At 42.0% G+C, this 71,356-nt stretch overlaps 3 protein-coding genes across 4 annotated transcripts in view; 1 reads left to right on the forward strand and 2 right to left on the reverse strand.

The window, feature by feature from the left end:
• Nucleotides 1-1,660: 1,660 nt before the first annotated feature.
• LOC109253714 (coiled-coil domain-containing protein 169-like) lies at nucleotides 1,661-2,532 on the reverse strand. Its single transcript, XM_053891947.1, has one exon. The coding sequence runs from the start codon at nucleotides 2,445-2,447 to the stop codon at nucleotides 1,803-1,805; it is 645 nt and encodes a 214-aa protein (XP_053747922.1). The 5' UTR covers nucleotides 2,448-2,532; the 3' UTR covers nucleotides 1,661-1,802.
• A 21,715-nt stretch (nucleotides 2,533-24,247) lies between these two features.
• Nucleotides 24,248-55,499, forward strand: ZDHHC9 (zinc finger DHHC-type palmitoyltransferase 9). 2 transcript variants are annotated; one of them, XM_053892036.1, is made up of 11 exons: nucleotides 24,248-24,448; nucleotides 24,794-24,861; nucleotides 26,043-26,344; nucleotides 36,178-36,338; nucleotides 40,587-40,745; nucleotides 46,230-46,367; nucleotides 47,313-47,359; nucleotides 48,114-48,218; nucleotides 49,457-49,560; nucleotides 49,964-50,060; nucleotides 53,938-55,499. In XM_053892036.1, the coding sequence occupies exons 3-11, from the start codon at nucleotides 26,178-26,180 to the stop codon at nucleotides 54,052-54,054; spliced, it is 1,095 nt and encodes a 364-aa protein (XP_053748011.1). In that variant the 5' UTR covers nucleotides 24,248-24,448; nucleotides 24,794-24,861; nucleotides 26,043-26,177; the 3' UTR covers nucleotides 54,055-55,499. The 2 variants fall into 2 exon arrangements, with proteins under 2 accessions (XP_053748011.1, XP_053748012.1); XM_053892037.1 differs by lacking the exon at nucleotides 24,794-24,861.
• A 9,338-nt stretch (nucleotides 55,500-64,837) lies between these two features.
• The window catches only part of SASH3 (SAM and SH3 domain containing 3), a 13,614-nt gene continuing 7,095 nt past the window's right edge, over nucleotides 64,838-71,356 (reverse strand). The window contains exons 3-8 of the mRNA XM_019427028.2: nucleotides 70,558-70,704; nucleotides 68,919-69,057; nucleotides 67,575-67,723; nucleotides 67,213-67,422; nucleotides 66,912-67,062; nucleotides 64,838-66,362 (exon numbers count right to left, since the gene is read on the reverse strand). Coding sequence (XP_019282573.1) covers nucleotides 66,172-66,362; nucleotides 66,912-67,062; nucleotides 67,213-67,422; nucleotides 67,575-67,723; nucleotides 68,919-69,057; nucleotides 70,558-70,704 — 987 coding nt within the window. The 3' untranslated portion in view covers nucleotides 64,838-66,171. The remainder of the gene's footprint in view (nucleotides 66,363-66,911; nucleotides 67,063-67,212; nucleotides 67,423-67,574; nucleotides 67,724-68,918; nucleotides 69,058-70,557; nucleotides 70,705-71,356) is intronic.

A 71,356-nucleotide genomic window follows, 5' to 3' on the forward strand; every position in this document is an offset into this window, starting at 1 on the left:
TTTTAATGTTTATTTATTTTTGAGAGAGAAAAGGAGTGTGAGAGGGGCAGGCAGAGAGGGGAACAAAGAATCTGAAGCGGCTCTGGGCTGACAGCCTGATGCAGGGCTGGAACTCATGAACTGAACTGTGAGATCATGACCTGAGCTGAAGTTGTACGCCCAACCGACTGAGCCACCAAGGTGCCCCTCCTTCACTGTGTTTAAGACAGACATTTTCAGACATTTGGAAAGTATTCCAAAGACACTCCTGCAGAACTAACAACTAAATGTGATAGATCCCCGAGGTAAGATGTTCAACTAATATACCATCACAATGATTGAGATAATTTTAAATGTTCCTTAATTCAATCCCTACAATGGCCTTCCTCTGTATGATAGAAAAAACTTTTTTTTTATCCTGCAGTGATGATCTGTGATTATATTTATTACTAAATTTAGATTATTAATTTGTTGCTAATGCTAAGTAAGATATTGTAAAACATAAAAATCTAGTATTTGTTTGATAATATGGGTCATGGTATCTGATATCTGTAGTTAGCTTTATTAAGAACAGGGGAAAATATTTCCAAACAGCTCCAATGTAGAGTAATTTATAGGAAGTTACTTTATATTTCATTGCATTATATTTTACAGTCATATAAAATAATTATTTGACTCTATGAAATTTATGCATTCTCAAGGAAAGAAAGTGAATAACTACAGAGTTATAGAAATGCATTTGGTATTCATTACTTGGTGATGCCGACTGGAATTTAGGTTTTAGCAACAGATTCAAGGTGAGAACACCATTAGCTAAAAACTATATTGATCATTGGGTGATTTCTGGGAATTTAAATTCACTTATTAAGTTGAGCAAATAAATTATATGTGTATTCCAGACCTATGTGACAGTTACAAAAACAGTCTAATCATGAATAGGAGAATATAATAAATTTTATAAATGCTTTAAAAGAATGCTCTCCTATCCTATCTTCATTCTATGTCCACTTCTAGGCTTGAATATTGTGGACACTTGCCATGTTTGGTCCAAAAAATAAGGTCATCACTATGAATTAATAAACATCACAAAAATGACTGAATTTGCCGTGTGCTATATGGCAGGATCCTGTCGTTGAGTAAGTGTTGGTTTTCTAGAATGGTAAGAAAGCTTAGAAGTTGCAGAGTTTGCCTCAGTCATTTTACAGGTACAAGAAATAAAGATGAGGTAAAGGGATTTTCCCCAAATCTCATAAGTTCATGGCAGAGTGGGGCTACAACAAGCTGATATTTGATTGAAGGCTATTTCCGCAATACCATGATACTTCAAGTCAAAGTTTAAAATGCATCTGATTTGCAGCTTTGTTTAAACTTTGGGCTAAAAAAATGAGCATTATATAACCTAAAATAGCAAAAAGTTTTGGGGAACTCATATTATCAGATTACAGCCGACTAGAAACCAAATACAATAGCAATGTTACCATCAAAGCATATCATGGATAGATTATTAAAAGCAAGTGTAATGATGACAATCTTCAGGTTCCCTAGGATTTTTTTTTTTTAAGAATCACAAGTGCTGCTGTTAGATATATTAGGGTCACTAAAATTACTTTCCAGAGGAATTTTTGAAACTAAACTAAATTACTAAGAAAATTACTGTCATGCAGAGAAAGGAACGGACATCTGGAAGAGGAGCCAAAGAAGTTTAATGGCTCTTTTAAAAAAAAATTATTTCATTACCCCCAAAATGTGCTGAACATTAACTTCATGAGTTGAATATTACAGATGAAGAAAGGGAAGAAGTAGAAATCCACCCAGTTTTGAAATCACAGATTGAGTTTTGGAAAATGGTTTGATCTTGTAATCTTTTTTGCTGGTCCTTTCTTGGCATTTACTATCTTCTGATTAGTTGGATTACATCTTCCTGTTTTCACATGATTCTGTTTCATTCTATGAAGTTGATCCATCTGTTGCCTTTTAAAAACTTGGTGTGAGCTAGAGATCTGAGACATTTCAGCTAGGTACGTGCGGCATTCATCACTGGTTTTGTGGTAAGCCTTTGACTCTTGTTCCAATCTAAGTGCACAGTTTTTCACTTGATTTTCAAGACTCCTTTTTTCTTTTTCTAACTGTTTAAGTAATGTATTTAAGGATTCCACTGACATTCGCTCATAGACACGAATAGAAGATAGTCTATCTGAAGGATCTCCACGGAGTTTTTCCATTTTCTCTTTGAGAGTAGCAATTTGCTTTACTAGATGATCATTCAGTCCAAGTTGGACTTCATAACGTGTTTTCCATTCACCACCTTTATTTTCAATATTGAGTTTGGCTTCCAGTTTCACTATCTCCTGTCTTAACTCAAGTATCGAAAGCTGTACTAAGTCTCTCATGTGGATTTCTTCCATTAACTCCAATTTAAGGCAGTCAATGTCCCTACTTTTGAAGTTATCACCTCTTCCATCCCCCATGGTGTGAGGTCAGAGACCTCCCACACCCTTCCCCTCAGCACAGCTTACAGCAGAAGACCTGAAGGGACACCCAGAAGCTGGGGAGAAGAAAGTGTTGTCATAAGCTGTTGCCGTGGTGAACTGACTCCTAGAATTCTTAGTTGGTAGTTTTCTCCCCCAGCACTTTGAATATGTCATAACACCACCTTCTTATCTCCATTGTTTCCGATGAGAAATCAGCTGTTAATGTCATTGTGGTTCCTTTGTATATCATATGTAATTTTCCTCTTGCTGTTTTCATATTTTTCTCTTTGGCTTTGACTTTCAACAGTTTGACAATGATCTTTCTAGCTATAAATATCTTTGGATTTGTACAACTCAGAATTCATTGAATGTGGATGTAGATTGGATGTAGAGAGTTAATTTGGGTGTGTAGATTGTTTTTCATCAAATTTGTGAACTTTTCACTCATGATTTCTTTATATACTTATGCCCCTTTTTTTTCTTTTTCTCTTCTGGAACTCCCATTATACATATGCGGTGTGTTTGATGGTGTCTCACAGGCCTTCAAGTTTCTTCAGTTTTCTTCATGCTTTTTACATTTTGTTCTTTTGACTGGATAGTGTCTATTGATCTACCTTTGAGTTTGCTGATTCCTTCTTCTATTGCTCAAATCTGCTGTTGAGCTCCTTGAGTGAATTTTTCATTTCAGTTGTTATGCCTTTTAACTCTAGAATTTTTATTCATTTCTTTTTTATAATTCATATCTCATTATTTAAAAAAAAGTTTATTTGTTGAGGGGAGCAGAGTGAGAGGGAGAGAGAGAATCTCAAGCAGCTGACAGCGCAGAGCCCAATGCAGGGCTTGATCTCACAAACCGTGAGACCTGAGCTGAAATCAAGAGCTGGATGCTGAACTGACTGAGTCACCCAGACATCCCTCATATCTCCTTATTAATGTTCCGATGTGATGAGTTGTTGTCATCACACATTCCTTTAATTCTTTAAACATATCTTCTTTGAGTTCTTTGATAAACATATTAAAATAGCTTATTTGAAGTCTTTATGTACTAAATCTATCATGGAGGACCTCCTGCAGACAGTTTATATGAGCTGATTTTTTTTTTCCTGTTGGGCTACACCTTGTTTCTTTGTTGCTTTATTTTTATTTTGTATAATGCACTATATTTCTTTGGTTTTGTTCAGTGATGTGCTTGGACTAATTACGTAGTGTCTATTTCTCCTGCAGTGCGTGACAACTGGAATCTTTGCTCAGTTTTTTTTCCTCTTAAAATTCTTGTTCTTATTTTTAAGCCTAGCCACCTAGGTTTCATCCTTTGGTCATCATAGCTTAGTGATCAGTCAATTATTTGCCAAATATTTTCCTTAAACACTTTGAGCCTACAAGGTTTCCACCCTTTTCCTAGGGAATCTGTGCATGTGTTGGTACACTCATTCTAAGTTAAGGCAGTTTACAAGTCTTCTCTGATTTTTACTTTCTGCTTGTATAGGGCCAAAGGTCAGCCATCTCTGATCTCCCCTGAGCATGTGTGCAACCCTTTGTATGTGCACGGCCTTCCAGATCCTCCAGAATGTAAAGTCAATTCTGTCTAATATTCATATAGCTATCCTGACATTTTTGTTATTGCTTGCATGATGTGTTGTTTTCCCATATGTTGTTTATTTTTAACCATTTTGTATCCTTACATTTAAAATATGTCTCTTGAAAGCAGCATATGGTTGATTTTTTTTATATAGCTGGACTATGTCTTTTTTTTTTTTTTTTAAAGTAAGCTCTACGCCCAATGTGGGGTTTAAACTCACAACCCAGAGATATAGAGTCTCACGCTCTACTGCTTGAGTCAGCCAGGCGCCCCTGGACTGTTTCTTCAATTGGAACATTAATCTAATAATATTTAATGTAATTATTGACATATTTAGGTTTATATCTGGCATCTTTCTGTTTGTTTCCTATTTGTTATACCTGCTCTTTGTTTTCTTTTTTTCCTTTTCTTGTCTATTTTTGGATTTATGAAGTTTAAGTTTAAGTAAAATTTTTATTTTGGAATACTTTTAATTTACATAAAAGTTGCAAAGATAACACAGAAAGTTCCTGTAAACCCCTCACCCAGATTCAATTTCCCCTAATTGCAATTTTCCCTAATATTATCTTTTGTTGTAATTAGTAAACCAACATTTCACATCATTATTAACTAAACTTCGGATTTTATTTGGATTTCAATAGTCCAAATAGTCTGCTTCAGGATCCAATCTACAATACCACATTGCATTTAGTTGTCATGTCTCTTTACTCTGTTCTGATTTGTGACAGCTTCTTAGTCTTTTTCATGACATTAACAATTTTGAGCAGATTTTGTCAGGTATTTTGTAGAATGTCCTTCAATTTGGGTTTGTCTGATGTTTTCTCATTATTAGATTAGGTTATTGGATTTTGAGAGAGTGTACCACAGAGATGAAGTGCCTTTCTCATCACATCATATCAGAGGGCATATGCTATCAACATGACTTATCACTGGTCATGTTAACCTTGATTAAGATGATGTCTGCCAGTTTACTTCACCATGAAGTTACTATATTTTCCTTTTCCCATAATCTATCCTTTGGAAGTCAGCCACTAAGTATGATGTGTCCTTTTTAGTCTATTTTTCATCTTCTAGTTTACTAGTAATACATTCTTTTATTATTCTTTTAGTTGTTAGTCTAAAAACATGTAGTTTTGACTAGAACTTACCTGCTATTACCACTTTAAATACTGCTTAATGTAAGGACCCTTCAATTCTTCAAATCAATTTATTCCCTTATAAATTGAGCTGTTGTTGTGTGCTGTTAATGTCATGAACTTTAATTCATCATGTTTTTTAAAACCTAATAGGACATTAAAGTATTTTGAAATAAACCTACAGATAAGTTTTAGGTACAGTACAAAGAACTTTTTTGCCTGAACCTTTTATGAGTAACTGACATGACGCTCTATCATTTCAAAATATTTACATGTGTATTGCCTAAAAAACAGAGGTCATTTTCTGAAAAGCTGCAATATAAACATAAAATAAGAAAATTAGCATTGATATATTGTTATTATTCAATACTCAGATACCCATTCAAGTTTTGCCAACTTGCCAATAATGTCCTTTATAGTCAAATAATCTATTTCAGAATGAAGCATTGCATTTAGTTGTCATGTCTATTTAGTGTCCTTCAATCTACAATAGGTACTCTGTCTTTCCTTGACTTCCTTACCTTGACAGTTAAAGATTACAGCCCAGTTATTTAGTGAAATGTCCCATGACTTGTGTTTATCTGATGTTTCCTTGTGGTTATGTTTGGTTTATAAGTTTTTGGCAGGAATATCACAGAAGTGGTGCTTTGTTCCTTCATTGCATTAAGTTGGTGTCTTCCAGGCTTCTACAATATAGGGTGATTCTTTTTCCCTTTGCAAATAATAAGTGTTTTGTGGGTAGGTACTTTGAAACTGTATATCTATATATCTATATCTATCCCTAGTTCCTCATAAAACATTTCATTCATTTGTTCATGCATTCATATCAGTATGGACTCATAACTTCATACTTTATTCAATGGGTTTTAATATATTACTATCATTATTTACTATGATGCTCAAATTTAGCCGATGGGAACCCTTTTAGATTGGCTTTTGTGTCCTTTTAATATTTCTCCCATTATTCTTTGAGCACTTCTTTACTTTTAGGAACAAAAAGAAGGCTCAAGCTTGTCTTATGCTTTCTGTGCCCTATTCCTAGGACTAATCATTTCTCCAAGGATCTCCAGTCCCTTTTAGTGGGGAATGGTGTTTAAAAACCAAGATCTGTGCACTAGATATGCACATTGTTATTAGGGCTGTTATGGACTGAATGTTTGTGTCACCACAAAATTCATATGTTGAAGCCCCAACTCCCAATGTGATGGTATTTCGAGATGAGGCCTTTAGGAGATAATTAGGTTTAGATGAGGTCATGAGGATAGAGGATCAGTGCCCTTACAAGAAGAAGGGACCAGAGCTCTCTCCATCATATGAGTGTACCATGAGAAGGTGGTCATCTGCAAACCAGGAAAAGGGTTCTCACCAGAACCTGATCGTGCTGGCACCCTGATCTCAGACTCCTAGCTTACAGAACTTTGAGAAGTAAATTTCTGTTGTTTAAGCCCCCCAGTGTATCACATTTTGTTATAGTAATCTGAGCTAAGACAAGAGTGCTGCTGCTCCCAGGCCATCTCACTAGATTGAAAGGGGGAAACCTGTTTCCTATTTTTCTTAATATAATTCTTCTATATGTAATTAATCTTCTATAGCTGTAGTTCTCCATTATGTCATTTAATTTTATTGATATATTAACTACAATTATTTTAAAATCTATGCCTGAGAACTCTAATATTTGGATCTTCTGTGGCTCTGTATCTATTGTCTATTTTTCTCTTGATTTTGTCAGTGGTTATCTTTTTGCACACTTTATGGTTGATCATTGAATGTTGGGCACCACATAAAGAGTTAAAAAGATAATTTGAGGTGCTGATTCATGCTATCTTTCTCCAGAGGGGATTTATTTTTTACTCTGGCAAGCACTCAGGGTAGGGATAGGTCACTTTAATCTGATCACTGACTGAGACTGGGCTTCCATATTAATGAAGGCTGATCTTTTTCCCATTCTCTCTTACTCTTGGGTTGTGACTCTTTGGGAGATTCAACTGAAATTCTGTGGTATTTACCAGGATTCTCCTTCATGGGCACTCAACTCCACTTTCCTTCTCTCAGTTTCTTGAGACTTCTGAAAGTTCTTCTCAGCTTCTCAGACTCTCGGGAACTATTCTCTGTATTGTTTTTTTGCTAAGGTTCTTAGCTTCTCAATCCACAACTTTTTACATTGCCAAATGCCTTAAAAGCAAAAATGCAGCCAGATGTCTGGCTTATATCTTTCCTCCCTCCCCCTCTCTCTCTCTTCTCCAGAATCTCGGCTTCTCTCAATTTCTCACTGCCTTGATGGCCCTTCAATGTGACAAAAAATGGTTTTGTGTGTTCAGCTTTTATAGTTTTTCTCAATGGGATGGTTAGTCTGAAACAAGTTAGTCTGCCATTGACAAAAGCAGACATTGATTTACACTAAAAAAAGTCACTCTGGTTGTTGTGTGAAGAGTTAAGAGGGGGTGAGAATGGAAATAGGGAGACCAAATAGGAGGTTTGATAAGATGATGGCTTGGATAAGTGTGAAAATAGAGATGTGGAAAAACAGACGTAGGTTGGGAGAGGGAAATATAGAACACTAATATCTTCATCTTACAAAGTGGGAAGTTAGGAGAAACTACCTATGGTTGATCAAACAAGAAATGTAAGTTTATGCATATTATTTAAAGTGGAAAAAGATAACCATTAGGGGAAATAATAATAATGTTGAAACTATATTGGAAAGGATGGATGAGAGGTGGGGTTGTGGGAGTGAGCTTAATCCTTATCTCTCATAGCATTACTTAATAGACAATGTCAACAAATATAGAGGAGGGGTGGGGCGCCTGGGTGGCTCACTTGGTTGAGTGTCTGACTCTTGACTTTGACTCAGATCATGATCTCGTGGTTGGTGGGTTTGAACCTTGAGTCAGGCTCTGTGCTGACAGCGCAGAGCTTGTTTGGGGTTCTCTCTCTCTCCCTCTCTCTCTGCCCTTCCCCTGCTTTTGTGCTCCCTCTGTCTCTTAAAATAAATAAATAAACTTACAAAAAGAAATATAGAGAAGGGGACAAATTTGAAGAATTTTTAGGAGGTAAAATTTGTAGGGCTTGGTGATGATCCAATTTAATGAATAAGGGAGAAGGAGGAGGCAAAGCTGATTTGTAGATTTTCTAGCTTGAGTATTGAGTAGATGTGGTATTACAACTGAAGCAAAGAATACAGAGGAGGGGCGTCTGGGTGGCTCAGTCGACTGAGTGTCAGACTCTTGATTTCAGCTCAGGTCATGGTCCCAGGGTCGGGGGTTCAAACCCCATGTCAGGCTCTGCGCTGAGCTTAAGATTCTCTCTCTCCCTCTGCCCCTCTCCCCCACTTGTGCTCTCTTTCTCTTAAAAACAAACAAACAAAAAACCCAAAAATGAATAAAGAGGAGCATCTAGCTCAAGAGAGATTATAAATTCAGTTTTAGTTGTATGCAGTACATTGTGGTTGAGATGTATAGTAGGTACACACACGTGGGCAAAGGTTCTTACCACAATAAAATAAAAAAAAGAGAAATTAACAATAAAACTTCAGCAAAAAAATCTGGTCACTTTTAAATTTAAAATGACTACTCTAAAAACTCTTGAGTCAAAGTGGAAACGAAACAAATAAATTGTTTATGAATAAATGCTAGTTACAGCAAAAAAAAAAAAAAAGAACCCATACTGATGTCGTTATATATGTGTCTTTACTTAGCAAACATAAATGTCTGTACTTAGTACTCTGCTATAGATGGAGTGTTTTTGTCCCCTACAAATTCGTATGTTGAAACCTAACCCCCACAGTGAAGGTGGGACCTTTGGGAGGTTCTTAGGTCATGAGGGTGAAGTTCCCATGAATAAGACTACTTCTTTTATTAAAGGGACCTCAGAGAGCTCCCTTGCCCCTTCTGCCATGTTGGCCATGTGAGGACACAGTGAGAAGACTTAGGCTGTCTAGGAAGCAGTTTCTCACCAGACATCAAATATGCTGGTGCTGTGATCTTGAATTTCCCAGGCTTCAGAACTGTGAGAAATAGATGTTTGTTGCTTGTAAGTCCTCTTACCCCAGGTTATGGTATTTTGTTATAAAAGCATGAACAGAGTAAGACAATTTCATTGATAACTACTGTCAGGATTCTGGTACACAAAGTGGGCAGATGAGATGAGCCTTACCCATTTTGTGGTGCTAAGTGAGGCCTGTGTTTGCATGGCAGTGCCATACATTTCATTTTGTCTTGTATTCATTTATAACTCTGAGTGAGAACTCTCTCTCCCAATACAATATAAATTGGCTTCATATTCTAATAGAATTTAGGAATGTTGATACACTCAAACTATGGTATCCCAATGTTTCCATAGTAACTAATGCACACTGGCGGCGGGGGGGGGGGAAGATTGAGAATAAATGAGAATAGCATTTTTACAAAATAAGTGAGGGGCAAAGAAGCTTTAGACATGTGATTACCCCTTGTTTAGGAATATGAAGATATTCATCTCTTAAATAATGGGGTTATAAAAGTTGTAACAATGAAACTTGTCAGTAGCCATTTATATTCCATTTTCCTCCATAATCATCACCATCTAAAGCATTTAAATGCTTTTTTGCCTAGCAATACTGCAGAGATTGAGTTAAAGGGACATAGTTGCTATTCTCCTGTGAGCTTGAAATTAGGAAGGGACAGGTTAAGCAATGTTCATATCCTAGCCTGCCTGGCAGAGCTTTGCCTTAGTGAATATTAGGAGGAGTGGAGATTCAAAGCATCCTATTCAATCCTGTGGAATTTGTTTGCTTTGATGCAAGACTTTACTAAAATCTTAACGTTCTCCTGGTTAGAGAATGCCAGTACAGAGGGCTGCTGTTCCTCTTTTCCTATCCCACCAACTGATTTTTCCTATTTCTCCCTAACACCCTTTTTCCTCCTGCCCTTAAGCGCATTCTATGCACCATCCCCACTAATTCCAAAACAACTGGTTTGTTTTGCCTCTTGGCCGTTTCTAGATGTTTGTATATATGTGGGTAGATACACGTTTCTGCATGTATCTTAGATAACGTGCTAATTTACTAAAATATAAAACAGTCTGTTTTACTGTTAATTCAGTTGTTATGGACTGAATACCACATTACCCCATTCATATGTTGAAGCCTTAACCCCCAATGTGACTGTATTGGAGATAGAGCCTATAAGGAGGTAATAAAGGTTAAGTGGGGTCATAAGAGCGGAAGAGAGCCCTTACCAGGAGCTGAACTGGTTGGCAACTTGATCTGGGACTTCTAGCCTCCAGAACTATGAGAAAATCAATTTCTGTGTTTAAGCTATTCAGTCTACGTATTTTGTTATGGCGGCTTTAGCAGACAAATATATCAGTGTACATGCACAAACAGTGAAGCTGTTACCAGATAGAAACAGACTTTGCAAGGGTGGAGAGATGCCTCTTTTTATCTTAGAATAATAGAGATTAAATTTCTACAGGTAAATATAATAACCGATGGGATGTCTATTCAACCCAGAACAGAAACACACAGTGTACAAGGACAGAGGTGTGCTGAATATCTCCAGATAGATAGATAGCCTGGTTTAGATGATTCAGCTTAGCTTGCCTGATTCCTCCTTCATTTAGAAGAGGCGTTAAGAACCACATTTTTTTAAAACACACTCATGTCACCTTTTGAAAATCAGTCTTCAGCTTAGTTGCCGTGCAGATTAATTCAGAGATTAGAAGCAAAATGTGATGGGAGGTACCAGGAGGGTGAGGTTCATCAATGGGAATTCAAGTCAGTTCTTTGGAGTGGCCAGGGGAAGGTACACCAGAATGATGACCATTTACCTTGGATGGCCAGAGATGTGCTAGACATGCTTAAATTCGGAAGGGTCTTACAGGTCAGATTAAAAAAAAAGAGTATATCTTCATACTAGAGGCTCAGTCTGGACAAGGGACATTTCCATGTTTTTGTTTTGTTTTAAATGTGTGACATTTGATATTATAGTCACTGGGGAAATGAGGAGAATTTGAGGAAATGGAGTTCTCGATAAAGCATTTTTTATTTCCAAAGGATTTGGGATTATTACATCCAAACTAAAGGCAGAAAACAATTTATTCCTGGATAAAATGGTCTTCTCTTGTCATCAAGAATACAAAGTACTTAAAACTTCTGGTCAATCAATTATATATTACATTAAAATGTAAATAAAATTTTGTCACTGCATTTTCTTCAGACCTCCAATTATTTTTAAATGTGTTGCTTTAGGGAGGTATAGGAACACTATAGTTAGGTCAATTTTCTTCTGCCTATTTCCATGTAATTTAAAGACAATCATATCAAGGGGCGCCTGGGTGGCGCAGTCGGTTAAGCGTCCGACTTCAGCCAGGTCACGATCTCGCGGTCTGTGAGTTCGAGCCCCGCGTCAGGCATCTGGGCTGATGGCTCGGAGCCTGGAGCCTGTTTCCGATTCTGTGTCTCCCTCTCTCTGCCCCTCCCCCGTTCATGCTCTGTCTCTCTCTGTCCCAAAAATAAATAAAAAAACGTTGAAAAAAAAAAAATTAAAAAAAAAAAAAAGACAATCATATCAATAAGGAACATATCATTGCAGACAATTTCTTTTTAGTCTTTTTCTCAGTGTGGGATTCAGAGTTTAACAGATTGCCAGAATATATCCTTAATGCCCCAGTTTTGAATATAAAAAACATGATACTTTCGCATCCATTTGTAGCTGGGTAGAAGTTTGGCTTAAGATACAAATACTGTAGTTTTGTACAATATACTGATATAAAAATTAATATTTTTGTATAGCTAGTATATGCACATGGAGCAAAATTCCAAAGTTACGAAAGGTTATATACTGAAAATTATGTCTCTCTCCCACCTTTATCTCTAAGTTCTCCAGTTTCCATCTCTAAAGGCAACCACTGTTACCAGTCTCTTGTGTTTCCTTCTACCGATATTCCACAGTGCACTGATTCTGGACTTTTCCCCTTCCATAGCAGGCTCCCAGTACCTGGCAGCACGAAAGTGTTGCTCTTTGAGGTCAAAACCAATGTTCTGAACAATAGCGTGGAACAGTGACTGCCCTTGATTCTTTTCACACTTCTTAGAAATAATATTCCCAAAGCAGATGACCAGACATTTGTCTACACCACCTCTAACTGGACATAACACTAGCACAGACATTTTTATCATGAATACACAGCAATCAAAACACCAAACAGATCCATACATTAAATAGTCACTTAGTTGTGTGTGTGAAAAGGTAGGTGCTTTTGGTAGGTTTTTGAGCAAGGAAGGAGTTCTGTTTTATGCAAGATGGAACCAGTGAGAAATTATTCACTCTTTTCCAAAGAATGGAGAAGATTTCATGAGAGAGGTAAAAGAAGAAAGAAATCTTGGCTGAAAGGTGCAGAAAAGGCATACCAGCATGAGTTGTGGTCTGGGAGAAATCTTGGAATTCAGGTTTGGGATAAAAGAAAGGAGTGTTGAGTGTTGATTAGTGGAGAGTGGAGGAGATGAGTTAGATCGCAGGAAGAGGCAGTACAGTGAGAGTGAGGTAATACAGGATGAATGGCCATTTGCATTTGTATATATTGACGGTTTGTATGAGGATCTATGGACAGAAGTCAGTCAGTCCTTCTATTTTACTGTGCCTCCCATGTTCCTAGCACTGCCACCAGAACTACCATTCAGTCCAGAATTTTTCTCTAACAAAGGCATCAAACAATAGATTATGGCATGGTATGGTAGTTTTCCTATATTATGTTCTTGTCAGAGGTTAATTCGAATAGCCATAACTTTCCTTAATGACTTGTTATGGCTCTATCATCCACACAATTATGTAATCTCGCCACTATTGAGATTTTGTGGGTTGCTGTACTGTGCGCTGTAAGATATTTAGCAGTGTCCCAGGCCTTGATCCACTTGACGCCGATAGCACTCTCCCCAGATTTGAGAACCAAAAATGTCTAGACATTGCCAAATGTCCCTTGTAGGGCAAAATTGTCCTGGATTTAGAACAAGTAATATAAAGCCTCATAAACCTATATATTTTTTGTTCTGTAAAACTGCTTTTTAAGAATTAACATTTTGGGTGCCTGGGTGGCTTGGTTAAGTGTCTGACTCTTGATTTCGACTCAGGTCATGATCTCACAGTTTGTGAGATCAAGCCCCATGTCAGGCTCTGTGCTAAGAGAGCCTGCTTGGGATTCTGTCTCTCCCTCTCTCTCTGCTCCTCCCCTGCCCTCTCTCTCTCTCTCTCTCAAAATAAAGAAATAAACTAAAAAAAATGAATTAATATTTAAGAATGTTTACCAAAATCATTATGCTAAGTGAAATAAGTCAGACAGAAAAAGATAACATATGATTTCACTCATATGTGGAATTTGAGAAACTTGACAGATAACCTCAGGGGAAGGGAAAGAAAAATAAGATACAAACAGAGAGGGAGGCAAACCATAAGAGACTCTTAAATACAGAAAACAAACTGAGGGTTGATGGGGTTGGGGTTGGGGGGTGGGGAATATGGGTGAGGGACATTGAGGAGGGCAGTTGTTGGGATAAGCCCTGGGTGTTGTATGTAAGTGATGAATCATGGGAATCTACTCCTGAAGCCAAGACTACACTGTATGTGAGCTAACTTGACAATAAATAGAATAATAAATAAAAAAAGTCGAGGACAGAGATGAAATACAGTAAAGTATACGAACAGTGCTCCAGAGACTGGAAGGGTGACCATCCCATCTAAGAGCTATGATAGATCTACCTAGGGAAAAAGTCAAATTCCTATTGAAATGACCACACATTTTACCTTTGGATGAAGAATTTTGGGGAGTAATATGCTGAAATTGTCTTGTTTACATAGAAGAAGCTATGGAACATGGCAGAGAAGTAGGGGTATCCATACTTCCTGTGTCTCTCAAACAAAGAAGTGCTGAAGCCAAAGGACTTTGAACACCAGAGTCTGGGAGGAAAAGAGACTGAGTCTACCAGGAAGAAAATGCGTCAACTGGAGAAAAATAGGTGGGTGATTACAAACTGGGGAAGATAAAACAGGCCATAGAAGAAGCTATGGTCTGACAACAGGGAAAGAGATATTATCCTTGTATGCCTGAGGTTTAGCTAACTTTTATTGGTTTTTAAAAAATAAACATTTTTTAAAATAAAAAAAGACTGTTTACCAGTAATATATTCACGTAGATACAAGTTAAATAGTACCAAAGGACCTACTTATAATAGAAAGCAACTATCTCCTGCCCAGCTCCTCTTCACCTGTATTCCCATCCCTGAGGTCTACCACTTTTAAACTGTTTCTGGTTTGGGTTTTGCTAATGTTCCTGCCATATCCATCCACCTGTTTATCCTTTCATTCAAACCACGTATTCATTGAGCACTCAGTTTGCTATGGCTGCCATAACAAAATAGCACAGACTGGGAGGCTTAAACAGCAGAAATTTATTCTTTCACAGTTCTGGAGGCTAGAGGTCCAAGATGAAGATTCTGGCAGGCTTGGTTTCCTCTGAGGGCCATCTGGGAAGGATCCAATCCAGACCTTTCTCCTTGACTTGCAGATGGCCACCTTCTTGGTGCCTCTTCATGTGACTGTCCCTGTGTATTTGTACCCCTAGTGTCTCTTCCTCTTCTTATAAGGATACCAGTCATACTGGATCAGAGCCCCATCCTAATGGCCTCATTTTAACTCAATCACCTCTTTATAGACCTTATCTCCAAATACAGTTACATTCTGAGGTACTGGGACTTCAACATATGAATTTTGGGGGGATGCAATTTAGCTCTTAATAAGCACCTACTATGTGCCAATCACTTTCCTCAGCACTGGGGATAAAGGTGGTAAAAACACGAAAATCCCTGCTTTTATTTACATTCTAGTGGGTGAGGGCAACAATACACTAGATAAATAATTAAAATGTATAGTATGTGAAAAGACACTAAGTACTATGGGAGAAAAATAAATCAGAGAAAGAACATAGGGAGATTTGGGGAGGGAGTGCAATTTCAAATAGTGTGGCCAAGGAAAGCCTCTTTGAGAAAGGGACATTTAAGTAAGTACCTGAAGGAGGTGATAGAGCATGCCATGAAAATATTTGGGGAAAGATCATTCTAGGCAGAAAGTACAGCCAGTGCAAAGGTCCTGGGTAGAACATGTCCAGTTTGTTCAAGTATCAGCAAGAAGTCCACGGGGGCTGGCACAGAATGAACAAGGAGTAGCAGGAGGTGCAGGGTTTGGGAGATGGTGAGGTAGATGATTGTGTAAGGTCTCATAAGCCCTTGTAATGAGCTTGGCTTCTGTTCTGAGTGAGATGGTGTGTTAGAAAAGTCTCATTCTCCCTTCCTGTGTGTGTCTCCTTTACTCTCATACTACTGTCACATTTGCAACACTTCTGACATCAGATGTGCGGGGGTTTTCCTCAACAACACAGAATCCTCTGTGATACCAGCTGGGTGTCCTACAGTTGAATTCAATTCTGACACTATCTACCTGGAGATAGCGTCAGATCCCATAGCTTAAGGGCTCAGTCCCAGAAGTCTTGTTTCCCCCCTCCCACTGCAGATGCCAATGACAAGTCCAGGTTGTCACTTGCGCTTCTGACTGACAAGTTATAAATCTGAGGTTCCCATGGCCCCCTCCTGGGGTTTTGTTAACTTGCTACAGCAGCTCACAGAACTCAGGGGAACACTTATTTAGGTTTACTAGGTTTTTAAAGGATATGATAAAGATCACAGATGAACAGCCAGATGGAGATGGTGTATCTACATAGGGCAAGATCTGGGAGGGCTCCTAGTGTTGGAGCTCCTGTCCCTGTGGAGTTGGGATGTGTCAGTTTCCTGGTATATGGATGCATTCGCCAATGAGGAAGCTTTCCAAATCCCATACTCCCGGAATTTTTTTGGAGACTTCATCACATAGGCATAATCAATCATTAACTCCATTTCCAGCTCTTTTCCCTTTTCCTCTTGATGGAGGTGGGGCTGAAAATTCCTAGCTTTTAATCATGGCTTGATCTTTCTAGTGACCATCCCTCATCCAGGAGCCATCCAAGAGCCCACCAGAGTTGCCTCATTAGAACAAAAGATGCTTCGATCATCCAGGAAATTACAAGGGTTTCAGAAGCCCTGTGTCAGGAACCAGGGTCAAAGACCAAACATTAGAACAAAAGATGCTGGTAGTGCTCTTACCACTTAGGAATTTAGAAGGGCTTTAGCTCTGTGCCATGAACTGGGGGGCAGAGACCAATATGTATTTTTTTCTGTTATTTCATACATGGGAAGCCATTTGACAAGCTGTGGGTGGCAAGATCTGAGTTAACATTGAAAAGAATCTCTCTAGCTGCTATGTTAACAATAGAACAAAAGGGGGCAAGAGTGGATGCAAGGAGACCAGTAAGGGGAGTATTGCAATAATCCCTTTTCTCTAAACGATATGGGTATACTGTCTGAGCTTGGCTTACTGGCTGTAAACATCTAGTGACTTGCTGCTCTGATAGGTGGGATTTCGCTCACTTACATGGCAGCACCACTCCTCTCTTCCTCCAAATGCATCACTCTTATTAGTTCCTCTATTTAGTACATCTCTCCAGAGACAACCATTCTAATGTGTATCTTTCTATTTGTATGTCTTCTTGGTTACCTTTGTGCCTTTATATAAGAAACACAAGTCTCTATTTCTTGTTTCATCATCTATAGATAGTATCTCTTGATTCTGCACTTTCTAAAATTAGAATATTAGTGCCTCCACACAATTTTCCACCTCACCTAATTTTGTCTACTTTCCAATTTCTGTATGCTATGCTTTTACATTAAGTTTGTTAATATTTACTTTATACTTTGTAATCATAATTAAGTTTTATGTGATTTGTCTGTAGTTTGGCTTCCAAAAGTTGAAAACCAATAGATACTTTTTACCTTATTATGATTATATAGATATATTTCTGTGAAAAGCCAAGGAATGGCCTTGATTACATTTTCTTCTTTATATTTCCAATGTTACAACCTCCACTGATTGCTCTACATCATTCCACATTCTAGTTGCTTTAATTATTGGAAAATGGCATTTTTTAGTTTATTTATTTATTTTGAGAAAGAGAGAGAGAGAGAGAGAGAGAGCACGTGAGCATGCACGAGTAGGGGAGGAGAAGAGAGAGAGGGAGAGAAAGAATCCCAAGCAGGCTCTGCTCTGTTAGTGTGGACCCCAATGTGGGGCTTGGTCTCATGAACCTCGAGATCATGACCTGAGCTGAAATGAAGAGTCAAACACTTGACTAACTGAGCCACCCAGGTGCCCCAATAATTTTTTTAACCTTAATTAAAAAAAATTTTAATGCTTACTTATTTTTGAAGGACAGAGAGACAGAGCATGAATGGGGGAAGTGTAGAGAGGGAGACACAGAATCTGAAGGGGCTCCAGGCTCTGAGCTGTCAGCACAGAGCCTGATGTGGGGCTCAAACCCACGAAGTGTGAGATCATGACCTGAGCTGAAGTTGGCCACTTAACTGACTGAGCCACCCAGGCGCCCCTTAAATCTTAATTTTTAAAATTTTATTTAATATTTGAGAGAGAGAGAGCGCGCAAGCAAGGGAGGGCAGAGAGCTAGGGAGACACAGAATCTGAAGCAGGCTCCAAGCTCCTAGCTGTCAGCACAGAGCCCAACTCAGGGCTGGAACTCATGAAATGTGAGATCATGATCTGAGCTGAAGTTGGATGCTTAACCAACTGAGCCACCCAGGTGCCCCTAAATCTTAATTAAAAAATTTTTAAGTTTATTTATTTATTTTGAGAGAGAGGGACAGCACAAGTTGGGGCGGGGCAGAGGGGTGGGACGGGTGGGGGTGGGGAGAGATAGAATCCCAAGCAGGCTCCAAACAGTCAGTGCAGAGCCCGATGCGGGGCTTGAATTCAGGAATGGCAAGATCATGACTTGAGCTGAAGTTGTATACTTAACAGACTGAGCCACCCAGGTGCCTCTAAATCTTAATTTATTAAGTCCTAAAATTAATAATGTTCTCTGTAACTAGTCAGACATTAAAGAAATGTATTAAATAAGACTTAAAAGTTTGTTCAGCACCCTCACGCCTCAGAGGTAACTACTGTTTGCTATATATCCTTCCAGACTTTTAAAATACACACATATAAAATCATACATATATACACCTACACAAAATAAGTTTTTTTGTTAAATTTTATTTTTTAAAAAAATTTCAATGTTTGTTTATTTTTGAAAGAGACACACAGCATGAGCGGGAGAGGGGCAGAGAGAGGGAGACAAAGAACCAAGGCAGGCTCCAGGCTGAGCTGTCAGCACAGAGCCTGAAGCGGGGCTAGAACCCAGGAGCTGTGCAGTCATGACCTGAGCTGAAGTCGTACACTCAACCGACTGAGCCACCCAGGTGCCCCAAGGTTTTTTAAAAATAAAATTTGGGGGGCGCCTGGGTGGCTCAGTCGGTTAAGCGTCCGACTTCAGCTCAGGTCACGATCTCGCGGTCCGTGAGTTTGAGCCCCGCGTCGGGCTCTGGGCTGATGGCTCAGAGCCTGGAGCCTGCTTCCGATTCTGTGTCTCCCTCTCTCTCTGCCCCTCCCCCGTTCATGCTCTGTCTCTCTCTGTCTCAAAAATAAATAAACGTTAAAAAAAAATTAAAAAAAATAAAATTTGGGTTTTATAAACATTTAGAAACTTGGTTTTTAAACTTGATATATATTGGGCATACTTGCATATCAGCACATGCTTAACTTTTTAACGTAAAATTTTTATTGAAATATATACACATATACAAAGATAATGGTATGCTCTTTTCTGATATATGCTCTGTCATTGTTTTTAATAGCTTCATAGTACTCCAATGCAATCATTAAAGAATTTTTGTGTGATAACTTTTGCAATTACATGCAATGCTAACATAAACATCTTGGAACATATATCTTTGAGCTTTTGTGTTAGTATTTCTGGATAGAAGTAGGTATGTTGGGTCAATGGTTATGAAATGTAAAAACAGTAAGAGATACTAATGAATAGCCGTATTGGAAAAAAATTGCTAATTTACTCTTCTAACACAATTTGAGAGGGTACAAACTTTTGAGGCAAGCTCTTCTTTTTTTAATGTTTATTTATTTTTGAGAGAGAGAGACAGAACGTGAGCGGGGGAGGTGCAGAGAGAGAGGGAGACACAGAATCTGAAGCAGGCTCCAGGCTCCGAGCTGTCAGCAGAGCCCTGTCAGCACAGAGCCCGATGCAGGGCTTGAACTCACCCACCCAGGCGCCCCTAGGGAAGCTCTTCTTTTTTTTTTTTTTTTTTAATTTTTTTTAACGTTATTTATCTTTGAGACAGAGAGAGACAGAGCATGAACGGGGGAGGGGCAGAGAGAGAGGGAGACAGAATCTGAAACAGACTCCAGGCTCTGAGCAGTCAGCAGAGCCCCACGCGGGGCTCGAACTCACGGACCGCGAGATCGTGACCTGAGCCGAAGTTGGACGCTTAACCGACTGAGCCACCCAGGCGCCCCAAGGAAAGCTCTTCTTAAAAGTTTGGAGGCTCCGGGTACCTGGGTGGCTCAGTCGGTTGAGCATCAGACTTAGCTCAGGTCATGATCTCACAGTTTGTGATTTCAAGCCCCACATCAGGCTTGCTGCTGTCAGCCTGTCAGCACAGAGCCTGCTTCAGATCCTCTGTCCCTTTCTCTCTGCCCCTCTTCCACTTGCGCTCTCCCCAAAATAAATTAACATTAAAAAAAAGGTTGGAGACTCTACTGTGCATAGTTGAGAACTGGACTCTGCGCTGTTTTTTATTTATATTTAATGACTTCACATGAGCTGACCTTTTCTGTCTTTGAATATTTCAGGTTCTTTAGAGGCTGGGATCATGTCATATACTTGTTTGGTATTTCCTATACTGCTTAGTATAGGCTGGGCAAACTGTGGGTGCTCAATACATACCTAATGATTAAATGATAAACCAGTTTATATATTGGGCAACACAATCCCTTGAGGTCAGCACCTGGAATGAGAGGCTTGGGTAGTGTCAGAGACTAGGGCTGTGCAGGGTCAGTATCAGATGCTCTCACTTGGATATCAAGTTTAGACCACAATCTAGGAACCTCATTTATATAAAGCACCTACCATAATCCCTGGCTCAGAAGAGGTCCTCAGTAAATGGTCTTTATTGGTGAGTGAGCAGTCTTAGGGCAAATGTTGAGGGCTTAACCACAACACCTAAAACCATTCAGGATGGAGTCACAAATCCACAGACTAGAGATGAAACAAAATTGAGAACTGGCAGGAGCAGACAGGTATCAGAGACTGAAACAAAGGCTCGGTATGAGCAGTTCACTTGCATTGTAACATCACCTTCCTTGCCGCCCCAGGCATTTTTATTGGGTTTTCTGTATGTTCGGCTTTCACACAGTGGCATCTTAAAGGTGTTTTTCAGTCTCTGACAGGAGCCAACAATGCCAGCACAGTGTTATGAATACAGGAGGTGTGTAATGAAAGAGATTCCACTGATCTCTCACCTGTTGCAACAGATAATGTGGCAGCAATGTTGAGGATTCACTTAACAGGTGAGGATGATGGTGCTAGAGAACAGCCATTTGACTAGAACAAGATTACTGCCTAAGCTTTTCCTAGTCAGAGAGTGGGGTGCCCCTGGGATTGGGGAACCAAGAGGTCAGTCAGGTAAGGATTAACTTCAGTGACAAATTTAGAGGTTATGAAGACATGGAGGCACATGGATGATATGGGTTCAACAAAGTAAAGAATAGGTTTCCTTCCTTTTACCTTTCTATCCCCTAGTCAGTAGTGTAGACAAAGGAATGAGGTGAGAGAGGGTAGTTACGTACCGATGTCATCATAACATACAGCATTGATTGTGTTTCTCCTATATGCCAGACATTTAGTACACATTATCTCTAATCTCCTTTATAACTCTATGAAATAGGCATTAACTCTATTTTACAGGAGTTTATTTTTTAATGTTTATTTTTGAGGGAGGGAGAGAGGGAGAGGCAGAGAGACAGAGGAAGAGAGAGAATCCCAAGCAGGCTCCACGCTGTCAGCACAGAGCCCGACGCGGGGCTCAATCCCACAAACCATGAGATCATGAACCTGAGCCGAAATCAAGAGTCAATCGCCCAACTGACTGAGCCACCGAGGCACCTCTATTTTACAGAAGTTTATACATGCTACTAAGAGTCAGGATTTGAACCCAGGTCTATCTGGCAATAAAGCTTTTGTGCCTTCTGTTAGGTACACCATTCTGCTTCTTCTATGTTAGTGGTAGTAGCCCAGGCTTTAGGGAAATAGCTGTTGGCTAAGAACTAGTTGGTTACGTGTGGGCAGGGCATCCTGTGGCTCTTTCTTTTGCTCATCAATTCATTATACAAATATATATTTATTTATAGCCAGAAAGTCTGGAGAGGATTGCAGGTCAGGTAGGTGGGGTGGGATGGGACACGTGTGTGGGGAGGAGGGCAAGGGGACATAGCGGGGTTGAAACTTGAGAAAATAGAGAAAAAGGGTCATCATGAGCTTGAATGCAGGATGGGGGCTGACTTGGGGGGTCTGTTCTTGCATGAAGTACTAAAGGGGTCTTTGGGTGTTTGCTGAAGAAATACCTGGAGGAACACTAACAGGCAAGCTGCAACCCACTGGCAGCTCTCAGGACCGCACTTTATACCCACACATCCATACACACTAATGCAGGATCCATAAATATGGAGACAGTTTTTTTTAAATGTTTATTTATTTTTGAGAGAGAGAGAGAGAGAGCATGAGTGGGGAAGGGGCAGAAAGAGAGGGAGACACAGAATTGGAAGCAGGCTCCAGGCCCTGAGCTGTCAAGCACAGAGCCCGACGCGGGGCTCAAACTCATGGACCGAAAATTCACAGACGGCGAGATCATGACCTGAGCCAAAGTTGGATGCTTAATCGACTGAGCCACCCACGTGCTCCATGGAGACAGACATTTTTAAACAAGCACACCAAAATGTGTACCACACAATGGAAGCTGATGCCTTTATTCCAGTGGTGTTTCTAGTGCCCATCACATGGCTGTAACTCCCCTTCAAAGGAACCAACCCTCATTTGGATACATAAAGTCTGGGAGGTTTGTTGAGAAGAGAAAAGAAACAATCTCATTTTGTAGTCACAATTTAGTTGTGTGTGTGCATTAAGACTTTCAGGATTATATAAAATGATGTAATTACATAGAAGGAAGTGCTACAGAATGTTTGTCCATATAAATCTTCCTTATTTTTCTTTTAGTGGTAAACACAAGTAATAACAGATTGTAATAAAAGAAGCCTGACCTACACAGCCACTTAATCCCAGAGGGATGTGACCCACAGCAGGGAGGGGCAGAGCCCAGGAATGCACTGCTGTAACACATCGATTACAGGACTCCCTGAGCTTCACCTGCACCTGAGATATGGACAAAGTATGTTTGGAAGCTGCAGAGATTTATTTTTGACTGCTCCACAGTCAGGGGGATGGCAGCTGGGATACACATGCTATCCCTAGGGGCATCTAGTGGGTACAGGCTTGGGAATCCAGGGGTCCGATGGGGCCGAGGGAAGTTCCTCTCCCTTTGGTAGCCAAGTGTGTACAATACCAGCACCTTCCAGGAATCAAAGGGGAGAACTGGAGGCAATTATAGTGATCATACAGTTTATAGGGAATAAAGCAGTGATTATAATCAGCATGAGTGCTAAGGAACAATAGAAGCTTTATAAAGATATACTTTACCCTACAAATTAATCATAACACATCTCTCTCATAAGAGAATTACCTAGTGATTTTTTAATCCTTTTAAATTTTTGATTGAAGGGTGGTGCCATGAAAGTGTCCAATGTAATTATCATTAGATGGCTTTTTTTTCGTTCATATGATGTGGGACCCAAATACTGTAAAGGAGAATTAGTTCCTGACCATGTACATGGTCCTTCAACTAACACACCAAAACTCTGCCTTGGGAAGAGCTTTGGCAGTCTCCTGTGTACTAATTACAAATCCTCTCACCGTAGAGAAACTTTATTCAAGCTCAGGAAAATGGGTAGCAATCTAGGCATTGTCCCCAACAGTGTGACAGGTAAGGAGAGGCCACCTTCAGCCCTTTGTCATATTTCCTCTTATATTTGGAAGCCAAGAGCCATACTAGTGAAAACAGACTTAATGCCTTTTAAAGTCCTCTGTATAAGATTAATTCCCTGGTTCTCAACTGTTTTCCCCACTCCAATCTCGAACTTCTAAAGGATGCGACTCACTCAGATCAGTAGCAGTGGCTCATTGTGGCAGTAACTGCAGAGGGGAGAGTGGCAGAAGGAAAAAAATCAATGTGGTTGGTGGGTGGGGATTCTGCCTTGGATCCCCGCCCTCCTCAATTATCATAAGCTTTCCAAAACGAACAGTAATTGACAACCTTCTTGACAATGTTACTTCATTGCCTACCTGGAAGAATTTAAGTCCTGTCAGTAGAGTTTTTCTAACTTCGTCGATTATTTGTTTTCGGTACTTCAAAATGATTCTATGTTCCTGGGGACAGGTGTCCCTTTCAAGTTCCTTTTTATGTGTGTTTTCTTCCAAAAGCCAGGTGGCTGGGACAGAGGTGAAGTCCCTAACTACTGAATGGGACTTGGGAGGCAGAGGACTTGTCTTTATGCCAAAAACGAGTAAAATCCCGGGTCGCGGTTGATTTCATGCAAATAGGGCCGAAGAGGCCCAGGGCGGACCTAGTATGAGCCCTGGGTGAGCCCGAGTGAGCACCCGGATCTGTGAGCCAGTGTTGCTTCAGCGTCTCGCCGTGTGTGTAAGAGGCTGGTACCCCTCCCTGTCTCTCCTTGTCCCATCAGCAATACCTTTCACCTCCGTGTCTGCGTAACTATATCAGTAGAAAGCGACGCTTCTCACATTGGCTCTCGGACCCCAAAGGGAGGCTGGCAGTGGCTTGGCAGGTGGGCACGAAGCCGGGAGATGGGTGGGGGAACGGGGCGGAGACAGCGTCGAGTGGCGTTCGGGGTAGCCAATGGTAGTTCGGGGCAGGGGTGGCAGGGGCGGAGGCGCCGAGGCCGAGCAGCCAATGGGAGGCGAGCAACTACTGGAACGACCTGGTGACGTGAGGAGCGTTCCATTCGGCCAGCGGTGGGCGGTTGCCACAGCTGGTTTAGGGCCCCGACCATTGGGGCCCCTTGTCAGGAGGAGGCAGCCTCCGGGCTGGGGAGGAGAAGTCGCTGCCACCTCTGGCGGCTGACGCGGTCCCCTGGGACAGTCCACTTCCTGCCCTCAGTTCCCCGCCGAGTTCGGTCTCCAGGGTTCAGGTAACGAGGGGTGGGGGTTGGGGTCTCCTGGGCTCGGCCGCATGGTGGGCTAACAGCCCCTCCGCTGTACCCAGCCGCGCGGACGTTGGCACTGGCCTTCTCAGCTGGGCAGCCGCCGAGCCCCTGACCGTGGCTGACTACACGTGGCGGGGCGTGTGTGAGTGTGTATGAACGTGGGGAGGTGGCGCGCGTCCCAACCTGCCTCGGGCGGTGGTCCGCTGCGTGGCGGAGGCAGGGCTGGCCTCCCGAGGCCGCGCCCGCCGCCCGCCCGGGCCTCGGGCCTCGGGCCCCAGGCTGGTGGGCCGGTCGCTGGCTCTCGACGGATTTTGATCTTTGTTCTCCCAGGCCCGGCTCCCCTTCCTGGTCTCCCTTCTCCCGCTGGGCCGGTTTATCTGGAGGAGATTGTTTTCCAGGTTAGTTTTACACAAAGGAAGTGTTCTCTGCCCCTCTGGTGCTCCCTCCCCTTTGCCAAGGCTTCTTGCTTTCTCATTTCCCTGCTCATCTCCTAGTCTCTATTTGGACCCTTGCCCTCTCCAGCCCGTAATGATTTCGGGTTGGTTGTTTCTCATCAGTCAGGCAGGCTGCAGGTTTCCACCTCATTCTTGCCAGCGTGGGGCATGTGGTGTCAGTAAATAGAGGCCACAGCACCACACCTGAGAAGAGAAGGGTGGCAGTGGCTGAGAAAGCCTGGGCCTGGGGGTTCAGGATGCCAAGTGGTGATGGTACTTATGGAATGTCCCAGAAAGCAAGCACCTTTATGACTTTTCTTAGCTGCTGAAATGTCCACCCACCCCCACCCCCAACCATTCCAGAACTCTCCTGCTTAAGTCAGCCTTTCACCTACAGGTCTGTGATGTGGTTTCATTAAGATTCCCACAAATGTTAGGCTGGACTAGCAAGATTGGTTCATTTCCCAGACTCAGGAAGTTACAGAGGGTTTGATTAGGGGAAATCTGTTTTGAGTAAATACAACCTGGATATGTGTACAGAGTGTCCAGAACCTCCTAGCCCTGCCAGAGGGTGACTTGTTCCCTGGTGTGATTCATATTTGAGTGGCTAATTAAAGAAAGAAGGTGAATGGAGGAGGGGAGGGAATGGCTCCTGAAGGAGGGAAACTCTACCATTATTTTGAGTCTTCTTACTGATGATTATAGAACACTGTGGTACAGTGGAAAGTGCCCTGGCCTGAAAGTCAGCAGACGTGTTTTCTTGGCTTAGCTTTGCGGCTGTGTGACCCTGGACAAGTGATTTCCTCTCTTTGGTCTTTACTTGTTTCCAAAACAAAGTAATTGGGGCTATCACCCTAAAAATCCTTTCTAGTTCCAAGGTTCTACAATGATAAAATCATCAGTATTATATTGGAAATATAGGGATTATTAAATCCATAGTAAGAAAACATGGTAACCCCCTTCTTTTTTGAGAACCTTTAGCCTTTTCTCCTTTTAGAGGATACACACAGATTGGAAATAAACTTTTCCCACTTCCCTACCACTACCCCTTTAGGCAGTGCTCATTTTTCCACCTCTGGTAAAGGAGGGTTGAACTGCATTTTCTTGTTCCTGCCTCATATTTTTCTTTTTGTGCTTTCTCTTAGGGCTACAAATTGGACTTTTGATGATGTTTGACCCTGCGGCAGCAATAGCAGGCATCGTGATTTCAAAGCTGGGCTCAGCTTCTGTTTCTTCTCTCTTGTAATCACAAAGCCCGTTGTGGACCAGGAATTCCAATCATGTCTGTGATGGTGGTGAGAAAGAAGGTGACACGGAAATGGGAGAAACTCCCAGGCAGGAACACCTTCTGCTGTGATGGTCGAGTCATGATGGCCCGGCAAAAGGGCATCTTCTATTTGACCCTCTTCCTCATCTTGGGGACATGTACACTCTTCTTCGCCTTCGAGTGAGTTTCTATTGAGTAGACTTGCCTGATTATAGTCACTTTGAGTCCAGGGGAAGAACCTTCTTTCTGGAGAGTTTGTGGATGGTCCTTGGATACCACTATCCTCTTGAGTAATGTCTATAGATTATGCTAACTGAGTTCATTTCCTTGTGGTTGTAACAGGGTATGTGCTTCATTAAAAACCCAAGACCTTTGATACCAATTTTGTAGCACAGATTTGGGGCTACCCCTGGCACACTTGGGAAATAAAGGCATTTGTTACTCACCTCTCCTTTTCAGTGGTCTCCTGAGGAGTTTAGTGACAGACTCCATCTTCCCCATCCCTCTTGGGCCTAGGGGCAGCCCTCATGGTCATAACTCTGTACCACAAAACTCACCTATTCTGTTATTCTGGGTCACCTCTCCTAGCTATTAAATTGAAAAGCCAACTGAACTGGGAACTTGCAGATTGGTTCCAGCCTCAGCTGCATGTGTGGCACATATGTGCTTTTTAAATGTGAGTTTCACTCTAGATCACTCAGCATAAACAACTCTGTATTCTGTGTGTGTCTGATACCAGCTTTGGAGTTGTTTTTTTCTTTGATATAATAGCTAGTACTAGAGTCACCATTTGAAGCCTGTATAGGTCACTGCTCTAGGGAGGTGACCAGTTGGATTCTAGGGTACTGTGGCTTGACTACTGGGTATGCTGAGAATGCTGTACGCTCTAGGGATGGGAACAATGCTAATTGCTTTGGGATTATTATGAGGAGGGCCTTGAGGAGCCAAGAGGTGTGTGTGTAGACTGTGAGCCACCCCTGATATGAGCCTGCTATCGTTCATGCACTACCATGACCCCGGGAGCTCCCAGGCTGGGGTGTGGCTGTGGCAAGGAGGAGGGGGCCCCCTTGGCTAGCCTTTGTGGGTAATCAAAACGAGCTCTGATCTCTTGGAGCTCATTTTTGTCCTTCTGTAAGGGCTCCAGGCTTTCCCAGTGCATCAAGAGTGATTTTTCAGGCTGTTTTGCCAGACTTTTTGATGGTTGCAGCTGGCTTGAGCAACAGTGGCAGGGGTGGGGGGAAGTTTATAACAGGGCTAGAAAAGGAAGGTCAGAGAAGCTCTTTCTCAAAGGCTCTTTTGCTTCTGACTTTGTGAAGTATTTGGCGAAGTCAGGTTGGAGATGGCTTCTTAGTTGCTTTCCCAGTCTTAGGTTTACGGTGGCGTGTGTATATGTGTGTACTTGTGTGTGGTACAAGTGAGCATGTGCAATCAGGCAGGCATACGTGTAACACTAATAAAATGCTGTCCCCTCTCACCCTTCTCTCCAAAAAAAAATATTTTTTTGCTTTATTCTTTCCTTGCTTCTTTTTGGAAGTGCAGAGCTGAACTCTGCTTTCTATCATTTTCCCTGTCTTTCAGTCCTTACCCTGCTGAATCACTAGCTCTTTTTGCCGCCACTCCCCTCCATCTTAGAGTTAAATTTGTGAGGTTGGAACTATTTAAAATAGAGATGAGATTTGTTTCTATGGTGTGAGTGAGCTGGTAATTCTGGGTCCAGAAAACCTCTGGTTTGACTGTCCAGGGGAATTGGGAATTTGGAGCTATTGGCATTTGGCCTTTTTTGTATCTGGGAGCCAGACAGAATCTGATTTGGATCTGTCCCACTTAGGCCCCAAAGGCCTTTGAACAAAACCGCCTGTGGGATGAAGCTTATAATTAGCTAAGTTACTGTTTGACAGAGGCAGGTTAAGTTTTCTACCAAGACGACTTTTTTCCCCAAGTTATTTCTTGTGCTTTGCCCTCAGATATGAAGGGTGAGGTTGTTTATAAACTGCCTTGAGTTACAGCTGTCTGTGTGATAGAGTAAATATTTTTTAGTGTAAGGCTGGGGGAGGGAGAAGTGGGGGAAGGGAGAAGGAAGTAAACGTGTTAGCTAAGGAGTGGAATGGGGAAGCATAAGTCTGACCGAAGGGGAGAGGACCCTGGCAATGAATCATTTTTACTGAGAGTGGTTGAATCTGTTTGTGTGCATATGTGTGTGTGTGTCTGTCCATGTGTGTCTGTCACGTATAGACATACACACTCTAGGTTGTGGTTGCTTTATGCCTAGCTGTTGACAGGCTGTACAAAGGACACCAGCATCCCTCTGAAGAATGAAATCTTTTTCTGGTTGACTGTTTCCTTTGGAGTATATAATTCACTACTAACCACACAGTGGGGGTTGGGATTTGGGGGACAGGATACGGGCCCCTTAGTTAGTATTAGAACATAGGGAGACCTCAGGAAATCAGCTGATCCAGTCCCCTGCCTTCAGGCTGGTGAGGGTGTCTGAACCACCAGTGAAGAGGGCTGTCTATTTTCATCCCTAAATTGTCTAGGAACATAGATTCCACATCCTCTTACTGTTGCATTTTTGCCTTGGGGAAGTCTAGATCTTGCTGCACATCTGGACCTGCATTTTAGTAGTGGGGTCTCGCTTGCAGCAGGTGCTTAGGAACAAGTGCAAGTTGATTTATAGCTGCCCATGGCACAGCCCTGGGTCGGCCAGATGGCTTGAGAAATCTGGTCAGGCATGTGGGCACCCCTTGATGAAAAACATGCAGCATTAGTGGTGCCAGTGGATATCTTTTTATTTTTGGATTTTGCCTTTATATGTTTAGACTTCTCAAAGGAGGGGCCTGTAATTTTCATTGGACAGACAGTAGGCTGAATACATAAAATGAATAAAGGTTGTCCATCTAGGAGCTAGTTAGCTCTGTGTTGTTATAAGTGTTTCCAAAGATACTGGGTGGCCACCTCTAAGGGCTGCTGTCACAAAGTGGATTCCTGCCTGGAATGGGAAATTGGACTACATTATCACTGAGCCTCTTGCAACTCTGAGAGTCTGAAATTCTGTGTAACTGTTGTGTTTGTCTGGAAGATTCAAATACACACAAAAAGGAAAGGATAGATTACCAGTAGGTAGCTGTATTTAAATACATTTACATATTTAAATGTAATTGTATCTATGGTAAAAGTATTGACTTTAAAAGCAGAGTGAAAATTGTGCAGTGCTTAAGAAAAGGATTTCTTAATTTATCTTTAGGGGGAGGCATTTAGGAAATGTGCGTGTATATGCCAGTTTCAGCTTTGACCACATGAGCCATTCTCAGTCTTTTCTGGCCAAACCCTGTCCAGCTTGTGTAAACATGTAGCCACCAGCTTGGCTGGTAATGTCAGGACATTATAGCAGAATGACACTGACAACTGTGAGGTGTCCAGCTACTCAAAGACTATTGTAGTAGGTAGTCAAATTCAACTTCCTGATAAAGCTAGGGGGAAGGACCAAGTGCACTGTTTTCTGGAATTGGCTTTCTCGCTATCTCTTTTAACTTTGTGACCAGATCACTGGTGGGGTCAATGTACCCAGACTTCTCTTGTGGCAAGAATGACTATGTGACTTTTGACACCTGAAGTAGAAGCAGTTTGCTGCTATGATCAGTGCTTATGCCTCATTGTGCTGTATGTAGAGGAAATTGTATCAAGGAACTATCAAACCCTGTTGGACTGACACACATAGTTGCTTCTGACGTACAGAGGAGTCATTGAATTGGATGAACTGAAAAAAGCTTTGTAACGCTGCTCAGTAATTGACCCACTTCTAGCCTATCCAAATTCTACCGCTCTTTCAAGTCCCTTCTTGAGTCTTCCTTCATGAAACCTTTCTAATAATTCCTGCATTTGTAGGACTAATCATACATACTGCTCATTTAACACATAATCTTATGACATTTCTTAGATTTCTAAATTCTATGATTATTGCACTTTGAGCTCTTTCAATGTCAGGGACTATCTCCTATGTCTATGTAGCCCCCACAGTGCCCTCTGCCAGGCCTTACATAGCATAGATGATCAGTAAATGTTACTGAATTAATAACACATTCTGGATACACTTTAAATGTCTTGAGTCACATAATCATAGAATGGTAGAACTGGAAGGGGCCTTGGAGACTATCTCCATCCTTTTGCAGGTGAGGAAACCAGGTCCACAGAAGAGGTTACTTTACCAAGATCAGCTGGACAACCAATACCTCTGTATGACACACTACCTTTCATCTCATTGTAACCTTTTGAATATGGAATCCAGAAGACATTCAGGTTTACTAAAATGTGCATATTGCCAAGTGCTAGACCAGCATATTCTGGGTTCTTGCTAGCTAGTGATTATGTTACCTAGTGGCATCTAGGTTATTTGGGCCTCCCCAGCTATGCTCCTAGGAAATGAAGGTATCTTTGTAGAAAACTGGTAGCATCCTGGCATGGCATTCTGGTAGCCTTGCAGGAACAGGGAAACCCATCTCTAAGTGTGAACCTAGAAAGTAAGCTTTGTGAGTTATGAGGGGTCATCACCTCAGTGACCACTCAGAGTCCTTGCTGCCTGAATGAGGGTGGCTTGGAGAAAAATTAAGCAATATGTGCTCCCTACCTCATTACCATGTGGGTGATCCTGATGAAAGGGGCATCATGTCCCTGCAGACAGAGGAAAGAGAAATGGTCATCTGACAACACAAAGTTGCCAGGTTTGAGGAGACACAGAGCTATGTAGACAAAAGCCAAACTGACCTGGCAGAATATTTGTGCCTATAGTGACAAGATCCAGGTTCCTGAAGTTACTTAGATGAGATTGGAAAGGGGGAAAAGTGACTTTATCGTGATCTCTAACCAAGAGAACATTCTCCAGAAAATTTTTCTTTGCAGGTTCTATCTTGTGCTTTACCTAGCCCAAGATTATGTCTATGATTTGGCCAACCAAATGATAGTTTTAGAACATCATAGTTGTCTCTCTGATACCAATCTGTTATAGTACTTGGCTAAGTTCAACTTCCTGATAAAGCATGCTCCCTGCAGAAGGGTTGAGTTATGTCTTCTGAACAGTATGCTTTCCTTTCTTTGCAGTTCCATCATTCAGAATTTATCTGTGTATATTCAGTCTCTACTACTTTTTGTGATAATAAGTTTCACACTGTCAGTCTCTATCGAATGTACCTCCCATATTTTGAGAATGAGTTTTAACTGAGTATAGTGATTTTATATTTTGGGAAAAGCAAGCACAAAGAACAGGGATGTCCCTCAGCATGCCGACATCAGTTGAGATGTTTATTGAAGGAGAGAAGAGACCTTCTAAATGTTCCTCAGAGATGCCTGCTAGTATTGTGTTTAAGAACAAAGGAAGCACCTTATTCATTTTGCAATAGCAAGAAGCTAGTGAATTCAGTGTAATTAGGGGTATGTTTCTGGGATGGAGCAATGAGAAGACAAGAATCTTATGATGATGATTAGGTAAGGCCAGTTTAACTAATGGAGGGCCTTGGAATACTGGCCTGTGGGGTTTGGGGATTAATAAGCAGTGGGGAATTGTTCTAAATTTTTAGGCAGGAGTATATTATAACTGAAATATTTTATTTGTTATATTTGAAATTTGTTACTTTTGGTATAACTGAAATGTGAAATTTGCTATTATAACAGATTTAGCAACTACTTAGCGGGCTTGCCTGGCTACAGATTTTGGCCCTCTTCAGTGAGAGGATGGTTTATTGCCTCAAAATTGAAAATGTCCCTGTTTGGTTAATTTCCCCCATTGCTACTGGAACAAGACAGGGTTATACATCTTCCCTTGACCTTCACATAGCAGTCAGGGGCTGACTTTCAATTATGTTTTTAGTGTCTAAGGAAACTTTTTCCCTATCAGCAGACTCTGAGGTGTCATCAGAAGACCCTTGAGTCAGTCTTATAGGTGGTTCTATATGTTTACTATGCTTTAGAGGTAAGTAGTATGTAAAAGGACAGACAACGATCCATATCAGTGAGAACTTATAGCAAAGGCTTATTGCCATTATGTGGGGCTAAGGGCCATCATGGGGCTCTAATCCTTGGGCCCTTTCTGCTGTTCCAAGCTGTGCTTAAATCTACCCTTAATGGCTGCTATGGGAGCAGTTTCAAACAGCCACCAGCTTCCCAAGAGAGCTCTTCTCTGACCACTTATAGTCCTTAGGGTATGAATCACCATCCTAACCCTTAATTACTGGTCTTATCTTATTCTGTAGCTGTTTCATATGTTAGTTATGTTTTCCATAACAACATTAACTCCCATTTTCTCTTGTTCTTCATTTGTTAGGCCCATAAATACTTGTTGGCACTGAGCTTTTGGGGAGACTTAGAGGTAGAGTATTGTATAGAACACCAATCCACACTCCCAGTCTATGAGGCAGAGCCCTGCTATGGAATCTGTCTGGTTTCTTACAGGTTCCACTTATGAATCTCTTTTGAGTTTTTTCACATCAGTTGAAGTCTGTGTCATTATCATTGTCCCTCCAATGAACTACCGTGCTAGGGATGGGGGATGGGACATGACACACCAGCCCAGCCTGGCACTGCTGGTTACTGCTAGACAGTACCACCATGTGGCCCATGGGACATGTGGAAGTCCAGTCATTTAGCCTAGCTATGGAAGCCTGAGGCCAATCAAGAAGTTGGTAGAAGATGGCTTAAAATAATGATATCTCTTCAGGTCGAATAAATGAAGACTTAGTGGGGACATGGTAGCATTTATAAAATTTACAAGGGAGAAAAGCAACCACTAAACCCTCTAGAAGGGGGAAAGTCTCTTGGCACTTTGAAGACAAAAGAGAGTTCTGTTTCAAGAAGTGTATGGATATTAGTATTCCAAGAAGTGATATGAATGGAAAGTACTAGGGGGTTTCAAAAACAGCCTATATTTGTGGATGACAGATCCCATCTTTCACTAAGACAAATTACTGATTTAGGATACTCCTGACTTTTCAGATCAATATTGGGAATTACCACCAAATCTTCACATACCCTATTCCTGTCAGAGACAGACCCCTAGCTTACTGCAATTATGGTATTAACCTATGTGGATATTTTTGATCATAACTGCTAAAGACAGACATGACATGTTATAGTTTACAGTAGTCTTAGCCACTGGCTCTCTTAGTTTCCTCTTACTTGGAGTGGAAAGGCCTGTTGGTTCCACATCTGCCTTCTCAGCCACACCCACTCACTAGTGACAACTGGCTGCCAGTAGCCTCATCTCTGGAGAACAATACAATGGGCCTATTGTGTACTTGTTGACACACAGAGTGGATTGTTTTAGCAGGTGCAGAAGATAGTCCATGTGGAGATTACAGAGACCTTTATCCTTGATGGCATAGCATAATTCAAATCTAAGTTGTTCTTTGTCTGGTTGACAAGCAGGTGTTGGAATGGGACTTAGTTAATCTCAGGTCCTTTGTGCATGGGGTTAACATTGTGTGTGTGTGTGTGAGAGAGAGAGAGAGAGAGAGAGAGAGAGAGATGTATATATATTTTCTATCTTTTTTTATTTGGTATTCTTTTTTTTTTATTTGAGAGAAGGAGAGACAGAAAGAGAAAGGGAGAGTGTGGTGGAGAGGTGCAGACAGAGAGAGAGGATCTCAAGCGGACTTCACACTCAGTGCAGAGCCCAACACAGGGCTCGGTCCCATGACCCTGGGATCATGACCTGAATCAAAATCAAGAGTTAGACACTCAACCAACTGAGCTACCCAGGCGCCCCTTTTTCCTCTCTATTTTTTTTTCCTGTAATAAGACAATTTAAAAGCCCTTTGGTGGCTGATTGGTTGGCTCTGATTTTTCTAAGTCTATTTATTGGATGCTGTACACCCAGAGCAGTTCGAGTTCTAGAGACATTACTTGTTTTCAAGAGTGATCTTAGAAATGGGCAGTGATTAGAAAGATGGCTGTTTTCTGTTAGTGTGGTAATTTTACTTGGCTTGCTTGTGAAACAGTCTTGTATTTCTCTTGTGTCCTTTGGGTCCCTGGTAGGTGGAGGTGACTTTTGTTTCTGAATTCACTTCTTGATTATCTGTATACTGAAGGTGGAACAATGGAAAAGAGGGTAATCCACAAGGTAGTGATATGCAGGGGCTTTAATTACTCTGTACTAAGTCAGATCCTTCAGTTCTTCAAATTTTGTCCCCTACCCTTAGCTTTTAGAAGGAAGTAAGTCATACAAAAGCAGACTAAGACCAAGGATTTTGTTAAAAAACAAATAAGCAGGCAAACAAAAAGCCACAAACATCATTTTGCAAGTTTGCTACATATGTTCACCTTTATGACAAACCGCTCAGCCTAATATTATAGTTGACTTGCACCCTTCATGCAGTTGTGTGTGTGGCGGGGAGGCAAGGGGAGGATCTCATGGGGACTGTTCCAAAACTACAGCGAATGTATAACCCCGGGGTTAAATGTTTGCTCTGAATGGACAGCAGCTTGCTTAATCCCCATGCCGATGAGGTAAGCCTTTTTCCTTAGCGTACTTTTTCTGCTCTCCCTCTGGTCCTTGCTCATCCACTTATAGTCTGCCTCTAAGAGAAGATCTCTGTGTTGAATGAAAAAATGTCTCCCAGGAGGAAGAGAATAAAAATAGGTCAGTGATAACTCTCATCGCATATTCCTATTTATTTGGTTTGAAATTCAGTTGAATGTGACAAGTATTTGTTGGTAGCTTCTTTGTTCCCGTACTTGCATTAAGCTCTGGGACATAAAGAAGCATGATGGTAATTGTTAACAGCTGGCATTTACTTAAAGTTTACTATGTGTCAGGTACAGTTCTAAGTACTTTATTTATATTCATGCATTTGATCCACAAAATGACCCTATGTAGTGCTATTATTATCCTCATTTCACAGATAAGGAGACTGAAGTTAATTAAGTCACCCAGCTAGGAGCTGGTAGAACCACAATTCAACCCCAAATGTTCCCACTCCAAAAAAGACAAGGTTCTTGCTCTTATGAAGTCCAGCTGGGGGAGATGAGGTCAACATAGTGAAAAACAGCTAGGAAACAATACAAGGCTCTGGCAATGAGGATGACAGCGGTAGAGAAGGGAGAGATTAGTGCAGCTTAGGATAGGCCTTTCAGAGGAGGCAAGACCTCTCTAAGACCTTCTCTATCAAATCTACCTTGTGGATTTAGTGTGAGAATTGAACAAGATGGTGCATATAAAGGGCTTAGTGCAATGCCTGGCATATGGTGAATGCTCAGTAAATTGTGATGATGACAATGATGGCATTGATGTCTCTGGGACCTGAAAGATGAGTAGAGCTGGGATATCCAGAGAGGAAGAGGGGTAGTCTTCCAGATGAATTATGAGGAAAGGGGGAGGAAACATTATGTTGAGAAGGGGTGCTAGGAGATTTTCCTTGCCTAACGTCAGTAGGCACCTACTAGCAGAGCTCATTGAGGAGAGAAAAGAATGGATGTTTCAAAGTCAGTCAGCAGCCCAGAAACTTTTCATTGGCTTTGAAGCATGCCAGACCTACCCTCTGTCTGACACTGGGACCCTGCTTCATAAATGGTCCTCATCTTTTCTTCCTCCTCCTTGAGCTCAGGCCTAATGCTAGATGAGTGTTTTTGAAAAGCTCTACACATTCCCAGAGTAAGAGCAACCTGTGGTAATTACAAGTCCAGGCTCAGTTGCTTCCCTGACCTTAATAGGTGTGAGCCTTTCATGAGGCACAGAGGAAATGGGGTTTTCAGTAGGCCAAAAGGAGGGACTGGACTTGGTGATAGGAGAAGTCCCTTGAGACTGTCTTCTCTAGGTTATAGGTCCACCAATCAAATAATTGTTGATTTCCTATTATGTGCAGAACCATATATAAGGAGTTATGGGTAATTCAAGAGAAGAAAAAACATGGTCCCTTCCCTCAAGGTACTGCCGATTTTCTTGTGGAGACCCGATCGACATGCTGGTAACAATTTGAGGTCAATACAGGGTAGGTATAACTAAATGTTCAATTGGCTGCTTTCTTCAGATGCCGCTACCTGGCTGTCCAGCTGTCTCCTGCCATCCCTGTGTTTGCTGCCATGCTCTTCCTTTTCTCCATGGCTACACTGTTGAGGACCAGCTTCAGTGACCCTGGAGTGATCCCGCGGGCCCTACCAGATGAAGCAGCTTTCATAGAAATGGAGATAGGTGAGTTTTCTAACCAGCTGGCAAGATGCTGTGCAGTGGGTGACTTTAATCACTAAGGGAATAGAATCATGTAGTTGCAGATTAAGAATCATTTCTAGCCTTTTCCCTGTAAGAAACTGAATCTGAGATCATGACCACCCTATGAATTTGGTAAGGCAGGTTTAGCAAGATTTGAAAGCCATATGCTTCATACTTTCTTGTGTTGGGTTGCATTTCAGTAGGGGTTTGTTACCAAGGTCCTGCTGCACTGTTCCCAAGAGGATGGCCTTTTTTACTTTTGAAGGGTCATCAACGCATTCGATTTTTTTGATGAAAGCTATAAGCCTTCTTTTCATAAAAAATATTCTTATATGTTTACATATACATATAATTGTGGCTGTAATTTCAGGGACTTGTGGATCTTTTGAAGCACATTCATGGGCCCCACCAAGAATTCCTGATTTAAGGGAATACACAAGATGAGAGGAGACAGCCATGGTGCCAAGAACCATTGAGAATTCTAGGAAGGTAAAGGAAGGAAATGGAAGCAGTTATAGGCTGATTACAGTGTAGTTTTCAGGTCTCTTTGGGACAGAGATAAAGTGATACAACAGCCACGGGCCAGGGTGACTCCACAAATTAAAGCTGAAGATCCCAGGGCTAGAGGGAATATCCTAGGAGCTCATACTGGGAAAGAAGGCTGTGATACCAGTACTAGCAGGGACTGGGAACCCAGCAGACCCAACATCAGTGCCTCCCTAAATTGTTTGCAAGTCCAGTACCCAAGTAGCTTGAGTCAGCATCCAAGCCAGACAGAGTAGAAGAAAGGGACCCGGAAGTTGTAAGACTAAAAGCTATGCCCATGGAGCACCAATATGCTTCTAGATTTTTAGACTGTTTGTTTTTTTATTTTAATATTATTTTATTTAATTAAAAACACACAAATCTATCAGGGTTATAATAGGTATTACATTACATTTATATTTTTTGAGAGAATCTACATTTATATAATATTATCTGCCTATCTAAGAAAATGTTGTGTTTTTATTTTCAGATTGAGTTTTATGCCCTTGGATAAAATGTTTATAGTTTTAAAGCCTAGTTTCTGTATTTCTCATATTGAGTTTATTCCTGATGTTTATATGCATGCTATTATTAACAAAATATTTTCTCCCATTTCCATTTGATGTTTTTTCTTCCAGTTTTATTGAGATATAATTGACACAACATTGTGCAAGCTTAAGGTGTAAAGTATGATGGTTTGATACTCTTAGAGTGGTTTGAAAGCTTTTGTATTTCTTTTGTTTATTTTAGCTGAATTTACCTCTGGCTTCTTGCTGAATTTCTTTTTTTTTAAATTTTTTTAATGTTTATTTATTTTTGAGAGCACGCAAGAGAGACAGAGCATGAGCAGGGGAGAGGCAGAGAGACAGGGAGACACATGTCTGAAGCAGGCTCCAGGCTCTGACTGTCAGCACAGGGTCTGATGTGGGGCTTGAACTCACAGACTGTGAGATCATGACCTGAGCTGAAGCCCGGTGCTTACCTGACTGAGCCACCTAGGCGCCCCTGAATTTCTTTTTTAAAAATTCCATCCTGTTTTAGTTGAGCCAAGGGGACATAGGCTTGTGCACGTCTGAACTACTTAGGGATGGGGAGAGGGTGGGTATGGTGGGGAGAAAGAAGAGGCCAGGTGTGTTGGTGCAGCTGGAGTTCAGGGGAGACCTGGTAAAGCTGGGGTAGTTAGGAGGAAGATAGGAGGGAGAGTTGTGTGTGCCATTTTTTCTCCATCTGGATTATTCTTTTATCATCCCATTTCCATTCACATATGGAGAAACTGAAGGTCAAGGCAGTGCCTTGACTTGTCTTTTGCATCTCACAGCAGGTATTAGCAAGGTTAGTTCTGTTTTGCCAGATCACTGGGCCTAGAGCCCAGGTTTGAGCTGTCACATTCTGACCTCCCCTTTTAGCATGTTCTCTGTGTAGAAGATTGCATTCTTGAGTTCATACATATGTTTATGTTAGCAAGTTTTTGTCAACACTACATTCAGCCCTATGCTGGGTATGCTGTGCATGAGGGCTGGGGGATGGGCAGCAGGCAACACTGTGATTTCCTTGTATCATAGTGCCTCATGGGGAGGACAAACCATGAACTGTATCTCACAGGTGCCCTCATGTAAAGCACATGCAAAGGAATATTAAGGTGGCATGCTGGTACTTTTATCATTCTCTAATGAATAGCTATCATCCTTTTAAGACTTGTGACACACTGTTATTGTTTGATTTCACAGCATCTACCCCACTCTTCAAAAAAAGGAAAAAAATTCCATATGGTAGATATTTTTAAAATCAAAGTGAATTGAAAAATTATTCTGTTTTTAGAATTATCCTGCACATCTAGGGGGCAACAAGACAGGCATTCTCATACGCTACAGATGGATGGGCATGCAAATTGATACAATCTGCCTGGGAAGCATTTTGGCAATAAGCAGTAAGGGTTTTAAGGGTTCATACCCTTTGACTCGGTAATTCCACTTCGCTTAGAGTTTAGCTAAAGGAAATAATCAGAGAGTTATACAAATTACTACAGAAGGATTTTTAGCTCAGCATTTTTTCCTTTGTCCTTTTCTTTTTTAAAAATTTATTTTCAGAGAAAAAGAGAGCGAGAGAGCATACATGCAGAGAAGGGGCGGGGGGGGGGGGGAGAGAAATCCTAAGCAGGTTCTGCGCTGTCAGCACAGTCAGACATGGGGCTCAATCTTACAACTGTGAGACCATGACCTGAGCCGAAATTTTAAGCCCAAACTTTTTTTCTTTTTAATATGGGCCTAGCTATTTTAATGCCAGCAACTTCATATTTACTACTCAGATTTCAACATGCTTTTCTTTTTTATCTTTCTGTTTTAGAAATTAATTTTAACACATGTATATATTCTTGGGGAAGGGAGGTGGGAACTGGGATTGGAGTGGTGATCAAAGAGGATTTAAGCTTTATCTGTGATATTTTAGGTTTTTGCATGCAACATCACTTAAATAGTAAAAACTCAGAGGCCACTTAAATGCGCCACTATATGGAATGGTCAAATAAATTACAGGATGTGCATATGATGGAATATTATTATATTGCCAATATTCATCTTTTTGGAAGAGAATTTAACAACCATGGAAAAACATTCACCATATAATGTTAAGTGAAAAATATAGGGTACAAAATCATATCTATATCTCAAATTTTTAAAAATCATGAATGTTTATTTATCTGTTAAGGAAATATACCAAAATGCATGGGTATCCTTGAGTTGAGAGACTGTCAGTGATTTTTATTTTTTCTTATATGCATTTTCTGTTTTTTCCAAGCCTTTTACAATAAGCACACATTACTCTTATTTTTAAAAGGTTGTTTTTCTGATTCTAAGTATTACCACTCTCTTTTCATGCATATATTTTATTTTTGCAAGATAATATATTTTTATGCATGTTGCTTTTTAGCTTACATTTTCATTTTGCAATACATTGTGAATATTGTCCTGTGTCTTCATTCACTTGTCTACATCATTTTAGATGGTTGCATAATGTTCCATCCTGTGCATGTATCATAATTTACTTAACCAACCTCCTATTGTGACACTGAGGTTATTTTCACGTTTTCACTATTAAAAGGGACTCTGTGACAAATAATCCTTCCACCATAATTATATATTATGGAATATATAATATATATATTATATATATATTAATGTTTATTTTTGAGACCGAGAGAGAGCGCGAGCAGGAGAGGGGCGCTCTGGAGAGAGAACAAGCAGGAGAGAGAGAGGGAGAGGGAGACACAGAATCCAAAGCAGGTCCAGGCTCTGAGCTGTCAGCACAGAGCCTGACGTGGGGCTTGAACTCATGAACCATGAGATCAAGACCTGAGCCGAAGTCAGATACTTAACCAACTGAGCCACCCAGGTGCCCCTCATTTCATATATTTTTTAGCCATTTCTATTTCTTTTATGAATGCTTTTCTTTGTAATCTGCAAAAACCAAAACAAAACAAAACTTGAAGAAACCCTTTTTCACATATGCACAAAAGAATTGCATGGCATTCAGTGGAATTTGGGGGGACACTGTGATGTTGAAAGTGTCCTCTGGAATGCTAGTCTGTAGAAAACAGTGGGCCCTAGGGCACTATTGAGTACTCCCATTGCTTTTCGAGAAGTGGTGGGACTTTTGGACTCAAATAATGGCTAGCTAGCAGTGATAGTAACTGTCTTTACTGATCTTCAGAGGCTACCAATGGTGCAGTGCCCCAGGGCCAGCGACCACCTCCTCGTATCAAGAATTTTCAGATAAACAACCAGATTGTGAAGCTGAAATACTGTTATACGTGCAAGATCTTCCGGCCACCCCGGGCCTCCCATTGCAGCATCTGTGACAACTGTGTGGGTGAGTAAAACCAAAGGGGCTTTGTCTGGGGAAAAGGCTGAGTTGGAGAGGGTCAGGGTTATTTTTCTAGGGAAAAATCAATAGGGGTGGGAAGACAGATTTACATAGGAAATAAGCTAGATTTAGTTAGGAAACTTTAGATAGGAAGCAAGCTTCTGAACAAGTGAAAAAGCAACTGTACTTGTGTAGATCAAATCTTATTTTAAATATCCTCTGGTCTAAAATTTACTAAAAAAAAACTTTTTGGTAAATGGGGAAGTAAACTTTACCTGTTTTTAAGATCTGCATTTTTCTTGACTGGATTTGTTTCAAGTGGAACCCATCTTATGTAGGGGGAAGAAAACCCTAGTCCACTGGAGGGCAACTTCGGGGAAAGAAGGGATATATAAGTACTGTTCCCAAGAAGAAGAAAGTTGCTAAGATTTATTGAGATACTACTATATAGGAGGCACTGTGCTAAGCGCTTTCCCTTTCTCTCATTTAAGACTTGTAAAACCCCATGAGGTATTATCCCCTTTTCACAGATGAGGAAATAGGTGAAGCACCTTTGTGCAGGTTCGTGTAATTAATGTGAGATGAAACTGGAACAGGTCTGATCCTAAAACTCATTTTAACTTTCCCTGCTAATGCTGCAAGGGTGGCAGGTGTGCATAATACATGGGTCTGTGTTTCTATCTGCATATATGTGGCTTAGTTGTAAGCATTGCCTCATGTGTGCTGTACCCTGAGAAAGATCAGAAACAGGCAGTAAACATATCCATCAGTAGACATATATGTGCAACTCTTTATATATATATATATATATGTATATATATATATATATACTTCTTATATGTATACTTCATATATATATATATATATATATATATATGTAATAAGCGTACTTCTAGCATTCTTTATATATGCCATGGAACATGCCTGACTGAGTACATTGCTTTCTTCTTATTAGCCAATTCTTTAGGCAAAGGTTGGGAAGATATATCTTACTTTATATGGTAAAAATCTGTGTGTAGATAGGATTTTTATAAATTAAAACTCATTTTAAATTAGCCAGGAAACTTGATATTTCAAGAAGGTCAGATGTGAGGGTTTTGATAAATAATTCCCTCTCCTTATTAATATTCTTAAATATAAAGAACTCATACAAATTGCTTTAAAAAAAAGAAGCAGTAACATTCCAGTAGAAATATGGACAGTTTATGAAACAGGAAATGCAATTAACTAGTTAACAAGAAAAAAATTCATCCATACTAAAAATCAAAAAAATAAAAATTAAAACAGGATCTTTTAAAATCTAGAATATTAGCAAGGAAAACCTGATAATGCTTAGTCCTACCCTGGTAAGAGTGTAAATTGGAACAAAGTTTTTGGAAGACAACCTAGTGAGATTCTTAAAAGCCTTATTAAAACATGTATACCCTTTGATGCTAGCGATTCCTTTTCTAGAGACCTGTCCTAAGAAAATAATCAGGGATGTGGTAAAAGGTTTAGGTATGGAAATATTTATCTCAGGATTATTATAATGATTAAAAATTCAATAAATGTAATTGTCCACCAGTAGATAAGCAGTCAAATAAATTGTGGGACATTTATGCAATAGACTTATGGAAAAAGCTCATATCAGAAAGCTAAATGAAATAAAACAAGAAATAAGCTACATTTATAGTATGATCTCAGTTGCACATTTGAAAAAATATAAGTATATGTAAAGATATATGCAAGGAAATACACCAGAATGCTTAGGCTTATAGTTTATTATCTATAGGTTGTGGAATTTTGAGTGATGCTGTTTTCCTTCATTTTCTTTTTTCTTTTTTTCAAGTTTTCTATGATGAGAGTATATTAATTATATTATCAGAAAAAGTATAATTTAAAATGTAGTGAAAATAAATCTGTATAAATCTACAGTTTCCAATATTTTTATGGCAAGTTTGCTTAAAGTGAGGCTATATCTGTAATTCTTGATTCAGGTATTACCCTAACCATTTGGGTGTGTCTTCTCTACATCTTCTTTTTCTCTTCTGAAAAGATACATTGTAGCCCTTTAGTCAGGAGATGTACCATTCTTACTACTTGTGTGTGTCTTCTCTACATCTTTTTCTTTTCTGAAAAGATATATTGTAGCCTTTTAATCAGGAGGTGTACCATTCTTTTTAATTTTTATTTATTTATTTACTTTTTTTAACATTTATTTATTATTGAGAGACAGAGAGACACAGAGCATGAGCGGGGGAGGGATAGAGAGAGGGGGAGGGGTAGAGAGAGGGAGAGACACAGAATCTGAACTAGGCTACAGGCTCTGAGCTGTTAGCACAGAGCCCGACACGGGGCTCAAACTCATAAACTGTGAGATCATGACCTGAGCCAAAGTCAGTTGCTTAACCAACTGAGCCACCCAGGCGCCCCAGGAGGTGTACCATTCTTGAAGTCTTTATTTTGACCCGTGCATAGCTTATTGCTTTTTAAAAATGATGTATTTTATTCTTTGTGTGTTTTTCATTAAAATAATCCATGTTCATTGTACAAAATATGGGGAGTACAGAAAGTATAAATAAAACTTAATCCCAAATTTACTCTCCATTTTGCTGTATCTCCTTCCAGTACCACTTATTTAGATCTTATATAGATCACACATGATAGAGTTTTTAATCCTGCCTTTGTCACTTAACATTATATCCTGAGTATTTTTCCAGATCTTTAATAAATGTGTTTTGAATATATTATTTTAATGACTGCATAATCCATCATATGGCTACATTCTAGTTTATTTTAAAAATTTTCAATATTCTAGTTTATTTAAGCAGTTTCCTATAATTAAATATTATTTACTATTCCATTTTATTCATTATTATTGCACTGCAATCAAAATGATTAAATTTCAGGATGTGGAGAAATTAGAACCTTCATATAATGCTGGTGGGAATATGAAATGACATAGCCACTGTGAAAAACAGCTTGGCAGTTCCTCAAAAAGTTAAACATAGAATTAAAATTATCATATGACCCAACAATTCCACCCCTTGTGTGTGTGTGTGTGTGTGTGTGTGTGTGTGTGTGTGTGTGTACATATATATACATACCTAAATTAGCCTGCTCAGGCTACCATAGCAAAATACAACAGACTGGGTAGCTTAAACAACAGAAATTTATTTTTTCACAGGCAGGATTGATTTCTGGTGAGGTCTCTCTGTCTGGCTTGCAGGTGGGCCACCTTCTTGCTGTGTTCATGTGACCTTTTTCTATGTTCATGCACTCCTGGTGTCTCATCTTCTTATAAGGATACCAATCTTACAGGATTAGGGCCCTACGCTTATGACATTTAACCTTAGTTACCTCCTTAGAAGCCGTGTTTCTAAATACAGTCACATTGGGGGTTAGGGCTTCAACATATGAATTTTGGGGAGACACAATTCTGTCCATATCAATACCAAAAAGAGTTGAAAATAGAGACTCAAACATTTTTGTACATCAGTGAGCATGACAGCATTGTTTACAGAAGCCAAAGGTTGGAAACAACCCAAGTGTCCATCAATAGATGAATGGATAAACAAAATGTGGTATATCCATACAATGGAATATTATTCAGCCATAATGAGGAAGGAAGTGCTGATACATACTACAGTGTGGGTGAATCTTGAAAACATTATGCTAAGTGAAAGAAGCTAGACAGAGAAAGCCAAATATTGTATGATTCCACTAATATGAAATATGTAGAATAGACATAGAGATAGAAAGATTAGACGTTACCAGGGACTGGGGGAAGGGGAAAACAGAGAATTACTCTTTAATGCGTACAGAGTTTCTTTTTGAGGGTGATGAAAATATTTGGAAATAGGTAGTGGTGATGGTTGCACAACATCGTGAATGTAGTAATTGCCACTAAGTTGTACACTTAGAATGAATAAATTGGCAAAATGCATGCTTTATATTTTACCACAATAAAAAATACTAGTAAAAAATTGCTAAACTTAAATTTCTGTGCATATCTCTATTTCCTTAAGAGAAATTACTAAAAATGAATTTATTTTGCCAAAGCAGTGTTAGCCTTATTAAGGCTGTTGACACATACTGCCAAATTGCTTTTCAGAAAGTTTCAATTTATACTCCCACAAAGAGTATATTAGTGTCCATTCCATGCTATTCTCACCAGCACTGGATGTTATTTTTATATTCTTATTTCAATAGGCAAAAATTGTCTTATTGTTGTATTAGTATTGCACTGAATCATTAGTGAATCTGAAAACATTTAAATATATGTTTATGTGGTATTTGTTAACTGTCTCTTTTTGCCCTTTGACTATTTTCTTAAAGGAGTATTTGTATTTTGTTATTGATTTGTAAGGACTTCTCATATACTAACGTACAAAATTTACATACATTCCCATTGTTTTTTTTTCCTGTTTAAAGATTCTTTATAGTATTTTTAACATATATAAAATGCATATTAAGGTTTATGGAGTCAAATATATTTTTCTTTATCATCTGTGTTTTCTTCCATTACTTTTATGCTAAAAATGTCCTGCTCTACAGGGGATAAATGTTCATCTATTCTTTATAGTTATTTTATGGTTGTACTCTGTTTTTACATGTAATTCTAATTCATCTGGAATTAATTTTGATTAATTGTATGAGGAGAAAAAAAATCTAACTTTATTTTCCACCAAGTAGCCAATTGTGTCAGTTATTTATAGAATAATACTTCCTTTCACCACTGTTTTTGTAGAACTGCCTTTATTAGACAGTAAATTCTTAAATATTCTAGAGACTTTCTGGGTACTTTCCATTCCATTGAGCTATGCCACATCATTTTAAGTGTTGTAGTTTTATCATTTTTAAATTTTTTTAATGTTTATTTACTTTTGAGAGAGAGAGACAGACGGACAGACAGAAGAATGCGAGCGGGGAAGGACAGAGAGAGAGGGAGACACAGAATTCGAAGCAGGCTCCAAGCTCTGAGCTGTCAGCACATAGACCGACGTGGGGCTTGAACTCATGAGCTGTGAGATCGTGACCTGAGCCAAAGTCGGACGCTTAACTGACTGAGCCACCTAGTTTTATCATTTAAAAAAAAAATAACTAGAGGTTAAGAAAAACCACACTACTCATTTTTTAAAACTTTCCTTGGGTATTTTCACTTACTTATTCTTCCTGAACTTAGTAAGTCCACCAAAGGCTTTTCTTTGGAAAAGCAAAGTCTCTTGTCAACTAGCAGTGAGGCATTGAGGCACTGATCCCTCAGTGCGTTAGTTTCTCCAACTGTAAAATGAGGAAAAGAATATCTTATTTTGCTCAACTTCCAGGGTGATTGTGGGGATCAAATGAGATGACTATGAAAACATAGTGAAAAAGTGAAAAATAGAAACCAGTGTTTTTTATAGTTGAAATCAGCAGTGACACTGGGGGTCTCTAAATTAGGTATTATGTAGATGTCGTGTGTGCTTTGTTTGGGCGGCTTTGGCACTGGACTCTCTCTTTCTCCCACAGAGCGCTTCGACCATCACTGCCCCTGGGTGGGGAATTGTGTTGGAAAGAGGAACTACCGCTACTTCTACCTCTTTATCCTGTCTCTCTCCCTCCTCACGATCTATGTCTTCGCCTTCAACATCGTCTATGTGGCTCTCAGTGAGTATGCAAGGCAGTGTGTGTTGTTGGAATAGGGGTGAGGAGTGGGAGAAGACTTAAGGACAGCTGAGGGAAGTTGGGTTTCCTGGTGGGACTTTACTATTGCAAAGGCACCCTAGGACCTGGTAGAAATGAGCACTGCTCTTGAGCGGAGCTCCAAAACTCAGCTCACATCCATCTGTATTTACTGAGTGTGTTGGCCTTCTCATTGGCCCTCTGCTGAAGGTTGAGGCTGTGATTATGGCCTGTACCCAGACTAGTGGACATTTCTGAGGCTGTCTCAAAGACTGAGGATGTATGTTGGCTCTGCATCCTTTCTTCTTCTGCCTTGTAAGACCTGCCCTGTGCCAGGTGATAGAAGGGATTATACCAGCAAAATACCTTTTAGTTGCTCATGGTCTACTTTGGGAGATAGAAAATACATACCCACATGTGTGTGCACGCGCACACACACACACACACACACACACACGCGCACACACACACACAACTACCAAGTAACCCTAAAGGCAGATGGGATGTGGAGTTAAAGGGGGCATCTCTTGATCAAGAGATGAGTTCTCAGCTAGATTTTGAATAAGGGAGAGATACGGGTTAATCAGGAGAGAGGATTTTTCTTGGATATTTCTGATTTCTTTCAGCTATGAATGAATATTCCCCATCTGTGCTCCTAGTTGGAGGCTAGGGAAAAGGGAGAGGAGTGGGAAGCTTGGCTTCTATCAGACTCTCTAGTCCAGTGCCAGGTCCTGCATTGAAAATGTAAACTCTTTAGTGAGGAGACTACCAGTTTGTAGGTGAGAGTCCCTTGTCTGAGTGAGGGCTTAATCTCTTGCCAGCTTGTAACAAGGGATAGGGAGGGAGGAAAATGAGTGGGTACTAGTGTAAGTGTGCATTTTTTACTAAAGTTATTGATTTTTCTTTCCACTTGTCCTCCCAATTTAACAGAATCCTTGAAAATTGGCTTCCTGGAGACGTTGAAAGAAACTCCTGGAACATATCCTCCCCTGGCAGTATGTCCCTGTGACGCCCTCTTAAACTAGTTTCAAGTAGGCTTTCTCTCTGCAGTTCTCCCACCATCTCGTTTTTCAGATGTCAGAGAGTGCCAAAGTCTAAAATAAAAAAAAATGTAGTCTTAGTGGTAGCAACCAGAATGGAAGATGGCCAGGGCTTAAAAGGAGGTCCTTCTCTCACCCCTTTCTCCACTGCCTCCCTCCTAAGTCCTTCTGATCATAGTCTCAGCCCTGCCTCCTCTAGTGGGCTGTCTTTGCTTCAGTATACCTCTTATGTCACTTGATGGAAGTCCTACCTTTTTGTTACAGCTAAGGCTTATTTTGTATAGCCGTTGCATTTCTGAAAAGGAGATTCAGATGGGATTTCTAGAAGTCACATTCTGTTTTTCCCACCAATTTTTCATTACAAAGTTTATTTTTTGATGGATTTTCCATTGGCAGTGATGGCCAACATTGTTTAGCTTTGATGAAATGTCCTCTTCAAAGAGCTAATGATAAATAAATGAACACTTAAATACACAAGAATTGTTAGAGAGCTACTTGTAGTGAATACACAGGGGTCCTTTGCCTTTCATATATCCAGTGAGTTTAGAATTCATCTGTTGTTATATACAGATACTTGGCCATTTGTGATATATGTTCTGAGAGGTAAAGATGGTGTGATTGGTGCCATGAGTATGGGCTGAGGCATTGAGTCCCCTGGTGTAGCTGCTTCAACATTCCTTAACATCACCTCACTGTTCTAGAAGTGCTCATTTGCTTCTTCACACTCTGGTCCGTCGTGGGACTGACTGGATTTCACACTTTCCTCGTGGCTCTCAACCAGACAACCAATGAAGATGTGAGTCAACTTTCCCTTGTCCTTATCACATATTTTCCTCTCCAAAGCCTATTCTGTCATTACCTGCTATACCTGCCAGAGAACTGAGTCTCCAGGGCTTGGGAGGTTGAGGCAAATGGCAACCTGGTGTGGGAGACTGTTAAATTCACTGTGTGGAGGAGAAAGCAGACTGCTTTGGCTGGCACTGAGTACCTATGTAGAATTGGGAAGAAGAGGTTCAGTGGTTGAGTGGGTACACTGTCTTCAGCTGTTCATAGATTCTCAAAGGCTAGTTAGTGCCTCTGGATTTGGAATGGAGAGGCACAGTTGCACTGACTAAATCCCTGCTTTTTAAAAATTACCAATTAATCCATGTTTATTATAGAAAATCGGAAAATACAGATGAGTAAACAATAGCAAATAGGTTACAACTTTACCTCCTAGATGTCACCATTAGTTTCTTTTCAGTTTTTATTTAAATTCACCATTGTTAATGGTATGATTTGTAGTCTTTCAGACCTGTTCCTGTGTTTGTTTATATGAATATATATATTGTATTTTTTTATTTAATTATTTATTTGGGGTGGGGGAAGAGAGAGAGGGACAGAGGATCCAAAGTGGGCTCTGTGTTGACAATGAAGAGCCTGATGTGGGGCTTGAATTCACTAACTGAGATCATGATCTGAGCTGAAGTTGGATGCTTAACCTACTGAGCCACCAGGCACCCCTATATTTTGTATTTTAAAATTTTTTTAATGTTTTTTAAAAAATTTATTTCTGAAAGAGAGAGAGAGAGTGCAAGTGGGGGAAGCGCAGAGAAAGAGAGGGAGACACAGAATCCGAAGCAGGCTCTAGGCTTTGAGCTGTCAGCACAGAGTCCGATGTGGGCCTCAAACCCATGAACCGTGAGATCATGACCTGAGCCAAAGTCAGTCGCTCAACAAACTGAGCCACCCTGCCGCCCTTATATTTTGTATTTTTAGTGGAAAATAATACATATTATTCAGCTTCTGATTTTTCACTCTATTGTGAACATTTTTCTATGGCTATGCAGGTATTTGTTTTTCTTGTTGTGGCAAAATGTATGTAATACAAAATGTACTATCTTAGCCATTTTTAAATGTAGAATTTAATAGTATCAAGTACATTCACGTTGTTGTGCCACCATCGCCACCATCCATCCCCAGAACGTTTTCATCCTTTCATGCTGCATTTCTTCAACGTAAATTTTAATACAAGCCTTGGCTTTTATCTTGCAGATCAAAGGCTCATGGACAGGGAAGAATCGTGTCCAGAATCCCTATAGCCATGGCAACATTGTGAAGAACTGCTGTGAAGTGCTGTGTGGCCCCTTGCCCCCCAGGTACTTAGAGGACTAGAAAATCCTGGGACTCTTGGGACAAGCAATTCAACCTGATCCTATTACCTGGTCTGATGCATTCTTCTGAATGTGGCCTTTTCATGTCAGATAGGTCTTCCCAGGGATTATCCTTCAGTGCTATATCTACATGGACCACAGACCACAAGCTAGTTGTTTTGAAGGGACGACCTTTCATTCTTATTTCATCTGTTTGTTCCTTGGTTAATGTGGTGTTCCCTGGTTTGTGGAATGAAAAAAGAACGGAAGACAGGAGGCATGTGCTAGGATAATGCTAGATTGCTAAAGGACAGGTTTATGTTTTCCAGTATACACAGCAAGGTTCAGTGGGGTGGGTGGGTGGAGGGGGGAATACAAAGTGCTTTATTAACTGTCCTCTCTCCTTCAGTGTGCTGGATCGAAGGGGTATTTTGCCACTGGAGGAAAGTGGAAGTCGACCTCCCAGTACTCAAGAGACCAGTAGCAGCCTTTTGCCACAGAGCCCAGTAAGTATTCCTGACTTAACGGCTGAGTCAGTGATAGAAGGTGTAGGCTAAATTTACACCTTTGAGATACAATTAGGCAATTCCATGTCCAGTGGCTCCAGCTTCTGTCTCTGCTTCTCCACTGGCATTGTCTTCAAATCTTTGTGCCCTCAAGGTGGATTTAGTTTCTTTGACATTCTGTGCCAGTCACTGTGCTGGGTGCTAGGGATATGCCAGTGAACAAGGCAAAGATGTCTCTGCTCTCAAGGAGCTCATTGTCTAGTAGAGATGAGAGACAAGAAAACAGGCCATTGCTCAATGTTGTGAAAAGTGCCTTGAGGAAGGAAGCATAAAATGCTATCAGAAAGAGCAAAGATAGGGGTCAGGGCAGCGGGTTAGAGTTAATGGAGTGGTTAACTTGGTAGAAGGGGCTTCCTCCCTAGAATATGTAGATGTTGTGGAAAACCTCCCAGCTGTCTTGTTTAGGATATACATTATAAAATATGTTCCCAAAAAGGTATTATTTGAACTTTCTTTTTGTATAATTGCTTTATTGAGCTATAATTCACATACTGTAAAATCTCTATTTAAAATGTATAGTTCACTGGTTTGTAGTATATTCACAGAGTTGTGCAATCATCCCAGCAATCAATTTTAAAACATTTCCTTACTCCTCACCAAACGTCTACACCCATCAGCAGTCACTCTCTCTTTCCTCCTAGTTCCCCCAGCCCCATCCCTAGGCAACTATTAATCTACTTTCATTGCTATATATTTGCTTCTTCTGTATATTCCATATAAATGGAATCATATAATGTGTGGCTTCTTTCATTTGACATATTTTCAAGATTCATCCATGTCATAGCATGTAGCAATACTTCATTATGTTATATGGCTGAATAATATTCCATTATATGGATAATACCACATTTTATTTATACATTCATTGATAGCCATTTGGGTTGTTTCCACCTTTTGGTTATCATGAATAATGCAATGATGAACATTCATGTACAAGTTTTTGCATAGACACATGTGTATTTATTTTGGCTATATATCCAGGAGTGAAATCACTGGGTCATATAACTCTATGTTTAACCTTTTGAGTACCTGCTGGACTGTTTTCCAAACTGGCAGCACCATTTTACATCCCCACCAGTAGTGTATGAGGGTTCCAGTTTTTCCACATTCTTGGCAACACTTGTCATTATTATCTGGCATTCTGGTTCTAGCCATCGTAGTAGGTGTGAAGTGGTATCTCACTGTAGTTATGATTTGCATTTCCCTAATGCTGCCGAGCATCTTTTCATGAGCTTATTGGCCATTTGTTATTTTCTTTGGAGAAGTATCTATTCAGATTCTTTGTCAATTTTTAAATTGGGCAATTTGAATTTTTTTTGTTGTTGTTGAGTTCTAAGAGTTCTTTATTCTCTATGTTAGTCCCTTATCAGATATATGATTTCCAAATATTTTCTCCCATTCTGTGGGCTGTCTTTTTACCTACTTGATGATGTCCTTTGAAGCACAAAAAGTTTAAATTTTGATGTAGTCCATTTTATCTTTTTTTTGTTTGTTTGTTTCTTGGGCTTTTGGTGTCAGTAGATATGTAAGAAACCATTGTCTAATCCAGGGTCATGAAGGCTTATGCCTGTTTTTTCTAAAAGTTTTATAGTTTTAGCTCTTATTTAGATCTTTGATCCATTTTAAGTTAACTTACAAATTCTTTCTTTTGCATGTGGATATCTCTGCACCCTTTTTAAAACATTTTTTAAATTTTTATTATTTATTTTTTTAGAGAGAGAGAGAGAATGAGCAGCAGAGGGGCAGAGCAGGGAGGGATCTTAAGCAGGCTCCGCGCTCAGCGCAGAGCCTGATGTAGGGCTTGATCCCATGACCCTGAGATCATGACCTGAACCAAAATCAAGAGTTGGATGATCAACTGACTGAGCCACCCAGACACCCCTCAGCACCCTTTGTTGAAAAGACTGCTTTTTCTCCATTGAATTCTCTTGGCACCCTTGTGAAAAATCAATTGACTGTAAATGTAAGAGTTTGTTTCTAGACTCTCAATCCTATTTCATCGATCAATATATCTGTTCTTATGTCAGTATCACACTGTCTTGGGTACTGTAGTGTTGTAGTAAGTTTTGAATTTAGGAAGTGTGAGTCATTCAATTTATTCTTTATTCAATTGGTTTGGCTGTTCTGGGTCCCTTGAATTTCCATATACATCTTAGGATCAGCTTGTCAGTTTGCAAAAAGCCACCTTCTTTAAAAAGAAGTTTTAATGTTTATTTATTTATTCTGAAAGAGAGATAGAGAGAACAGGGGAGGGGCAGAGAGAGAGGGAGACAGAATCCCAAGCAGGCTCCGAACAGAGCCCGATGAAGGGCTCAAATTCACAAACTGAGAGATCATGACCTGAGCCAAAATCAAGAGTCGGATGGATGCTTAACTGACTGAGCCACCCAGGTACCTCTAGAAGCCAGCTGGAATTTTGATGGGGATTGCATTGAATCTATAGATCAATTTTTGGAATATTGTCTTCCTAACAAGATAAAGTCTTCCAAACTGTTAACATGGGATGTCTTCATTTGTTTAGATCTTCTTTAATTTCTTTCAACAATATTTTGTAGTTTTCAGAGTAGAAGGTTTTTTAAAAAAAAGTTTATTTATTTATTTTGAGAACAAGAGAGGGAGAGTGCAAACTTATGAGCGGGGGAGGGGCAGAGAGAGACTCCCAAGCAGGCTCTGCACTGTCAGCCCTGAACCCAAATCACTCACTTGTGAACTCATGAAACTGTGGGATCATGACCTGAGCCAAAAATCAAGAGTCGGACACTTAACCAATTGAGCCACCCAGGGACCCCTAAGGTTTTTCTTTAAGTTTTATTTAAGTAATTTCTACACCCAACATGGGGCTCGAACTCATGACACTAAGATCAGGAGTCACATGCTCCTCTGACTGAGCCAGCCAGGCACCTCCAGAATATAAGTTTTATACTTCTTTTGTTACATTTATTCATAAGTATTTTATTCTTTTTGATGTTATTGTAGGTGAAATTATTTTCCTAATTTCATTTTTGGAATGTACATTGGCACTCTATAGAAATTCAGTTGATTTTTGTATATTGATCTTGTGTCTTGAAACCTTGCTGGACTTGTTTATTGTAATAGATTTTTAGTAGATTTGAACTTTCTTTTCAAATAGAATCCTACTTTTAAGTGAATGATTTTTTGTAAAGTAGATCATTGTTCTCTACTTTGCCTTTCCTAAATTTTGAATTTTCTTTTTTTGAAAATACAGCAAACTCTTGTTTATAAATTGTTATCATCATTTTGAATATCATTTTTCTGATGAATATGATCTTAAATCGTAACAATCTAGGTTAGTAGCTCTAAGTTGAATGTAGGGAAGGGTAGTATTTTAGAATCACTCAGGGGGCATTTTCCTACCGCATATACCATCTGAAGATTTTGCCACCCCACCCTATTTGGTTTAGAATCACTGTTCTATTGAGCTGTATGTTAGGGCGAAGAAAAAAAAAAGATTGAGAACCACTGAATCAGGCCTATGTTAGACAAGTATGTTATAGCATTCTGTTATGAAGGGGGGGGGGTGTCTGCATAATTATTTGTGGTCCCTTTTATTATTATCATGAATAATAATGGAAACATCTATCCTCTACAGACAGTGAAGACTAGAACTTAACTTCAGATGCATTTTGCTGAGAAGACAATAGTTTAGTCTTGGTTCTGAGTTTGGTGTGGGTGGCTGCATATCTGTAGCATCAGTGTGGTTGATGGGTTGAGAGGAAGAGTTCAGTGTCTATGGATTATCTCCATTTGGATGTTGAGGGCGAGCCTTGTATTGAATTTGATATGTTTTTCTTCTCAGGCCCCAACAGAACATCTGAGCCCAAATGAGATGCCAGAGGACACCAGCACTCCTGAAGAGATGCCACCCCCAGAGCCCCCAGAGCCACCACAGGAGGTGACTGAAGCTGAGAAGTAGCCTATCTATGGAAGAGACTTTTGTTTGTGTTTAATTAGGGCTGTGAGAGATTTAAGGGGAGAAGATATAAACCTGAGACAGAGAGCAAGTGAGCTGTCCCTGTTACTATTTTTCTTTGGTCTTTATTCACACAATTGCACACTGGCATTTTCTTGCTGCAAGCTTTTTTTTTTTAATTTCTGGACTCAAGACAGTTGCAGAAGATGTCAGTCACCTCTGGTAACTGGACAAATGGGTCTCTTGGACCCCAGCACTGGCTTTCCATGGCCTCAGCCATGGAGTCTCCTTGGACTCCCTTCTCTTTCCTCCAGGTCCCAGCTCTCCTGCTTGGGGTCAGTGGTCCAATTCTGGGGATAAAGGGTCTTGAGACTGGCTCAAATCCTCTCAAACTGCTGCATGCCATGAGTCCAGAGGCAGTCATAGAGAACTCTGGCCAGGGAATCCTAAAGGGATTCTTGGGGCTTTCAGAAGTGAAGAGGGTGGAGGGTGGGGTTGGAGGATTCTCCTGGCTACAAAGTGCCAACATTGCCAGCAAATCCTTTCAGGAATGGGGCAGGTACCTTCCACTTGTATTTATTCATGTAGTTTCTCCTTTGTCCCCTGCCCACTTTCTAACACCCAAACCCCACCCGTTTCCAGTTAGATATATGTAAGTAGTTGCAGTAGAGACAACGATTCACATTTCTTGTAGACTACCGGAACCTTTTTAATACCTGTGCCATTCTTAGTAAGAATTTATGAGATGCCAATGGCATGGCCCCTCGCACTCTTTGTCTCATCTCTCCTCCTTTCTCATTAGCTCCTTTTGTTTTCCTTTTGACTCTTGCTCCCACTAGGAGCAGGAATGGCAGTAATAAAAGTGTGCACTTTGGTGGTTCCTTTTCCTCAGAGGAAGCCTGAGTGCTCACTTAAACACTACCCCCTCAGACTCCTTGTGTGAGGCCTGTAGAGGCCCTGAATGCACAAATGGGGAAACCAAGGCACAGAGAGGCTCTCCTCTCCTCTCCTCTCCCCTATGTCCCCTCAAAAAAGAAAAAAAAAAAAGAATAACCAGTACTTCCATTAGGCCTCGGCTGAGTGAGGAGGGAAAGCCCAGCACTGCTGCCCTCCCGGGTAAACCCACTCCAAGGCCTTGGCCCACCTCGGGCTTGGTAACCACACGGGGGCTTCCTCCAAGCCCCACTCTTCCAGCACTTCCACCGGCAGAGTCCCAGAGCCGCTTCACCCTGGGGGTGGGCTGTGGCCCCCAGTCAGCTCTGCTCAGGATCTGCTCTATTTCAGGGAAGAAGATTTATGTATTATATGTGGCTATATTTCCTAGAGCACCTGTGTTTTTCTCTTTCTAAGCCAGGGTCCTGTCTGGATGACTTACGGGGAGGGGTGGGGGGAGTGTAAACCAGAACTTTTAATCTATTTGAAGGTGATTAAACTGTGTCTAATGCAAACTGCCTGCCTCCTCCTTCCCCTTTCCATTTCAAGAACCACCATGAGGGTGTGAATGTCTTTGGGGGTGGGGGTTGGGGGTGGGGGTTGAAGGGGTTGCTTGTTACTACCCATACTTCCATTTTCTACGGGGTCCTTGGGTTGGAGAGATAGCTCCCAAACTCTCCACTGATCTATACTACATTCTGGGCCGATGTTTACCTTATTCTGGGCTATGAAGAAAGGACTTTCAAGGCAATATACAGTGTTAGCAAGATTGGGAGGGTTGGAGGGGATTGTATTTACTCAAGAGAACACATTCTTTATTAGAATATTGTTTTTATGCAGAGGGATGCTGTTAATTGCAAATGAGTCTTAGTTATTAAAGCAGGCTCATCAGGGCCCCCTCTTGGAAATATTTTGTTAGTGATCTTTTACAAGCGATGGTATATATTTCTTTTTAAATGGTCTAAAGTCAAGACTCCTTACCAATACCTATCTCACCCTTCCCAGTTAATCACAATTAATGAAGTTTGGCTGCTTGCAGATTTTTCGTATGTCTTCCTATTTTTCTTGTAGCAAGGTTTGAGTTTAGCAATCTTTAGGGAGAGTGGGGAGACTGGCTCTGACTGTCTCAGATTCCTCTCCTTTCTGCCTCTACTTTCCCATTCTTTTTCTGGATCTCTCAGTTTTATTCTTGTAGTTAGATTTGAGTTAGTTCAATATAAGGCCAAGCCTGGAGAGTTTGGAAGTTACTAGATTTTTTCAGTTAACCTGACACTCAGATGAATGTCTTTTTAGTCAGTTCTCAGCCTACCCTGTCTCAGCCCATGTCTTCTCTTGGGTTTGGACAGATTTCTCTCTTCGCCCAACTTACCTCAATGACTTTTCTGCTGTCCCTGAGATCTGTCAGAGAAAATTTCTCTTTCTGAGGTGAATGGTAAACACGGAAATCCCTTATCTCTAGTGTGAAATGAGTTTTTTTTAAGTTTCTGCATTTTCATATTCCCTGCCCTCTTTCTTTTCCTTTATAAATCTTCTGTATTTAAGACCTTGGCCTGAAGATCTGTCCCATTCATACCATGCACCAGCTGTGATTGTCCCTAGTCTGAGTTCTGATCAGAGAAGAGATTGAAGAATTGGTCCTTCCCAGGGGAATAGGCCTTAAATTGTTCACTCTTTTCAATGGCTGACATTCTTTCCACCTCTCCCCTTCCTCTCCATCCCTTAAGTTTCCTATGCACCCCACTTCCCCAGAAGGATGGCTGGCACAGATCCAAAACCTTCTGGGGGTTGGTGGAATTTGGCTATTTGGGAACACTTCTCCATGTCCATTTGGCTCTGGGGCCCTCTTAGCCCTAGCAGAGAACATCATCTCCCCCCTTGCTTTTTTTCCTCAGTGGTAGATGTGGGTTCCAATTCTATAGCAGCTAAATTCCATTCTTCCTGCCCTGACCTTCCTGCCTTTACCCCTACGGCCCCTTTTCCTACTGACCAAATCTCTTTACCTTGTTGGGGGAAAAAAGTATTTTGTTTTTAAATCTATTTTCTAACTTAAATGCAATTTAATATGTAAATCTCTGCACTTTTGTGTGAGCCTACAAATGTGTATGTGTGGTAGGTTTTTCTCTTTCTGGTATTTCTTAATAAAGAAATCTTTCTTTTTGGGGTGAAGCCAATCAATGAAGGAGACTTGAATGGTTTTAGAAATACAGGGATGTCTGTTTCTTTACTTGTTGTGCCTAGTGTGAGTGACCAGCCCCTCCCCCACCTTTTGTGCCCCCCCTTCCTTTGAGAGGGCCCTCAGCTGAGTGGGGCAGGGAGAGGGACCTGTCCTCTGTGTCTGGTACTCCTCTGGGACTGCTCTGAATGGCTCAAGCGGTAACCTAGCAACCTAGTCCCCCTCCCCCCTCCATGGCCTAGTCCTGTTAGTCCTTTTCTTCCAGCTCTGTTCATTTTATACTCCTGAGGCTGGGGCCAGGCTAGGGAAAATCACCAAGGGATCACAGTAAATGGTTTTTAAAAAGTGGTAATTTGCTCTTGTGCTTTGGTGCTACTAAAGAAGAACAGTGCTTTCAATAATTCCAAACACATTTGTGTCAGTTTTAAGAATACATTCTAGGAATCACTTGCTATTCTTAGGCAATAGGCTTTAGAAATAGTACCAAAGGCTAAAACTGTGAATATCATTAGTTTTAAAGAATGCAAGCCCAACTCACAAAAAAGGAAGTCATTGTGAATTTCATGTTTTGGGTAAATACGAAATGGGAATGGGAACTAGAAATCTGCATCTGTAAACTTTTGAACGTCCTTGAGGACATCAATGTAGGTGGGAAAACCTAGTGCAATTAGCTGGGCCTCATTATTTTACAAATCAACACAAAATATGTTTTTACGGTTTTAATATATACACTGAATTTCCAGGAATGCAACAATTCTGTAAGTTGAGGGAACGGGGTACTTTATTTGGTTCAGAACTTTACCAAGAGTTGTGACTTTTGAAAATCATGTCACTGACAACAATGCCATTCATGGATTTTTAAGTTGCCAATACAACGTACCTGTATTTATCTTTCTTTGTAGCAATTGCATTCACAGTGTATCTACATGTATAAGTGGAACCTCTGACTACTTCATATCTTTTAGTATAGTCTTGCCCAGGTATTTGGGTATTGAAATACATATTATCTTATAAACAAATTTCCTGTTTTTCTCCTTCATATTGTAATTAGTGTATTATATTGCTATTCTGGAAATTATGTGTAGAAGCTGGTTATATTAACTATGAAAGTCATCATTTCAGAGTGGCAAAGTGTGCATCACAAAATATTGTATCTTCCAAGGGAGTATTGGGGCTGATAGGGCTGAGAAACACTATATTATCTCAAAAGTCCCTTTCTACCTCTAAATATTTGGAAAATTCAGAATATAAACAAGCATCCTCCTCCCCTCACACACTTAATGTGCTTTTTAATTTTAAAAGCAACACATGCTCATTGTTGAAAATTGGGAAAGTATAGGAAAGTAAGAAGATTTTAAAAATTATCCATCAACTCGTCACCAAGGAAGATATAATTATCACTGTTAATGTTTTGGTGTGTTTCTTTCTAGTCATATATATATATATATATATATATATATATATATATATATAAAATTCTATATATATGTATCTTATATACCAATATATGTATATAGATATCGATATCTATAGATCTATAGATATCTATAGATATCGATATCTATAGATCTATAGATAGATATCTATAGATATCGATATCTATATATATGATATATAGATACAGACATCTATATATATATATATGATATATATATATATATATATAGATGTCTATATATATATACCTTAAGTTCTACCCCCAACATGGGGCTCGAACTCACAACCCTGAAATCAAGAGTCGCATGCTCTACCGACTGAGCCAGCCAGGCACCCCAGTGTGCATGTACATTTTAAAAGATAAGTGGAATTCAACTATAAATAGAGTTTTGTACCCTGCTTTTTTTAAACTTAGCATTTTCCATATCATTAGGAATTTTTGAAAATAATTCCATAACATATACATAACCCTTCCCTTATTGTCAGCCATTCAGGAGTTTCATTTTACATTATTGTAAATAATGTTGTGATCAACTTCTTAAAATATGGGTATATCTGTGATTCATTTCCTTAGACTCCTAGAAATGGAATCACTAGAGTCAAAGGGAGTGCTCTTTTGAAGGCTTTTGATAAATATGGCCAAATTGCTTTACAGAAAAGCTGTCACCATTAGTCCTATGAGCAGTATATCAGAGAGCCTGCTTCAGCACATCTCATTTAAAAATTTGATAATTTGATAGTTGTAAACTGGTGTCTCAGTGTCGCATCATTTCTATTTCTTTTGTTAATAACAAGGTCAAACATTTTTTGCACCTCCCCTCTCTCTTACGTTTCTTGCCAATTGTATTCTGGGAATTGGCTGTCCAAGTCCTTTCTTTTTCTTCTGGTATTGGGGGGTTTTCTACTTGATTAATAAATGAGAGCTTGGAGCTTACACTCCACCACAGGCCAGGAAATGAGGGGACCCTAATTTAGAAGTGGTTTTACAACTCTGGAACATGGTGTAGAATTACCTCCCTTGATATTCCATGCCCCTTCACTTTCTTCAAGCTCCTCTGTCTGCTTTTTCTGCCAGCCACTGGCCATCTTCAGCTATCTGGTTGTTCCAGTGTGGCTAAAGGGTTGTAGTTGTGTGCCAAAGTAGACACAGGGTGATTATTTGTCATAAAACCCAGGCTCTGTTAAATGGCATTGCTGAAAGGAATGTGCTTGCATTTGCTCTTGCTCTCTCACCAAATTAAATACTGTGACTTACCTAAGGTTATATACTGCTAGAGCCCAGACCAGAACCCAAATGTCCTGACTCCCAGTTCAGAGAGCTTTCCCACATAAGCCAGGCGCAGACAGATAAAGGAGTTTGAATAACTCCAGTGTCACTTGAGTGAAATGAGCCTTTAATTTATTTATTTAATATTCAATAAGTACCTGTTAAAAACTGTGTGGTGGGGTTGACTTTAGGAGAAATTGTATTGCTGACCCCATTCTCTTGTGAGTTAAGAACCAGCAATGATTTTAGGATTTTTTTTTTTTTTTGCCATTTTGGATTAATTTTACCAATGATGTCTCCATTTTAGGCATACAGAGGGCTGACTGTATATATTCAGGCTGATGTGGGGGTGGGTGGTGGATTTTTGTTTTAAACTTAAATCTCTTAAATATTTCTCCAGATCCCTGCACTTAGGTTGAACTGATGGTTGGATTTCTTTAGCACAGAAAGTCAGGAAGTTGCTTTGCCTGGTTCCCACAGTCAAGTTGGCTGTCCCTTTGTGAGGGCCATTGCCCTGGGCTCTTTCTGTCTCTATCCCTGGCAGGTCCCAGAGGCAATGGTATACAAATGCTATCTTGGTAACTGTGAAGTTATAGGAAAATGTGAAGCCTACATATAAAGTGCTATAGAATTCCATTTATTTAGGGCCTTCCTGGAGGAGGAGTCTTGGCTGAGTCTAGAAGGGAGGCAGTTCCTTCCCACTTGATTGTGTTGTTGGCTGAATACTATAGTATGTGGCCAATGTTGTGTGAGAAGCCAAGGTAGCCTCTATTGTGGCTTTCTTTTTCCCCAGCCAGGGAAACTTCATACCTCATCGTGAATTTCCTGACTCGGGGTGGGGGAAGGTGTTGGACCTCACTGAGACTACAGTGATCAATGTCCTTTTTTCCTTTTAAAACCCTCTTTTAGCTTTTGTTTTAATGCCCTTAGTCTCTAATGACCCCACCATGGCCTCCACTTATGCAAAAGACCTGAGTGTGGAGGTCTCTATGACTGCGAGTTGGAAGCTGTGGCTGGGGACTGTGTCAAACCACACTGCTGTAGGGTTTGGCGGGTAGGAGAGGGAATTTGTGGAGTTGACAGCCTTCATTGCGGCATTTGGGGAGAGCTGATCACAACGTACCTGGGGAAGTCTAATGAAGCTTGTTAGAAATAGGGACAGCCATACAGAGAAAGACAGATACCATATGTTTTCACTTTTATGTGGATCCTGAGAAACTTAACAGAAACCCATGGGGGAGGGGAAGGAAAAAAAAAAAAAAAAGGAGGTTAGAGTGGGAGAGAGCCAAAGCATAAGAGACTCTTAAAAAAATGAGAACAAACTGAGGGTTGATGGGGGGTGGGAGGGAGGGGAGGGTGGGTGATGGGTATTGAGGAGGGCACCTTTTGGGATGAGCACTGGGTGTTGTATGGAAACCAATTTGACAATAAGCTTCATATATTGAAAAAAAGAATTAGCAATGCAATGTCAAGTGTGGACCTTGCTTTGACACTGATTTGAGCAAACAATAAAAGATATTTCCAAGAAAAAAAAAAGAAATAAGGACAGCGAGTGAGAAGGGGGATGATTCATTCAGGTGGGACGTGCTGATTCCCCCAGCTGCTTCCCTGATGGGCCAGGGAGGGGGAAGTTGCTTCAAAACCTGAACTGGGGAGGAACTGGCTGGACTCTATTTCTTCTTGAATCTAGCCTTTATCCTGTTCCTTCTAGTAGCCCATGGATGTCCAAAGGAGTTGCCTAAAGTAAGTCTGTTGTTTGGGACTGATCATCCTACTGTGAACGGGGCAGATCCAGGGCTTCCCCTCACTTCTCAGGTGGGCTTTCTTTCCATCACCAGCTTCTTAGCACCACAGCTGGCATCCTCTACCCTGAATCCCAAAACCCTCTGGGAGCTGGGATATCAGTTTGTCTGTGGGCTATAGCAGTTAGTCTGCAAACACATATTGACACGGCTTTGTACCCAGTCTTGAGCTCAGTACCCTGGAGGTTACAAAAAAGTCAGAAAGCCACCATTTATTGTTACTATGTGCCAGGAACTTTATATGCATTATCTCATTTATTTCTCTATCAACCCAAAGAGGTAAGTATTATTAGATCATTATTCTTTTTTAAATTGAATTTTTATTTTTTAAATAATTTTAATTGAGATATAATTAACATATAACATTGCACACATTTAGCATGTGCAATGTGTTGGCTCGATGTGTTTATATATTGCAATATAGATTATTATTCTTATTTTACAGAAAAGAAATATGTATGTATATAATCACCTGAAGTCATGTAATTAGTAAGCAGTGGAGTCAGGATTTGTAGACTCTTCAGTTTAACTCTAAAGCCTTTGTTGTTGGTCACTACACTAACTAGGGATTCAAGGTGAAATGGGCCTTGAATGGAGGGAAATGGAGGTAGCAAGGTGATGTGAATTTGGGGGATCAGATATATATTATCATTCATTAAGCATTGATTTTGTGTTGGACACTCTACTAAGTATTTTACATACAATAGTTCATTCAATCTTTGTAACAACGCCATGGGGCTAGTACTATTGCACCTTATTGATTTGGAAAATGAGGCTTGAGGAGGTTAAGTAACTTATCCAGGGTGACCCAGCTAAGTGACAAAGCCAAGATTTGAACTCAGGTTGGCCGAGACTCTTAACTGCTAGGCTTTACCTGACCGAGAGAGCTGCCACTTGCTGTCCCCAGGCCCTGGAGGGGCCCAAGGTCAGAGGAAGAGCCTCCTTGCCCTCTTGGACTAGCCCACCCCCACCCTCCCAAGGGGAGCCTAGGCTTCTGAAATACTAGGCTGGGGGAAGGGATAGAGGGTTCTAGCTGAGAAGACTCAGCCAATTGGACTGCAGCCTTTGGTTTGCTGGGATAGGGTGCCCTTAGCATCTTCTAGATGTCCATGGGCTGGTGAAAAGGTTCTGGCAGCCCTGCCTGATGGAGGCACTTAGGGCCCTGGGCTGTAGCCCCACCTGGCCCTGCCTTTCTTATCCCTCAGGCCCTGGCCTGTAGAGTACAATTTCCTCATTGCCCCTCCTCAGCTGCCTATCCCAAAGTCTTGTGATCATTGGAGTCTTTGCATAGCTATCAGCCTGTGTCCAGCCTGTAGACAAAACTGGGGCCTGATAGCTCTGAGACACTCCACACTCCCCTCCCTAGGGTGGGGAGGAGTTCAAAACACTTTCTCAGTCTGATTTTGCTTTTTCTGATATTTTCCTTTCCCCAGCTTAGGCCTAATAGATAAGTATTACCCGAGGATTTTAAAAGGTTTCGGAATCTACTCTGATAAGGTCCCCTCAGTTTGTGTGGATTTTAAGTACTTTGTGCGTTATTCATCCCCCACTCCTCACCTTTCCAGAAGCCTGTGCCAAAAGACAGCAGGAGAATGACTTTGCTACTGCTCCACATTGGAGGCCAGAGGTTGGGGCCTATTTATTTAGTTTTTTTTTTTTTTCAAAACTTAAAATATTGTTCCTTTTTAAATAGACATAAAATAATAGATTCTTTTAAAATCCAAACACAAGAAGAATGTACAAAGTGAACACTTCTCTCCCTCCCTCCCCCAGTCCCGCCACACTAGTCTCACTGGTAACCATTTGGTGCAGATCTTTCTAGTCTTTATTCTTTTGTACGTTTTCCTTTTCTTAAATAAAAATGGAATCACCCTATAAATAATGTTTTAGTACTCATTCCCCGCCCCCCGTGATCCAGCACAGACTTCTTTTACAACAGGAATGTTTGTACATTATTGTATAATTTAAAATTTTTTAATTAAACAATAAAAAATCACAAAGATTTTTCCCTGTGTTATGAAATATTTTTCTACCATGTCATGATTAATGGCTGCACAGTATTATGTGAACGAACTATAACGTATCTAATTTCCCATTTGCATTGCTTCCAATTGCTTACCCTTGCAGACAAAGCTGCTATGAGCGTCTTTGTCCATATATCTGTGCACTTGTGTGGCTCTTTCTGTGGATCAAGTCCTAGGAGGGGAATGGCCAGGTCAAAGGGTGTCAAAGGCACATGACAGAGGGTCAGATTGCCCTTTGGAGGGCAGGAGGCTTCTGAAAGGTTGTCGGACTCCCTACTCAACTTCTTCAACCTGTCTGAGCTGCAGTTTCCTCCTCTGTAAAGTGGGAAGATGATGGCATGTACCTGGGCGGGGGGGCGGGAATCAGGAGCAGGGTACTTCGGAGATTATCTGAGAGAATAAAGGCCAAGTGCTTGGTTTCTGGTACCGCAGTTGGCGCCTACTAAATGGCAGCAAGTACATGGTACCATTGGAGCTTAGAGGCTGTTTGAGCTTCTCCTGGTTTCTCTGGTGAGGATAATGGTTGCAGCTGCCTGTGGCCCACAGCCACTAAGGGCAGTGGTGTGAGCACAGCTGAGAACAAAGCCTGGAAGCAGAGCAGCCTTGTGTTCACTCTGGCGGCAGCTCTTAACGCAGTCTGCCATCCCTAGTGCAGTTCGTGAAGGCAGAAACGGAGTTTTTCTGTCTCTGTCCCACCTCCCAGGAGTTGCTGTAGTTTCAGTGGGGACAGGATGGGGTCCAAAAAGAGGTGGCCTCAGAGGGAAGGCCCTGCGGAATCCAAATTTCTCCCTTTTGGACCCTGGACAGCCTCTAGCATGGGCCCTTCCTCACTGGTGGAGGTCTTCAAGGCTCTTGTTCAATAACCATTCTAGGAAGAGGGAAATAGATACCCACACTCTCAGACCCCAGCAAGGCCTGTGGCTCTGGGATCCTGTATTCTGAGGATTGCTGGTTAACAGGGAGGGCAGAGCCAGTTAGTGCTTCAAACTGGAGTGTTAGGTTGGCAGGATCAAGGGCAGTGAGCATCTTCAGGGAAGGGACAGATGATCCTGAAAGGTCATTGGAGGTCATTTTGCTGAGTCCAGCTTCAAAGGATACTGGTGTGACCCTCCAACCCTCTCTCCATAGGCAAGATAACTGGAGACTGTAATTAGTTCTACCTACGTTTATTGCTGCCAACTTATCCGCCTCCATCCCCTCATATTTACACCCAAACCTTTTCCCCAAGGTAGCTTTTACCAAAATTCTTCATAGTAGGTCAAGAAGTGTGTTCACGAAGCAGGCCGTCCTAGACATAGTGGGCCCTGTCCCCAGGCCAGTTGGACCCTGGGGAAGGTTTACTCTGGGAATTCAGGGCACAGACTTGGTATTGACATCAAGGGAGGGCCCCCACCGACAGATAAGCTTCCTCCTGTTCTAGAACTCGGTACATCAAAACCTCTTGTAAAGCAGAGTTGGGGGTAGTGGGCTCCCCAGTGTCAAGCTTCATGCTTTCTTTGTTTCTAAGAACCCTTACAGGGGGCCGAGTCTGAGTCCAGACTTGCATCTGGCTTCAGAGGGGCAGTTCTGTCCTTGGAAGTCAGATCTATCTGCCATTGGCCTTCAGGGGAAGTGTCGTTGGATGGTGCCAGGAGTGGAAAGGGAGGGTCATATTGCTTTAAGCTGGGGGAAGTTGTATCTTGGCTTGAGTCACGTGGGGAGGTATGGAACAAATGAGCAGGAGGAGCCGTTTCATTTGGGAGCCCAAAGTCCCTTCAGCTCCCTCAGTAAACCCCACTGGTGTCCTCAGCCACAGGTGACAGGAGAGCAGACTCTTAACGTCACAGAATGTCAGAGCTGGCAAGGTCCTCAGCGATATCCACTCTAATCCTCACCAGTCCTAGACCTTGATTGGGGAAAGCACTTGGTTTAAGTCAGATGGCGATTTAGTGGCCAGACCTCTCAAAAAGTTAAGGAGAAGGAATGTGGGGAAGGTCCATGTGGCTTTCTTCAAGCCATGTTCGGGGAAGTCTGTATGGACCCATGATGAGTTAGGGTCCTTTCAAATGGCCAGCCTCCCTAGGGTTTTGAAATGTACCTGAAACATTGACTTGCCCCCCTTTTCAGGAGCAGTGTGACAGGGGAAAGTGGTGTGAGGGTGAGGAGGGTTTGGGGGCCTCGGTGGTGAGGGACATGGGTAGGATGGCCCCGCAATGTCCCACTTGCTGTGACTGGGAGCAGGCAGTGCCTGGAAGTTCTGTGCTGTCAGTAGCTGGTGGAGGGAGGGGGCTGGGTGGGTGGGACATGCCCTTGGGTGGCTCCGCATCCACTCCAGCCAAGCCTACAGGGAGGGCCTTGGCCGGCCTCCGCAGCCCTGGGCACCGCTAGGGGAGCAGGGCCGGACTCGGCACCAGTCCTCTGGGGTCTGGGCCTCTGTGGGAGGCCGGGCCCATCCCCAGTGTTTGCTGCTGGGGCCCAGCCTTGGCCTGTGCCGCCGCCTCTGCCTCAAGGCGCCCCGGCCAGGGAGAGGCCCTGCAGCTGCTCCTCAGGGCCCGCCAGCTCTGTCTCATCACGCCCGCTCTCTGAGCCCTCGAAGCAGCCAGAGTCTCGAGGAATGTCCACCTTGGGTTCAGACACTGTGTTTGCCGCTGGCTCCTGGCTGCTCTCGGTGCCCTCTTCCGCCTCCTCGCTGCCGGCTGCCGGGGCAAAGGAAGGAGATGGAATATGGGGTTGCTTACACCTTAGCTGGGAGGGGTTTCCAAAGTCCCAGGGCCCCTTGTGTGTGGGGTAGGGACTCTGGGAAGTCTACCATAGGCAGTCTCTCCCTCTGGGCACCCACCACCATCCCTACCCTGCTCACCCTTTCTGGCTTAGAACCATGTGGGAGTGGTTTCCAAGGCAGTAACCCAGCCCAGGAGCTCAAACTTCTTCAGCACCCAGCTAGCAGCTGGGAAAGCTGCACTTGTTCCTGGTTCTGTTATTACCCAGCTTTGAGGCCTTGAGTACATGCCTTACCTTCTCTGGCCTTAAGTCTCCCTTTGACCCCAAAGGGAGTTGGACCCCATCATCCCTAAGACCCCTCTGTTGCCAAACTTTGCCTGAGACTGGAATTGGAGTGTGGAAAGTGCCTTCCCATTGCAGAGGGGTCCTGGGGCTGAGTGTGCTCAGAGGGCAGGGCCAGGGCAGGCCTCCCCTCCCTGGAATACCTGAAGGCACCCCCACACCCAGCTCCTAAACCCACTCACTGTCGTAGTCCAGCAGCAGCTCGGCGGCTGTGAGCAGCTTGGCCCGGTGCTGTGGGTCCATGATGTTCAGCTCATTGAGGTGTGTTTCCCGCAGCTCTTTGAAGTCCTCCAGTGTCTGGTACCCATTGAGCAGCAGGGTGGACGTGTGCTCCTGTGGGCAGAGGCAGACCACCAGTGTGGCCACTTACAAGCCACCCCCGCTCAGGATCCCCCCCTTCCCACATAGCTGACCATGCCCTAGCCTCCATTTCTGGGCCAAGTGTGCCTCCCTTGATCTTAGAGTGCAGGTCCCAGCTCAAACCTCCAGGCCTATGCGCTCCAGCAGCTCATGCAGAGTCTTGGGCTTGGGTCTCTTGCCCTTGCTTTGTCGGCGGGTGGGGCGGGCAGGTCCTGCGGCCTCCTCAGGCAGCACATCCACATAGATGAACTTGAAGGATCCCAGCCTGCCATTGAGCAGGCCCAGCCATGTGCCCACAGGTGGCTTTTCAATGATCTGGATCACATCTCCTTTCTGTTGGGAGGACAGGAGAGCACAGTGGAGCAGGGGAGAGGGGAGGGGTATTCCCTTGGCCTCCAGGGACACTTGTCATACCCTGGCTCAAAGAAGGCTCCTTTATGAGCACAGCCTTCCTGGCTCAGGAGAGGCCTACATGCCAACCTTACCTGCAGTTTCAGCGAGTCATGGTCATAGGGGCTGGGAGTGAAGTCGGTGTGGACTCGTGCCCTGCCACAGAAGGGCCCTGTGTACTGTGGGGCAGGTGGTTCCTCTCCGAAGCTGCCAGAGCCTGGGCTGGGGCTGCAGAGCTCACTGCCTGCAGGATATGGGGCAGGGAGGAGGGTCACCTTTGTCCTAAGACAGCTGGGGCAGTACCCGGGAAGTACCTTCCAGGGGCTGTGGCTAGAAATCCCTAGGATTCATGCTGGGGAAGAATGCTGGTCTCCGGCAAGTCTCACACTGCAGAAGGGATTCTGACCCACCTCCTCTACCACCCTGCAGGAGCACAGCTTTACCTTTGGGACCACAGACATGAAAATGGTTGACCACAGAAGGAGAAATGGCTCATGGACTAAAGAATGAGCAGTTTGGAAGGACCTCTAGAGACCAACTGGGCCAACACCCCAATGAACAGAAGAGGAAAACTGAGACCAGACAGGACAATTGACAGCTCAAGGTCTTTCAACTTACAATTGGTAGCACTGGGGCCATTAGACTCTGAGTCTCCTGACTCCTACTCTAGTGCTCCTGGAAGCCACCTTGCACCTGAGAAACCACAACCTAAACTAATATTTTACTTTCTCTACTTAATAAGACTCAGTGTCTGGTTATAACATGACATGGAAACTCAGACAGGCTCTTTCTCTCTGGGAGGGGAGGGATGGAGGGCATTGTAAGTGGCTTTTGGTGGGGGCAGGGAGGTGTCTGTGGAGTCAGAGAAAGAGCATAGAACTTAGAACTAGCCTGAGGAGTGAGGACAGTGGCTCTGTGGGTCTGCGGCCCAGAGTCTGCAGCCCCTCCTCCAGGAGGGGCTGTCCAACCCCATAGACATCTAGAACATGCCAAGTGGTGCCCTGAGCCCAGCAAACCAAGGGCTGCAGTCCAAGAGGCTGTCTTCCCAGCCCAGGTGTGTAGCCTCTACCTCCCCTTGGGAGGGTGGGGGTGGGCTAGTCCAAGAGGGTAATGGGGCTCTTCCTCTGACCCTGGGCCCCTCCAGGGCCTGGAGACAGCAAGTGGCAGCTCCTCTAGGCAGACCTGAGCTCAAGACTGGGTCACCTTGGGCAAGTGAAAACCTTTCTGAGCCTCAGTTTTCACATCAATACAGTGGGGATGATAGTACTGGCACCATGAGGTTGTTGTGAAAATTTAACGTGAGAGGGCTCGGAAAGTTCCCAGCAGGTAAACTGTGAAGGTTCCTTTCTCTCACCTCCCTCCCAGACAGCCACCTGCATGGCCCTAACCCAGTCCTTTTCTCCAGACTCAGCAGATGTTCCCTTCTGGCCCCTACTCACCTGTGGATGCCTGGCGGCTAAGTGCCGGAAGCTCCTGCTCCTGCTCAGAAAAGGCCAGTGCCATCTTCTCAGGGCTGGGGCTGTCCAGGCTGCAGTCTGGCGAAGTCGGGGAGGCTGAGCCCTCCTCCAGAGTGTCTCCCTGCAGGGGAGGGGAGGCAGGGAGCCCTGAGAGGCCTTGACTGGGATGCACACGGGGCAGTTCCGGGTGCAGAGGAAACGGGCCTGGGCTCCGTGGAGAAGTGGGGCCTCGCTCGAGCGTGGGCTCTGTCGCTTATAGGCTGCCTGGCATCTCTGAGCCCAAGTTTCCGCTTCTGTGAAGTGGGAATGACAGTCCTTGCCCTGCCTCTCTCATGGAATGAGGAGCCTCTCCGGCACCGTGGTCTGCTGGACTCTGCACATTCACGTGAATGTGCTCGGTCAGCCTCAAGTGCCAACGTACACGCGGGAAGGGCTTCGGTGCCCGAGCCTGCACTGAGCGCTGCTGCTAGGGTGGAGTCCAGCAGACCACGGTGCTGGAGAGGAGCTGCTTTCCGCTGGGCTCCTATGTGCCAGCCCTGCCCGCCATTTCATCTCATCCTCACGGTGACACCAAAAGGTAGTGCGATGACCCTCCCGAGTTTACAGAGGAGAAGGGAGGAGCGTCCCCAAGGCCACACGGGAACCCACAACAAGTTGGAGTGACTCCAGCTCCTCCACTTCACCACACCTCAGTGTGGTGGTGGCCTTTTCACAACCGGCTCCCTAGGAATAAAAGCCCCGATTCATGGCAGTTGCCAATTCTTGTGTCGGGAATCCTCCCCGCAGCAGCCGACGTCAAGGCACCGGTACGAAGTCACTGACCGAGCAGCACACCAGATAGGCTAATGCCACCACACAGAGACTGTAGATGCAAACACCCTCAAGAACTTAGAGAATAGTAAGAGAGAGTAGAAGAGTCGGGAAATTATGAGTTCTGAAGATTGACGGTCGTCTCCTTATTTGTAATATTTGTTTAATTCTAAGCTCATATAATCTCATTTTCAGCAGTGTTTGGGTTTCACGTCTGACTCACAAAATTCCCGAAAATTTGACCAGTTGCTGGCCCCAGCCGGCATGAGCCAGTGTGAGCCAGTAGAGCACACCATGGCCGGGCACCTTCTGTAAGAGCCCTGAGCTCAGCACACCCACTGTGTGACCTCAGCTCCTGACATGTGCTGGCCCCACAGCTGTCTGTCCTACCCTTTCTCCCTGGGCTGGAGCCAGCCTTCTCTATTTTCCCTCACAGGGGCCCCTCTTCGAATCAAGTCTTCCCAATCCCAGATGCTGGTTCCAAGTGAGATGTTGAGGTGGATGAATTTGCTTCAGGCAGTCTCATTTCCCTGTTAGCGGCCCCCCTCCTTAGGGCTGCCTTTCCCAGTAGTTTCTGATACCCAGACTCCCATCCATCCTCAGATCCTACCCCTGCTCCCTCAGGACTATGCCTTGCTGCCAGGTCCACGGCTGAGTGAGCTCTCCTCCGTATGACCTTCCTTCTGGTACTGAATCAGGCCTTCAGGCATGGCACCTGAGCAGTGGCTGTCAAGGTGGTCATGCTCACACCCTGCCAGAGCAGTGCCCGTCCTCCCCATCCCCCTCTGCTCCCCCGGACCACAGGCCTCACCATCTCTTCTGACAGGGCCTTCACCATCATCTTGCCCATCTTCCTGTTCATGGTTCGGGAAATCACAGCCCTCCACTTCTTCCCCAGCTTTTTGCCACTCTTCCCGGAATCTTCTGGGATAGGGACACCTGAGTCATCTTCTGGAATCTGTGACAACAAAGGAGGAGGTCCAGGGACACTGGTGATCCTGGGTCCAGGATCTGAGGGCAGAAGGAGGCCCTCAGGTCCTGGCAGAGGATTAGGGGGTGGAAGTTAGAGGCCCCCATCCCCTTCCCTCCTAGTCCTGTACCTGATCAGCCCTATTAATCTGTAGTTAATTTGATAATTACAGTTGACCCTTAAACAACGTGGGGGTTAGGGGCGTCAAATCCCACCCCCGCTGCCTGCAGGTGAAAATCCATGTATAACATCTGACTCTCCCAAAACTTAACTACTAATAGCCTACTGTTGACCACAAGACTTACCCATAACATAAACAGCTGATGAACACATATTTTGTATGTATACGTACTACATACTGTATTTTTACAATAAAGTAAGCTAGCGAAAAGAAAATTGTATTAAGAAAATTACAAGGAGGAGAAAATACATTTGCAGTACTGTCCTGGGTTTATTGAAAAAAATCCGCCTGCAAGTGTACCTGCGCCATTCAAACCCGTATGGTTCTAGGATCCACTGTAATTTGCGATTGAAAAGAACGCGGCTGAGTTCTTGGGGCCCAGAATTTCGGTGGGTGGGAGGGCGGGCCTTCTGTATTTAAGCAGGCTTTCCTCAGTCTGAAAATCTCCTCTTCCCCCAC

This window comes from Panthera pardus, unplaced genomic scaffold, assembly GCF_024362965.1.
Source record: "Panthera pardus isolate Hobbes unplaced genomic scaffold, ASM2436296v1 HiC_scaffold_27, whole genome shotgun sequence".
NCBI classification, from domain to species: domain Eukaryota; kingdom Metazoa; phylum Chordata; class Mammalia; order Carnivora; family Felidae; genus Panthera; species Panthera pardus.

What these genes read in the sequence shown, in the direction of transcription:
- ZDHHC9 (XM_053892036.1), top strand. Translation starts at nt 26,178, where the DNA reads ATGTCTGTGATGGTGGTGAGAAAGAAGGTGACACGGAAATGGGAGAAA. An exon ending in CATCTGTGACAACTGTGTGG is followed by an intron (nt 40,746 to 46,229) that starts GTGAGTAAAACC and finishes TTTCTCCCACAG; the next exon opens with AGCGCTTCGACCATCACTGC. An exon ending in CGTTGAAAGAAACTCCTGGA is followed by an intron (nt 47,360 to 48,113) that starts ACATATCCTCCC and finishes TAACATCACCTC; the next exon opens with ACTGTTCTAGAAGTGCTCAT.
- LOC109253714 (XM_053891947.1), bottom strand. Translation starts at nt 2,447, where the DNA reads ATGGGGGATGGAAGAGGTGATAACTTCAAAAGTAGGGACATTGACTGC.